The sequence below is a fragment of the Carassius auratus genome, chromosome 12, assembly GCF_003368295.1.
Source record: "Carassius auratus strain Wakin chromosome 12, ASM336829v1, whole genome shotgun sequence".
Taxonomy (NCBI): Eukaryota; Metazoa; Chordata; class Actinopteri; order Cypriniformes; family Cyprinidae; genus Carassius; species Carassius auratus.
The window spans coordinates 2220327-2292415 of NC_039254.1; the positions used below are offsets into that span (position 1 = coordinate 2220327).

General features: G+C 35.8%; 4 protein-coding genes and 2 long non-coding RNA genes across 8 annotated transcripts; all 6 read right to left on the bottom strand.

Annotated features, from left to right (window-relative positions):
• Nucleotides 1-1587: 1587 nt before the first annotated feature.
• On the bottom strand, nt 1588-16013 carry LOC113112147 (uncharacterized). Its single transcript, XM_026277601.1, has 13 exons — nt 15971-16013; nt 15587-15883; nt 14476-14793; nt 14051-14374; nt 13647-13961; nt 13253-13561; nt 6153-6467; nt 5761-6072; nt 3417-3734; nt 3064-3339; nt 2648-2749; nt 2359-2402; nt 1588-1884 (listed from the first exon to the last, which is right to left on the bottom strand). Exons 1-13 carry the CDS (start codon nt 16011-16013, stop codon nt 1588-1590), a joined length of 3270 nt encoding a protein of 1089 aa, XP_026133386.1.
• Nucleotides 16014-37735: 21722 nt separating this feature from the next.
• LOC113112200 (uncharacterized) lies at nt 37736-38587 on the bottom strand. The gene is made up of 4 exons (XR_003293396.1): nt 38540-38587; nt 38355-38450; nt 38110-38156; nt 37736-38031 (listed from the first exon to the last, which is right to left on the bottom strand). It is a non-coding gene; the product is annotated as an uncharacterized LOC113112200 (long non-coding RNA).
• A 6059-nt stretch (nt 38588-44646) lies between these two features.
• LOC113111458 (CMRF35-like molecule 5) lies at nt 44647-46514 on the bottom strand. Of its 3 annotated transcripts, none has more exons than XM_026276211.1 (3): nt 46327-46514; nt 45851-46168; nt 44699-45287 (listed from the first exon to the last, which is right to left on the bottom strand). In XM_026276211.1, exons 1-3 carry the CDS (start codon nt 46364-46366, stop codon nt 44866-44868), a joined length of 780 nt encoding a protein of 259 aa, XP_026131996.1. In that variant the 5' UTR covers nt 46367-46514; the 3' UTR covers nt 44699-44865. The 3 variants fall into 3 exon arrangements, with proteins under 3 accessions (XP_026131997.1, XP_026131996.1, XP_026131995.1); XM_026276210.1 differs by having other exon boundaries at nt 44699-45290; XM_026276212.1 differs by lacking the exons at nt 45851-46168; nt 46327-46514 and adding an exon at nt 45378-45658 and having other exon boundaries at nt 44647-45287.
• A 1219-nt stretch (nt 46515-47733) lies between these two features.
• LOC113111460 (uncharacterized) lies at nt 47734-53207 on the bottom strand. The gene is made up of 4 exons (XR_003293324.1): nt 53109-53207; nt 48848-48943; nt 48591-48634; nt 47734-48499 (listed from the first exon to the last, which is right to left on the bottom strand). It is a non-coding gene; the product is annotated as an uncharacterized LOC113111460 (long non-coding RNA).
• Nucleotides 53208-54103: 896 nt separating this feature from the next.
• Nucleotides 54104-55627, bottom strand: LOC113112148 (CMRF35-like molecule 8). The gene is made up of 3 exons (XM_026277602.1): nt 55464-55627; nt 55006-55323; nt 54104-54450 (listed from the first exon to the last, which is right to left on the bottom strand). Exons 1-3 carry the CDS (start codon nt 55501-55503, stop codon nt 54104-54106), a joined length of 705 nt encoding a protein of 234 aa, XP_026133387.1. The 5' UTR covers nt 55504-55627.
• A 2162-nt stretch (nt 55628-57789) lies between these two features.
• On the bottom strand, nt 57790-62080 carry LOC113112149 (CMRF35-like molecule 8). The gene is made up of 4 exons (XM_026277603.1): nt 61996-62080; nt 61554-61871; nt 60624-60953; nt 57790-57830 (listed from the first exon to the last, which is right to left on the bottom strand). Exons 1-4 carry the CDS (start codon nt 62033-62035, stop codon nt 57790-57792), a joined length of 729 nt encoding a protein of 242 aa, XP_026133388.1. The 5' UTR covers nt 62036-62080.
• Between the last annotated feature and the right edge of the window lie 10009 nt (nt 62081-72089).

The window sequence follows — 72089 nt, forward strand, 5'->3', positions numbered from 1 at the left end:
ATGCCTAATAATTACTTTATGTCAAAAGCAGCTAGTAAGAGTTTTCCGTACTGCACTGATTGCACTGTTTTATAACAGCACATGCACTTTAACAGAGAAATATCTAACACAAGAAGCAAACACTGATCTCCATGATGGTGGCATCATTTTAACCAATAAAACATCAGCATCTGATCCTCTGTAGTGCTGTTCATCACTAATGCACAATCATAATTTAATTAGTCTCTTAATTATCTCATTGACTTTAACTATTTGATGACTTGGGATTTAAGTTGAGACTAGTTTGTGACTTGGAAGGAATGACTTTGTTCCTCCTCTGGTGAAATCAGCTGCTGAATTCATGGGTGGAACAAAAATATGGCAGGTCTTTTACTTTCTGACCCCTGAACTTTACACCTCTGTCTATAATATATCTGCTTGTTTTACACTTGTTGGCCACCAGGTGGTATTGTGAGCAAATTAAGTTTCCAGAAATTAACCCTTTTGTGAACCAGTTGGCTGAAAAGCTTAAAGCTTCATGAGGCTTCATCTTCCCATCACTAATTAGCAGTCTAGTCAAACAACTGACCAGCTGAAGGTGATTGATTATGTGGGTTAGTGTCCCTGTAGGATTATCACTCTGATAAATGAAAAACCAAAAACTGTATATAACAAACACACACACACTAGGCTCTTAAACACACTGCTTTATTTCATATGGTCCTTCTATGCCTATGAGGCATCTCTGAACAAACGCAGTGCAGTTAGAACGAATAAATAAACAGTTGCAGTAAGTACATTCATAATGAAAATACATATGTTATGGTTCCTTTTTCTTCCTTCATTTTTACGCATCAGTCGTTTGCAGATGCTTTTGGGTGCAAGGGTGTGTAAAACAAATGTCCAGTCGAGTTGTTTTCTTCTACATTTCCAGCAGATGCTCTGCTCCTGTGTTTAATTTGTTTATCTACAGTTTCAGTTATCTGTGATTTCTTGGTAGTGTGATAAAATGACTAACAATGGTAACCTGAACAGAGAAGATCATGTGTAAACAAATGCTACTAGGTTTTCATCATTTATGAATTTCTTTCACATTTATGAGTGTAGAGAAGGGCAGTTCACTGTGGATATGTTAACACTAATCACAAACAAACACAAAGTCATGTAATACTTCTTATTTCGAGATAAAATATAAGAGAAAAAAGTACTTTTGCTACCTTTATTTACAATAAATGGTATTTGATTTGTTGTACAGTATTTATTTATAATTTTGTATCTAATTAAATGCTTTTTTAAGTGTCACTGAAGTGTATGTTAGGAGTCACTGTACACATTAAAAGTTCACTACACTCGTGACCAGATTCCCAATAAATGTTCTTCATCAGCCTTGACAGTTCAATGAAGAGCATCAGTGGAATCTTCACAATTCACAAGCATTAGCTGAAAACATTCTTTACAATGTTCTCAACACTAAGAAAAACACAGCTCTTTTAAGAACAGTTAATAGAAAGGTTCTTTGGGGAACCAAAAAGGGTTCTTCTTTGGCATCACTGCAGCAAAAAAAAAAAAAAAAACACCCCTCTGAACCCTTTATTTTTAAGAGTTGAATTAGTTGAGTGACATGCGGGGACTGACCGTGGTGTAATTACAGTAAAAATCCTCTTTATTGGAGGTTACTTTAGCATCGCTGAGAGACTCGTCATGCTTCTGGAAATGGACTGAAGCATACAGAAGCCCATCAGAAGGGTTTGTGGGTAACTGTAATTTAGAATAGAGTGTGTTGTGTGTATCAGACGAGTCTGTGGGACGCGTGGCAGTGGAATATAACACAGTTTCCTCAGTTCCCACGACTACGCACTGTCTGACGTCTCTGATATTCTCATAGTCACATGCAGCATGAAATGCCTGAAAATAGATGAGAGAAATAAACTAGATTGATTAGGAGGGTTGTGTGATTAATTTAGATATATAAGCTGCATGTTGCAGAGTGAAGCATGGCATTGTGTTCATTTACACATGAGCATTTACAATAATAATAAAAACAATATTTAGAAACGTTTATATTTGTATTTAATAATAATAATAATCACAGTTTATTATTTTTTTATTTATTATTATTTTATGTATATTTATAGTAACGCAATTTTGACCAAATTGTGCAGCTCTACAAACAAGCATGGAAAACAATGTTCTCAGGAGTTGAAGTATTAAGTTTTTGTTTTACATCACACATTTACTAGTATTTTTTTTTATTTTATTTATTTATTTTTTTTGGCATTTCTCAGGTTCTGGAATTCATTAGATTGGTTCTAGTCCTGCATCATCTGCAAATGAAATTCAACAAAATGTTCAATAAACAAGAAACTAAAGCCCCCTCACCTCTCCACCGCTCACCTCTGTCCTGTCTGGGGAAGGGTGCTGATCTGTGGATTATAACCAGAGTACAAATGCTCACAACAAAACTTACTTAATACTTTTAATATTCAAAAATATATCTGTATAGTCATTTTGGGCCTGTGTGTGCAGTATTACAGTGTCTTCAGGTATAAGGTTGGAAAATTGTCAAATAATTGGTTACAGATAACAATGCAGGCCCATTTTCCAATGAATCAGATGAGAACTGGCTAAACTGCTTCAATTTCAATTTATGTGTGATTTTTATCATCACCTTGTGTCTTGATGTATCCTAATTTGTAAAGAAACAGGACAGACGCTCCCATCAGCAGCAGAGTCACAAAGATGCAAGAGGTGATGATTCTGTCAGAAGCCCCTGGAGAACAGGTGCCAGTAATACCAGTAAAGTAAAAAAAAAAACACAGTATGTGCATTAAACCACATTTTACATATTAAACACAGCACCCATATCTTAACATGTAGTGTTTTAGTTTTGATATTATGTGATATCATTTGCATCTGTGAATTTCCTAAAATCTATTTGTGGCTGCTCAGTTCTTTCACTTCTGCTTTCATAACCTGAGGAAATCCCAAAGCTAATTAATCTCTAAATCTACCACGTCAAGACAATCACAGATACTAATCACCTTTAAATAGAAACAATGTAGTTCAGGTAAAGGTAAAACATACTTTTGTTGACTTCTAGACAGACTTTAGTGATGACGTGATCTCCACACCAGTATATCCCAGAATCCTCTTCTCTCAGATCAGTGATGTTCACAGTAAAGACTCCAGCAGATGATTCATCACTGAAAGAGAATCGATCATCTCTGATTGTCTCCAATGAAACTCCATCCTTCACACACATGGAGGCTTCATGTGCTTTGCAGAAGCTTTTCTGATCTTCATCCTGATGTTTGCACTGGATTGACACGTCGTCTCCTTCATACTTAGTCAAGTTCAGCTCTGGAAATGATTACAAACACAAGAAGATCAATTCACAGCCGGAGTTGGACATATTCAGATGAAGAGACCTTCCTCACCCTCGTTCATGATGACCATCAGATGAGTGTGAAGATAATTGAGCTCTGTTTCTAATGTCACTGCACACCAGTATTTCCCAGCATCCTCTGCTGTCAGTGCAGTGATGGTCCCAGTGAAGACACTTGCAGTGACGTCATCTTTCAGAGTCAATCTGTCAGTCTTGGTCTCTTTCTCTTCTCTCACAGTCTCACTGAGAGGATTTCTGTCTCTAGTGGAGCACTTGCCCTTACAGAGAGACTTTGGCTTTGATTTATAGATTGAATCATAAGGACAGATGATCTCAGCAGATTCTCCTTCACGTCTCACTACTGGAGGCACTAAAAACAAACATAACACAATCATTGAACACTAATTATTCTGAATATGTTGCATTAACCATTGGCATGCACAGTGTCTACACTCTATTGCTAGTTGGCACAGAATTGTGACTGTAGTAAGTGCACAGCGAAGAAATAGAAAACAAAACAGCATTGTTATAACCCAAAAGGAAAACACAGATAATCGCTGTATAAAAACAATACTACATATAACACTGATGAGAAGGAAAAACTGAACAGGTCTGAGGACTAATAAACAACTACTGAAACTATAGAAAACCAGCAGGCAACACAGGGAATATAAAACAAAAACAGACTACATGTGACATTACACCCATATCCCAGAAGGCACGTCTCCTTGCTCCTTAGAAGAGTCTAACTGAGAAGGGAGTGAGGGGCTCTGGAGGTGGGCATGGAGCAGGCGAAGGACAGGAACCAAGAGAAGGATATGGTGGAAGAAATCAGGGTGGCATGACAGAGGAAAGACCCAAGGAAGAGCCTGGAGCAGGAGGAGCCAGATGCGGACCAAGAGTCCAGCTAGGAAGGAGGCCCACGGTGGAGTTGAGGGAGGGAGAAGGCAAGGAGGAGATTTGGATGATGACACCAAGGGGACAACTGACGGAGAAGTGAAAACTAAGGTGATACCGGAGACTGGAGGCTTGGTATGCCGGAACAAAGTTAGTGCGACTGAGGACCAAGGTGGGAGGAAGAGCCCTATAGGTCTTGAGAAACAAGATGAAACCAGAGCAAAAAACTGTGGTGGAGGCAGGTTGACGATTCACAGAGTCTGAGTCAGAGGGACAAGGAAGCACGTCAGAGACCAAGGATTGACGGACCCTGGTGGAGCAGAGAGAGCATGGAGGAGCTGAAGGGTTTGAAGGTGGATTCCTGTGACCTGGGAATGGCAGACAAATTAGACTCAGGGCTGAGCAGAACCAGTGGAAATGCACGAAATACATGGCTGGGAGGAACCAGTGGAGATGGGAGAAACAGGGAAAACTCATCCATTGCATCCAATAAATAAACAACCAAACCCTATCAGAAGCGGGCGTATGGGCAGGGCTTTATTCTGTACCCTCAATCTCTCCAGGGAGTCCTATGGCATCCCATGATAGGCTCAGTCACATCATCTTGTGCAGGATCATGCTCTCAGTCTGCAGTGGGCATTGCAAATGTTTTTATGCAGGGGGGTGATGGCAGGCTGGGCCGTGGATCAAGAGTGGGGCTGGTGATATTCTCCAGCACTCACTCCACATAAGCAGTGAAGATCCCTTGAGGACCTTCCCTTGACAGCTTAACCTTTGACAAGGTGATCAGTCCAACAAAATTAGAAAATCCATAGGCAGCTGCCCAGGTAGCAAGTCAGGTATGATCACTCTTGAGGGAGTGGTCATCTTGCTATAGACCAGGAAAGTAAATAGTGTAAAGGGGCAGTGGGTGCTGCAACAAAATAATCTTATCTTTCACAGAACATTGGCTGTAGTAAGTGCACGTTGAAGGAGTATATATATATATATATATATATATATATATATATATATATATATATATATATATATATACACACAATCACAAATAACACTGATGAGACCTAACAATGAACAGGTCTTAAATACATAGAGAGCAAAAAAAAAAAAATGGAACAAGAGTGGGGACTGATTAACAACCAAAGAAACTGAGAAAACAGACAGGAAACACAGGGGGAACAAAACCAATGCATACTGCACATGACACTAGTCACTGTTTTCATGTGGGCATTTATATTTATATAAATATAAATATAAAATATAAATATAAATAAACACAGTATATTTCCATGTGTTCTAAAACAAAAAAGTGAAATCCAAAATAAATATATATTGTTAATTCGGGGTAATTGGGACATTTTTCCCAGTCATCTCAGTGGCTAAAAGTGGCCAAATGTATCTAAATTTACCCTATTCCTACATAAGTTTGACATATATAAAGCATGCATTATCTGGTCACTTCATTATTTACTGCAGTGGAATCATCTGAATGGACTCACTGATGAGGTTGAGCTGAATTTGAGTGTTCAGGGAGATGAAAGTCAGATCTGTGTCTCTGGTTTCTGCTCCACACCAGTAAACTCCAGCATCTCTCACACTCACATTACTGATGCTCACTGTAACAACTCTCTCTTCATTTCTCTCTGATGAACCACTCATTTCTGTCACTTTAGATGAGCTGATGTTCTGGCAGATGTGATTATCATCCTCTTTACAGAAATGAACTTTATGTTCCTCTGGGATCTGACAGGTGATGATGACTTCTCCACCGAGATACACAGATTCTGTCACTCTCTTTGGGTATTTTGCATCTACAAACCAAGACAACTTTATCTATAGAAACCGAGCAAATAATTCACATATACAATATAAAGTATTCTCTGTTCCTCACCGTGTTTGACGCTCAGCTGTATCTCAGCGAATCTCTCAGTATAGTCAGATACTTTCACTCCACACCTGTATGTTCCTGCATCTGCAGCTTTCAGCTCTCTAAAAAACACCATCAAGACTCCTGCTCTGGTGTCGTCATATAAAGAAACATCTCCATTCTCCATCCATTCATCCTGAACTCCTGGACTCTTCCTCTCTGAACATCCGTCTGATTCTTTACAGATGTATTTTGGTTTGGTTTTGTATTGAGGATGTTCACACTTGATCATCAGCCGACCTCCTGAGTAGCCACTCACACTAGACACGCCCACTTTAGCTGTCAAAGTAGATGTTTAAATCATTTAGAATACACCTTATTAACTCAACTCATGCTAAACATGGACAAAGTTTCAAAAATTAAGTTGTACGTTTGAAGTAGTATTTCTGTTCCAAAAATACTCCTTCCAGTTTGTCACAAGTTTTGGAAAGTTTTTTTTTTTCAATTGGCTCTGTGTGACGTTAGATGGAGCGGAATTTCCTTATATGGGTCCTAAGGGCACGTCTGCCGGAAGAGCGCGCGCTCCCGTATAGCACAGCACTGAGAGCACAACGGACGTTCACTGATCAGAGCGAGAGCTTCGCGAAATGTCACAAAAGGAGTGTGTTTTTGGTTGCCAGGGCAAGACAACCCTGCACAGATTACTAAAGAAAAAGCAGCATTAAGGGACCAGTGGATGGAGTTTATTTTTACAGAGCATCAACGGAGTTGTGCAAGTGTTTTTGTTTGTTCCCTGCATTTCGAAGATGCTTGTTTTACAAGCAAGGCCCAGTTTGACGACGGATTTGCGTATTGTTTATTTCTTAAGGATGATGCAATCCCAACGAAAAAGGGTCACAATTGTGTGTTGGAACCGCAGGCGGTGAGTAAAACTGCTTAAAATATCTCTGCCTCCTTGTTAGTGTGTCTGCCTCCCATGCCGGAGACCCGGGTTCGAGCCCCGCTCGGAGCGAGTCGTTGCTGCTGCTGCTCTCGTTCAGTTTCAGCCTCGGGATCTGATTCTGGATCATAAATAAACGGCTGAATCTGACTGTTAGCCATGGTTTGTTAGATTATGTTTTTTTCCTCAAGGTAATGTCACAGCCTCCAAACGCTCTGAACGCAAAAGCCTACTGGCGCTCGTGATTCTTTAGCTCCGCCCACACGTCACACCTCCAGTCGGTCGTGTTTTTCCGGGAAAAATCGGTACAGGCTATCTTTCTCTTATGAATATAATAAAACTAAAGACTTTTTGGAGTTATGAAGGATGCATTACTACTCTATAGGTACTCAAGATTTACAGTATATTGAGTGAAAACGAGCATTTCACCCCCCCCTTTAACCATTTAATCAATAGTCGAGTACAGAATGCATGTGCACACAAAGTACAAGTGAAATGAGTGAAGTGACATTCAGCCAAGTATGGTCACCCATACTCAGAATTTGTGCTCTGCATTTAACCCATCCAAAATGCATGCATGCACACACGCACGCACGCACGCCCGGAGCAGTGGGCAGCCATTTATGCTGCAGCACCCGGGGAGCAGTTGGGGGTTTGATGACTTGCTCAAGGGCACCTAAGTCGTGGTATTGAAGGTGGAGAGAGAGCTGTTCATGCACTACCCCCACCCACAATTCCGTCTGGCCCCGAGACTAGAACTCACAACCCTTTGATTGGGAGTCCAACCCTCTAACCATTAGGCCATGACTTCTCACGAATAAAACGTTTCAAATTTGCTCATTGTGCCGTAAATTATTTAATTAATCATTCCTGAACACCTAATTCACAAAACTGCTTTTGCAAAAAAGTCATGAAAAGGGAACAGTTATTCAAATTTGCATTAGACTTTAAATTAAAATGTAGCAATTGGAAAAATACTGTACGCAAATAAGTTATGTTTATATAGGTCTGCTTTTTTGAGAACATAGCAAACAATGCATACATTGCATAATGATGGTGAGTGCATGTTGGCACTTAATTTCAAATAAAAAGGCCTTTCTCATTCCAGAGCATCTCAAATGTTGTTCTACACTGTAAAAAATTGTCCCGTTAAATAACAGTAATTTACTGGCAGCAGGGGTTCCAGTAAAGTACTGTTAATTTACAGCTTTCAACCATTCATTTACCACTCTTATTTTTTTTACAGTATTTTACCGTAAATTCTACCATGGAAATTAACTCCACTCCCACTGCTTCAAACACTTTGAGTTGAAAAGCTAGCATTCCTACGATGTTGGTACTATTAACTTATTTCGTTTGAGTCCACTGAGAAGGAATATTTCTTAATATAAAACTGCAAACACTTAATGTGTAAATAGTAAAGGAACTAAATGCATGACTTTTACTCAAATCAATGTCGCTCACACGTATGTGCTGAAATACTTAACACAGAGATCACCACTGTATCAGGAGAATCCAAATTTACTGTCTTTATATAAAGCAGCAGAAAATCTAAATTTGTGGCTCATCATTGACTGAAGCACAGGCTCTACTCTCCAGCACAATGGTGAACAACAAAACTACATTAACAGATCTCTCTTGTGCAAACACACATTAATACACGTGAGTTCAGTATTTACTATCATTATCAGTGTATGATTTTGCATATTTTTTTTTTTTGTATGGATGTTCACAATATTTTATTTAAATTAACTTTTTTTTCATTTGGTAAATCTGACATTTACATTTTACAGTATATTACTGTTTTTCCTTGACTTAATGGCAACAAACTGTAGAAAAACACTTTTTTTTGCTGGCAACCATTAATTTACAGCAACAAACTGTAGAAAAATAACTGTTTTTCTACAGTTTGTTTCCTGTAAATTAATTACAGTTTATTACTGTTAAATTATGATTCATGCTGATTTTACTTCATCTTAAATATTTAACCCTTTAAACACCACAACAAAATCCTCAGTTTTAAGTGAACACTTATAATGTGTACACACTACAGAGTGTTTGAGTAACACTGAATTAGTGAAGTTAATGAGATAATTCTGTGATTAATTGATGATTGAGCATGAGTGATGAACACCTGCTATTAACAAACAGAATCACTAAAGGAAAGAGAAACACAAGAACTACAAATGGCTTCAGCCACAGCCTTGAATTCATCAAATCTCTCAAGATCTGATTAAACAACTCCTAAAACAGCTTCACCAGATTCACATTACTAACCAGACTGACTTTATTTATTTTTTTACATGCTGTAACAATGCATCTTTTGAACTTGTTATAGCAAAAAAACAAGTCAATGGAAGAAATAAATCTGGTATTGTTGTTCATAGATTGACAAGAACAAGCACTCTATTACTTCTGATTCAATCCTGTGTCCCTTCTCTTACTGGATATGGATACTACAGCAAAATAAGAAACACTGCTGAGCCTTAAGTTATGAAAGACTGTTAAGAAAATTTAACTCCTTAAGAAAACCTGTGCTGATATTTAGACAGAAACATCAATAATCAGCATATGAATAACAACAATGAAGGGAAGTCGTGGCCTAATGGTTAGAGGGTTGGACTCCCAATCGAAGGGTTGTGGGTTCTAGTTTCGGGCCGGACGGAATTGTGGGTGGGGGGAGAGTGCATGTACAGTTCTCTCTCCACCTTCAATACCACGACTTAGGTGCCCTTGAGCAAGGCATCAAACCCCCAACTGCTCCCCGGGCGTCGCAGCATAAATGGCTGCCCACTTGTGTGTGTGCGTGCGTGTTTGTGTGTGTATGTATGTATTTCGGATGGGTTAAATGCAGAGCACAAATTCTGAGTATGGGTCATCATACTTGGCTGAATGTCACTTCACTTCACAATGGTGACAATCCATAAAATAAATAAACAGATAGGTTCTGAACTTCACAAAACATGCTATTAAAACTTAAGACAAATGCAAAATTATAAGCACATAAGAATTCAAGAAAATTAGTGAACAATTCAGGGGCATAATGTATTCATGCCAAAATGCATGCTGGGAGTCACGGATGAGTTTTATCCAGCATGCATTGTATCATGGACCTTTTGATTGTCACCATTGTTGAGATTCATATGCTGATTGTTGGATGTGTCTCTTTGAGTGTTGTGGACACCGCTGCCCAAAATATTTAAAACTCAAACTGTCGTTAAATCCACATGCTCTGGTTATCAGGTTACTGTTCAAATAATATAAAATTGAAGAAACAAAAAATGAATTAATATTTCATTACTATAGCAACACTTTAAGTCAGTCTAGTAGATCATGTCTGACAAAAACAGCCATGATCACTTGACTATCAATATTAATATTGATGTAACAGATGTACTATAAAGATACAAATACAGCAATGAAACACAATTAAAGTACAGAAGTCAAGGGTCAGGACCCCAACTAAAGCAAACACTGATCTCCACAATGGTGATGCTAAACAAAACACATTATCATCTAAATCTCTGTAATTCTCAAAAAGATCTTTTGATCTCTGATCTCTGATCTGATAGAAATAAAGTCAGTCTGGTTAGTAATGAGTGATGTTGGTGAAGCTGTTTGTTGATTGTTTAAATCTTCAGTTGATTTCATCTAAGGCTCTGGCTGAAGTCAGTTGTATTTCATGTGTTTGTCTTGTTATGTTTTTTTTTTTTTCTTCAGTGATTCTACTCCTTAACAGCAGCTGTTGATCAGTGTCTGAATTCACTCATCAGTTTTCATTGTCTCTGTCAGGTGGACTATATTAGTAAACTCATGTAGGGAATAGTGAATGAGGGTGTAGGGTGTAATTTGAAACACAGCCGCGGAGTGTCGACTTTGAAAGTTGTTAACCCCTTTACGTGCAAACATCGCCGACGGCCCCAGTTTATTATTGTTTCACTTTCACAGCATGTTAAACATCACTCTCTTACTTGATCAGGACAAACTGTGCATCAATTGAAAGTTTAAAGACTCTAGCTTCGATATTTGACCAATATTTTGATACAACATTGTTGCAGTGACAGATATTTAGTGATTTATGTCAGGAGTGCAAAATAATAAATCCGTATTATGCCCCATTTTGAATAGAAATTAATCACTCACTCATATTCAGTCAGGTCAGCAGCGGTTTATTTGTGTTCACATAGACTCACTGAACAGCGTCAATAAGGATTTATAGACCAAAGATGCATATCTGCGGAGATATATGGATATATTTACTGATGTTTACTTCATATTTCTTCAGACAGAATCGTCATTTCTATTCATTTTCCACTGATTTACGCGATCTGATGATAAATAGCCTCTGCCAGAGCCGTCTCTGTTTGTTTGCTTCCATGTGCTCGAGCTGTGACCCAGACAGACTCTGATTGGACCTTTGGGTTGCCAATCTGACAGTCCCAAAACCGGACAGCGTCAGATCGTGTCACATGGTTCGTGAACAGTTCCTGGTTCATATCTGCTCACAACAACACTGAAACATCTCTGTATACACGAAATATCCGAATAATAAACCCGCGATTACAATAGAAAAGCTTGGTATGAGATTTTCTTGAGATCTGGGGCATTTTATAAAATATACAAAAAAATGTACATGGGAAATGCTAACTTGTGCAGCGATGAAAAAGGCTACAAATAGCATATTTTTACAATAGTAAACGACCAAATTCCACCCCTGATCGCTAAAGGAAGTTATTATAAACACTCGATTGGGGTTTAAAGTGAGTTTTGTATAAAAGTGTACTAATAATTTCATAAATTGTCTGATGTAGCTTGATGCTAACGTTAGCTCCGATGCTACTAATAGCAGGTGCTTTTCTTCTTCATAATGCATTTTTGTCTCAATAATTCACGTCAATGTCGTAAGAAAATGTTTTGTTGTATTTTTATATTAAGACTTTTGATAAATAAGGGCTAAATGCAAAGAGAGACTGAAGTGAGATCGCTGCTTTGTTGCTTTGTAAAGCCTGAAAAACCACAATCAATGCTAATAAAGGTGGAATAAAAACAAAAGAATAATGATAAAAGAATAATGTGGATAATGTGTCGTACCTGGCGGAGGTGTGAAAGACTCGTTTGGTGAGAACAATACAATCATGAATGGGGAGTTTTGCAAAGCCAACACACATACAAAATACACAGAAGAGTTTACATGTGAGATCTTACAGAGATGACAAGGGCCATAAATCAATCTGATTTGCCTTCTCTAAAAAACACACATGACATGGCCTTAGAAAATATTTCATAAAATTCACAGTTTTACAGATTCGATTATGAAATTTCTAATGAAGTTTTGAAAGACTTGTGGCTTTAGCTACACTCTATTTCTAAACTCATATCTTACATCAACACATTTTTTAAATACATTTAAAAAATATGTTTTTAATATTTTTATTTTTGTTTTTATGTTTGAGCTTATATATCTCTATTATCATAACAGTCTGAGTGATTCTGATTCCTGAACAGTAAACTTTAAAGTGTCAGCTTTGTGAACATATGTTGAATATGTATCTAGTCAGAAAGAATCATGAGCAATAACCTTTTTATTTTGGGTATGTCATTTCTGTCTCCATTCCAAAAAAGGAGGTGCCTAGAAAGGGGTTAATTTACGATATATAGCTGCAGGCTACCTTCTCGAAAAATATGAATTTTACCCAGAATGCACTGTTTTAATGAAAAACAGTATGTTACTGTCGAAATTTAGCCATTTTTTACAGCGATTTTTAACAGTGTATGTTCATTCAGAAATACCAGAGGAAAGTCTGTCATCAACGCATTTGTGTATAATTGCCTCCCAGAACTGTTAAATGACTGTGTTCCCAAACAGCAGCATCCACCTCCGAAAGCAATGACAGCATTTATTGTTTCGTCTGCTCATTCTGAGGAGAAATTTATTATATATGAAAATTGTTATATTCAGTAGCTGCTACTTTGCTAAGTGATGTATAGTAGCAGTTTTTAAGGATGTGATGATTTTGTTCTCTTTGACTCGTTGGATAGAAACAGTGCTTGTTCACAAATGTTTTGTGCGATATTCCAATTTTGCACATAAGTAAAATTTACAACTTTAAATGGAAACCTGGTTACTGTGAATCTGCATAGAAATGTTTGATAGCTACATTGTGATTCATCTGAATGCACTCACTGATGAGGTTGAGTTGAATTTGAGTGTTCAGGGAGATGAAAGTCAGATCTGTGTCTCTGGTTTCTGCTCCACACCAGTAAACTCCAGCATCTCTCACACTCACATTACTGATGCTCACTGTAACAACTCTCTCTTCATTTCTCTCTGATGAACCACTCATTTCTGTCACTTTAGATGAGCTGATGTTCTGGCAGATGTGATTATCATCCTCTTTACAGAAATGAACTTTATGTTCCTCTGGGATCTGACAGGTGATGTGAACTTCGCCAATAAATGCAGTTTTAGTCACAACCAATGGATATTTTGCGTCTACAAACCAAGAAAGATGACATAAAACATAAAGATGAGAAAAATTACTTTATATATACAAGATTCAGTATCCTCTGTCCCTCACCGTGTTTGACGCTCAGCTGTATCTCAGTGAATCTCTCAGTATAGTCAGATACTTTCACTCCACACCGGTATGTTCCTGCATCTGCAGCTTTCAGCTCTCTAAAAAACACCATCAAGACTCCTGCTCTGGTGTCGTCATATAAAGAAACATCTCCATTCTCCATCCATTCATCCTGAACTCCTGGACTCTTCCTCTCTGAGCATCCGTCTGATTCTTTACAGATGTATTTTGGGTTGGTTTTGTATTGAGGATGTTGACACTTGATCATCAGACGACCTCCTGAGTAGCTGCTCACACTAGACACGCCCACTTTAGCTGTCAATCACACATATCACTTCTAATTACAATTAAATCTGACACAAACACAGACAGTAAAAATCTTGATTCGGTTTAGTTTTACTCACTAATAATACGTAGATGAACAGTAGTAATAATGTAGTAATTGTTCGAGTGTCTGTTGATCCAAACTCCACACAAATAAACTCCTCCATCATCTGGTGTCACAGCAGTGATTCTCACACTCAAGAGGTTTTGTCTGTTATCATAGATGCTCAATCTTTCTTTCTGATACCATTTCTCAGTAGTGGAGATCATTTCATCAATGATTTCATTTCTTGTTTTGAATATGATCTTTCTAAGAGACTTTTGCTCCTTTGAGTATTCACAGCTGAAAGCAGCAGTTTCTCCACTATTTACTCTCACTGTCTCTGATGCTCCACAACATGAATCTGTCAACATTCAAAGTTATATTTGTGATGTGAGAAAACTACACAAAAATATGAATCAAAGCATTAAAAAACTGATCTGATTGATAACTTGTTTTACTCACCAATAATATGTAGATGAACAGTATTAATAATGGAGTAACTGTATGAGTGTCTGTCGATCCAAACTCCACACAAATAAACTCCTCCATCATCTGGTCTCACACCAGTGATTCTCACAGTGAAGAGGTTTTTATGTTTCTCATCAGAAATACTGAATCTTTCTTTCTTCTTCCATCTGCTGTAAATCGTCTCAATGGAGTCTTTTCCTTCTTTGAATATGATCTCAGGATCATGTATATGATTGAATGAATATTCAAAGCTGAAGGTGGCAGATTTTCCAATATTCAGCATCACTCTCTTTGACACTTTACAACATGAATCTGTAATTTACAAAATAAGGAAACCAACGTGTTCTGTGTCATAAAACAACTGCTTATTTAATTTATGCATTTAGCAGTCACTTTTATTCAAAGCGACTTACAGTGCATTCAGACTATCATTTTTTACATATGTGTTCCCAGGGAATCGAGCCCCGAACCTTGCGCTTGATAATTTAATTCAGTTTTGTTCTATAATGTTGTAATCATTTTTTTTTTCTGCACACACACACATACACTACACGTACACGTGCACATGAATGCTCTTTTCAAACAGAAGCTTGTAACACACATGATAGCTGTCACAGCATATAATGACTACTAAACATTACAAATTATATATAATTTTATTTCAAATAAAGGGAAAATTAAAAGTGAGTTTAATCCAAGCAGCTCTAAAAGATCTTAGAATAGTTCTGCATCCTTCTGAAGGCACTCCGTCTGTGTTCACGGTGTTGCAGATGCCTGTCAAAGTTGATTTCATTAATATAGCAACAGTAAAACTGTCATGTTGTTATAATGAGAAAAAAAAACAACTTTTGTTATGTCGAGATAACAAGAAAATTAAGTCATTATAACGAGTAAATGACTTTCGTTATGTCGAGATGATGAGAAAATTAAGTCATTATAACGAGAAAACAAGAAGGAAAAAAAATTATAATTCATGGCCGCTTAGAACTTCTGTATGTATATAGATAGATAGATAGATAGATAGATAGATAGATAGATAGATAGATAGATAGATAGATAGATAGAGATATTGTTAGTAGTTTTATAGAGACTTAAAATGACTGACCTTCTTTCACATTTAAAATCATATCAATAGACCATTTGTCTTTAACTCTAATCATGTATCTTCCAGCATCTCGTTGGTTTAAATCTCTGATGTAGATCATGAGGTTTCCCTCATCGTTTTGAAACAGTGTGAATCGTCCTTCATTAATCCATTTGTAATGTTTCTTATAATTTATCATTGCTCTCCACTCAGATAATCTGGTCATATACTTAGAATTTGCACTGAACCAAAGTTCCTTCGAATCAACAAGAACACTTCCTCCAGAATATCCAGTGACATCAATGTATTTTTCAGCAGCTGTCAATCAGATTAATACTGTGATCAGAAAGCTGCTGAACAGAAAACAGCATCATTACTGCAGTGATGAAAGAGAAAAGCTCTGACCTGAGATCAGGTAGAAAGTGAAGAAGATGAGGAGGATCTTCATTGTGACTTGAGTTCAGTCTTCTTTCTGCTGAATGATCTCTGTGTGAATCTCTCTGTCTCTACATCTGTCTGCTTTAGTTACTTCCTCTTTATTCAGCTCTTTATCAGTAATGAGCAGCTTTACTGGCTCCTCCCTCCATCACCATTGACTGAATATCACATTAATCACACTGAAAGAGTGCCACCTACTGGAGGATACAGTGTCTGATACTGAGAGATCATACAGGCTTCATGTGCTCTATATAAGCAAGTAGGGGTACCTGCAGCCTGGATCAATGGGCGTGCTAAAAGGTGGGCGTGCCGAAAGGTTTAGTGAAAACTGGCTGTTCCGCCTAAATACTGTATCAAATGTATTGCTCATAGTTAATGTTAGGCAATGCATCAATGTTAACAAATGAAACCTTATTGTAAAGTGTTACCCTAGAAATCTAGATTTTGCCTGATAGAAAAAAAAGATATAGTTGACAAAACCACTAAATTATGAAGTTAAAACATTAGTCAGAAGAGTTTAGTAAGCTTATGTTACGTGACATAATCAAAAAGACACAGCATTATCCACTACAACATTTATTTATCTTTCAGTTTCAGTTGTCAATTCAAGTGATCATTCACAATTCACAACTAACATCTGGACTGACAGACTTGCAGTCAACGATACCTACACATGTTGAGAGATTCAAAGAAGAAGTAACCAATAAGTAGAATAAAATATAAAATAAAAAAGACTAACAGTGAGAACTGAAGATGAACACAGAGCTGAGCCAGATAACAAACAAAAGATTGACTCGTTACCGATCGGTTTTCCGATCACCAGTAGTTCTTTCGGACAGTTCGATTCAATAAACCGGTTGAAGAAAACGGTTCACCAGTTCTTTTGTGCTCGACCTAATGAATTCATTGGCGATGATTGCCCTTGATTCAGCCTTCAGTTTACCCGTGCTCATAACATTAGCACAGAATCAGTTCAGAATCAATCACCAAAAGAATCAGTTCGGTTCAGACGCTCTGTGTCGGTCTGCTTCACGTTGAATCACACATGCAAAGTATCGCCAGCTCCTCAGTTCTCGAATCGGACACGTCTGACAGAAATGGTTCTTGACTCGTGAACGAGTCATTATCTAACTCGGCTCGGTGTTCATCTTCAGTTCTCTCTTCACAGCAGTTCAGTCAGTGTACTGTTTGAGTAAATGAATTACTCCGGGATATTGGTTTGTTTCAACTCTGAGGGAGTGTCAGCCACATTAAAAAAGTGAACAGCTTAAAGGTCCCCTTCTTCGTGATTCCATGTTTTAAACTTTAGTTAGTGTGTAATGTTGTTGTTAGAGTATAAATAATATCTGTAAAATTCTAAAGCTCAAAGTTCAATGCCAAGCGAGATATTTGATTTAACAGAATTCACCTACAAAAAACGACCTGTTTGGACTACAACCCTCTACACTGAAAAAAGTAATAAGTAAATTTACTTAATTTTTTTTTGGCAAGTTTTTGCACAAGCATTTTTCAAGTAAATTTAACACATTTTGAAATTAAGTAAATCTACTTAACTAAGTTAAGTAAAAAAATAAAATAATAATAAGTACATTTTATTGAGTAAAATTTAATTAAATAATATTAAATTAATGCATTTAGCAGACACTTTTATCCAAAGCAACTTACAGTGCATTCAGGCTAACAATTTTCACCTGTCATGTGTTACCGGGGAATCGAACCCCCAAACTTGCACTTGCTAATGCAATGTTCTACCGCTGAGCTACAGGAACACTTCAAGATCTTGTGAAAAATAAGTGAAATTTTCACTTACTTACTTTTTTATTTTGGAAAAGTTTTTACAAAGAACCTGAAACAGATATTCTAGAAATTTCTAAATGTAAAATATTTTTTTTCAAAACAGTTTTATCAAATGAGGGTAAATAAGTCTCTCACTTCTGTCCCTTTAAACCAGTTTACAGCAAAGACAGCACGAAGGACTGGATGCACATGATAAATATTCTGCAATTAAGAAAACAGACAAAAGAAATAGCACTGTAAAACCCGATAAGTAAACTTTACTCAAACCGTTTGAGTAAATAGATTGCCTTGATTTAAACCATGTAAGTTTTAAAACTTTGCATTTAAGTAATTAAGTGATTAACTAAGTGCTGATTGAGCATTAGTGATGAACAGCTGCTGTTAACAAACAGAATCACTGAAGAAAAGAGAAACACAAGAACTACTACAACTGACTTCAGACACAGCCTTAGATGAAATCAACTGAAATAAAATACATGAAATCTCTCAAGATCTGATTAAACAACCACACAAACAGCATCACCAGCTCCACTTATTAATAACCAGACTGACTTTATTTCTGTCAGACGTCTACAGAAGATCTTATTGAGAATGAACTAAGGTTTAGATGTTGATTTATTATTTCATTTGAAGTAACCATGTTAGATATCAGTGTTTGCTTTAGTTGGGCTCTTGACCCTTGATTTCTCTCTTAGTCTTTTCTCTGGCTGTTATAACCGTGTGTTTCTAAAACACATTTGTTGTAACTCAAAAGCCCAGAAGAAATGCCGTCAGGTGTTAACCTGTACCTAGGCAACACCGGCAATTCTGCAATAAAAGACCTGGATTTTTATGTGAAATCCAGAGTTTAAAAATTCTGATTAAGAAAAAAAAAATATGATGGAGAAGGCAAACTTTCTCTTTGGCACTAAGTGACATCAAGAACCAGCGTATGATTCTCAAGAATGGTGACAAACAGTATCTAGTGGCAATCTCATAATTACAGCAACCAAAAAAAGTTTTGTTCAAAAGGTTAAGGGTCAAGATCCCAACTACAGCAAACACTGACCATTTTAATGGTAACCAAAATGTAGATTAATCTCCTTCAATGATTCTGTTTGTTAACATCAGGTGTCTTCAGTAACTCTGTTTTGGTAGCTTGACAACATGAGCTTTTGAACACGATGCCTGTATCATCTCCATGTAATAAACTAAAACATGAATTTGTGGATTACATTTTTGCGCCGTGTCTTAGTCGCGAACTACTGGCCTGGTATGCATTACATAGTGTTCATTAGCATAGTGTTTTGTTTTTGTTTTACATTGAATATATATATATATATATATATATATATATATATATATATATATATATATATATATATATATATATATATATATATATGAAAACTTACTAGCGGCAAGGTAGGCTACATTACTGCCTGCCATATTAAGAGGGAAAACTCAACAGAACTGCTCCCATGTACACACACACACACACACACACACACACATAAACAAAGACACATGAACTCAAACTCTTATACATTCATATGTAAACACACACCACTTTTTGTACATATGGCTGTACTATTGTTTTTCTACACATGTTCATCATACAATCCACTTTTTATTCACTTTTATTTAACTTTATTTAACTGTTCTTTGCTTTTTTTCATGCAGTGTACAATTTTTCATGCCAATAAATATATTTTGAATTGAATTTAATAAAAAATGTAAAAGTAAATGTAAAAGCACTTAAATCTTATTGGTTCTTGCGTCTATTGTTAAAGTTCTATATTTGAATATTTAGATAAGCAGGATCATACAGAAATACAAATATAACTTATTACTTTAGGAACCACATCTGCTACTGAAGAAATGATTTTATAACATAAAATTTATGTAAGTGCTTTCAGCAAAGGGGGCGTTTAGCATCTGTTAAGTACAAATTAACTAACACACTCTAAACAGTTTTGATCATGTGCATCCCAATGATGTTGTAAAGGCCAACAGAAGCTATTACAGATGACCAGAATAAAACCTTTTGAAAGAAAAGCTGAAATGTATATTGTATGAATATATAACCATTCTCATAAATTACACACCCATAGTTTCTTTGTATGGAGTGGATTTATGTCCATGTAGGTTATAGAAGTGCAAATAGTTTTTACTGAAATAGTTTAAATTCAAGTGCTAAAGAAAACCACAAGGCAGCATGATCCCAGTGTTTAACAATCCTGCAAATACATAACACTGAGACATTTACAAGCTAGTTTATTTAATAACCAAGTAAAGATACCCTTTTACGGTAAACCTGGAGATGCATATTTACGTGACATTAACATAAAATTACAAAATTTAACAGTACATATGAATAACATGTAAAAATGTTTAAAGTCATTCTGTGATTTGTAGACTAATTTTTTCTTACTATCAAAGTAACAGTCAAATTACACATGGACAGTCTGTTGATTATAAACATTAAGTCTTTTTTTCTCAATTGATCACTTTTAGTAAATGCTGAAGCTGGATCACTGAATGAGCAGCTCTTCTTGATTGTCTTCTGCTCACAACAATCGTCTTCTGTGACTTGTGTGTCTCACTGTGGGTTTCCTGAATAACCTTCACAGACTGTTCACTGTCTGTGTGATGTTCACAGTCAAACTAAACTTAGACCCTCAACTGACAAACTGTTTTCTGTGGCTTTGAGTTGGACAGAAAAACAGCCTGTTCATCACGCAAACACTCATGGACACACACACACACACACACACACACACAAAAACACCTCTAATGTTTAAGAAAACTTTAACACAAAATAAGAATATAATGTCATTTCGAAGTCTTCGATTATGGAAATCATTTAAAAAAAAAAAAAGTGTATTAATACTGTCAATAAATTTAATTACCTGATTGTTTTGGTAGTTTATATGTCAATATTTAGATCTGTCCTGAACATGATATAAAAAAATAAGTAAAAAAAAAAGAAAACCATGAAATTATATATTTCAGGCTTTTTGCTTTGCACAAACTATTCATCTTTCTCACGGTCTTTCATGACAATAATCAGATAATTATATTCTTGTACTGTATTTCTAGATTTTTATCTGGGATCTGGCAGTATGTAAACTAGATTCACTCCCTGTGAATTGCTAATAATGCTGTCAATGTCTTCCCTATAATCTCTGTGTAACTATTTTGTATTTACAAATCTAAAGCAGGTCAAATATCGTCAGTATATGCAAAGAGATGAAAACAAGCCATTTTAACAGCTCTGAACAGAGTACAAATGATGATTCTCAAACTTCATGTGTCTCATCATGAAAGTCTGGTAAGTTCTGCTACTAAGAGCTTTAACTTTAACAAAAGCTGCTGTCTCTAGATGTTGAACGGAAACTTTACAGTATCTTCTAGAAGTGTCACTCAGAGCTTTAATTTCCTGTTTTCACCACACCCTCAGATAAACTGAGATGACAAACTATTTTAAACACGTGAAAGAAGCAACATGAGCAGCAGCGGAAACTTTAAACTTTCTCATGATTCACTGAACTGAACACATCTACTCCGATCAATAAAAACAAATGTTTCAACATTAAATTATGAGGCTATTTTTATCAATGAATTGTGAATGTAAACAATATATAAGTAAAAAAAAAAGGTTCTGTTTTTTAAATTTCTTTGGTAATGTAATGATCTGTGATCTGTTATAGTTAGTTGCGTCTCATGTGGTAAATGACTACGGTGTAATCAGAGTGAATCTCATTCTCACTGAATCTGACTGTAGCTTCACTGAGAGACTCTTCATGCATCTGGAAGATGACAGCAGTGTACTGGAGCCCATCAGAGGGGATTGTGGGTAACTGTGAGTGAGTGTCGCCTCGTCTCTTGTGTCTTAATTTGCAGACAGTCAGAGTGAATCCAGCAATGAGCAGCAGAATCACACACACACTAATAATGATGATAATAATGATGATTCTGGAGAAATCTGAGAATAAAAAATAAAAAAATAAAACAATCCCGAGATGAATTAAATAAAATCTACACAATTGTTAAAATGTATGAATGGTCCTAGTGTTTCTCTATTCCAACATAAACAGCTGTTTTAACATCTTTGGGTTGTAAGTACATTTAATAGAATAATTGCAAATAAAAGAAAATATATAACTCTGTAATGTTTGCAGACCTGTGATCTCTGTCATAAAGGGACCAGTTGTAGAGTCTCCATGTCAGAAATCCATCCAACCAACCGGCTGCCGGTCGGGAGAGTTTAATCGCCTCTCGTTTCCCCTTGTACACTGCTCGAACACTGCATGGCAAACGACGCACGAAAATACTGAAAATCGTCCCAACCCGAAAAAGAGTCGCACGACTCAGAATTCGGTTCAAAATCGGATGAAAATCGCACAAGTGTATGCCCGGCCTAAATACACAGATCTAATATAAACGTGCAATTTATTTCCCAGATGTTTACCTTCACAAAAATAACCGACTGTGTTTTTGTAACTCATGCATGTTTTTAACATAAACTTTTGTGTGAAAGAGAGCTTTAGTAACATTACTCACATGCAGTGTGTAGCCAATTTCTATACGTGTGCTACGGATGTTAGCTCAGAGAACCGTCTATCTGAAGTTTAAACTAATATGGCTTTAAAATACGTGATTTCAACACAATAGACATGATAATCAAAACCAAACAGATATTGCTAAAAGGGGCATAACAGGTGCACTTTGAAAATAAATAATAATAAAATTGTATATGCTTCATGATATGCTTCAAACTACCTTTGTGTCAAGAACAGGTCCGAGTGTAATTGAATACTCTCATAAAATCTTTACCTCTGCTTTTACTGTTCAAATTCTGATTCACCTGCAAACTTTGTTTTCATTCAAACTGACACACAACACTCAGCATTATATCAGGACAAAAGGGAGGAGTCGAAACTGGCCTTAAACCTCAAGGACCTTGTGTATATTGTCATTGTGGCAAATGTGCAATATGCATTATGTTCTATAATAACAACTGCCACCATCCAAATATCTATCTGCATTTGAAAAGCAAGCAGATATGTTATAATGAATACTTGTATGTGACTGCTGGTAGTTTTGAGCATATATCTACTTCTCAATGATCCCATAACATCCAGCGTTACACATTCATCATGGCTTCTAATAAATATGCCTAGAATAAAACAGTTTTGTAGAAAGAATTTAACCTGATCTATTATTATATTTCCATGCAATAAGACTCATAAGCATGTTTTTGTGAAATGGAAACTTCTCTGTCCATTGGCATCTAAGAAACCGTATCCTGTTTTTATCACACCTGCACGTGGCTAAAGGGCTTCTTGGTTATGACGCAAAGAACAGCAAAGAAAACCGCAAGCTGGAGAGCACGTTGGTTGATCTTTAACACACAGTTTGAAAATATTCAAACACAACTCTCTGTAAGCTGCAAGATGAGTGTATCATCAAGAGATGAGTGTACCATCATGCATGACAGTCATCACACTTCTGAAAACTTCATGTAGAGAGTCTTGTCAGAGGATGAAAAGTGATTCTGCTCCAGAATTAGAGTCAGAATGTGGAGAATAAACTGACGATACACAATAATTTAATCAGTCACCAGTCTCATCTGTCCCCATTCACAACACACCTGACATTAACCTCCCATTGAAGATATTTTGGGTTGCCCTCATTTGGACAGACAATAGGTTCGGGCCTTTATTTTAGGGATTTGGTAGTGATTATTATCTGCTTTATATAACATAATACAAACATAATACAAATCTAGGTTCAGTTTACACATAATCAGAGAGAATCCACCAATCAGCATTAGAGTTGAAGAAACACAAATAATGTTGAGCAAGGTGAAATCTGAAATGAAACAAACACACAGTTATACAGTAACTAAAGAGAAAAAGCATGTACAGACATAAACAGACAATGTATAAAACTTATGAAGGAATAAAAAGAGAGTGTAAAGCTGTTCTGATGTTTTTGTAACAATCATGAACATAGTCAAAAAACACATATTCATTTTATCTAAAATGTTCTTACCTGTTTTAACAGTGAGGGTCACTTTAGTGATGACGTGATCTCCACACCAGTATATCCCAGAATCCTCTTCTCTCAGATCAGTGATGTTCACAGTAAAGACTCCAGCAGATGCTTCATCACTGAAAGAGAATCGATCATCTCTGATCATCTGCAATGAAACTCCATCCTTCACACACATGGAGGCTTCATGTGCTTTGCAGAAGCTTTTCTGATCTTCATCCTGATGTTTGCACTGGATTGACACGTTGTCTCCTTCATACTTAGTCAAGTTCAGCTCTGGAAATGATTACAAACACAAGAAGATCAATTCACAGCCGGAGTTTGACATCTTCAGATGAAGAGACCTTCCTCACCCTCGTTCATGATGACCATCAGATGAGTGTGAAGATAATTGAGCTCTGTTTCTAATGTCACTGCACACCAGTATTTCCCAGCATCCTCTGCTGTCAGTGCAGTGATGGTCCCAGTGAAGACACTTGCAGTGACGTCATCTTTCAGAGTCAATCTGTCAGTCTTGGTCTCTTTCTCTTCTCTCACAGTCTCACTGAGAGGATTTCTGTCTCTAGTGGAGCACTTCCCCTTACAGAGAGACTTTGGCTTTGATTTATAGATTGAATCATAAGGACAGAAGATCTCAGCAGATTCTCCTTCATGTCTCACTACTGGAGCCACTTTAAATAAAGACATATATTAATTATTATGCTTCTAAAATATTTCAGCATTTGGTATACAACATAAACAATAATAGTTTAGTTTTTTCCTCACAAATATCACATCAAATCAATTCTGCTTCAAATTCAAACTTCATAAACTTTTAAATGCGATTTGATTGAGAATTTATTTGACTTACTACTAATGTGCAGGTCAACAGTATTAATACTAATGTAGTAACTGTACGAGTGTCTGTCGATCCAAACTCCACACAGATAAACTCCTCCATCATCTGGTCTCACAGTAAAAATCTTCATATGGAAGACATTTTTATGTTTGTCATCAGAAATTCTGAATCTTTTGTTCGTCTTCCATCTGCTGTAAATCGTCTCAATGGAGTCTTTTCCTTCTTTGAGTATGATCTTGATATCATTGATATGATTTTGTGTATATTTACAACTGAAATTGGCAGTTTCTCCAATATTCACCATCACTCTCTTTGTCACTTTACCATATAAATCTGTCATTCAAAAAGATAAATATATTTTACTTTGGTAAAGGCTTTAAAATATTCAGTTGTTCTACTATTCAGAAATTGTAATCTGAAAAAGACTGACCGTCTTCCACATGTAAAGTCATATCTATACCCCACTTGTAAAGAACACCAATCCAGTATTCTCCAGCATCATGTTCATTCAAATCTCTGATGTAGATCATGAGGTTTCCCTCTTTGTTTCGAAACAATGTGAAATTTCCGTTATGTATCCATTTATCATGTTTCTTATCATTTATTACTGTTCTCCACTCCGGTAATTTGGCCATGTATTTAACTGAGTCGCTGTACCACAGTTGCCCCGAATCAACAAGAACACTTCCTCCAGAATATCCAGTGACACTGAAGCATCTCACTGCAGCTGTCAATCAGATGAATACTGTGATCAGAAAGCTGATTAACAGAAAACAGCATCATTACTGCCGTGATGAAAGAGAAAAGCTCTGACCTGAGATCAGGTAGAAAGTGAAGAAGATGAGGAGGATCTTCATTGTGACTTGAGTTCAGTCTTCTTTCTGCTGAATGATCTCTGTGTGAATCTCTCTGTCTCTACATCTGTCTGCTTTAGTTACTTCCTCTTTATTCAGCTCTTAATCAGTAATGAGCAGGTTTACTGGCTCCTCCCTCCATCACCACTGACTGAATATCACATTAATCACACTGAAAGAGCGCCACCTACTGGAGGATACAGAGTCTGATACTGAGAGATCATACAGGCTTCATGTGCTCTATATAATATGTTTATAAAACATGGTCGGTTCAATTAGTTTTGCCGTGGTCACAACATAATAACTTGTGGGAACGCCATAATATGTAGTGGCCATGATATATTAATTTGTGGGAATGTCATATTATGTCGTGGTCAAAAGATCATTTTTTCAAAGTAATGACACCCTTACGTGGTGGCCTCGAGATGCTATGTTTAGGGAATGACATCCATTTCTTGTGTCTACGACTTCTTATGTTGAGGGAATGACATGTTTTTCTTGTTGCCACAAGTTTAATGCATAAACAAACCATGTGACCATAGCAACCCGGGATTATCAGATATGTTTTCATTAATATTTTATTTTGAATTATGAAATTATGAAATATGTTTTTATAAAATTATTTTATTAAGCATATGCATTGGCTTCTGGACTTCCGGCTCTAGGGTGGTGCTTGACGGGACTAAAGCCCCATCAGAAACTTGCTTAGACCTGGCACAAAATGTAGTTTCATTTGTAAATGAAAACACAACAGCCTCATTTATCATTTATCTGACAATAATGGCAATAAGGTTTTAATGTGATGTGATGATAAATGAGCTGTGTTGTGTTTTCATTTACAAATGAAACTATGCAAATAATTAATAACTCAATTAAACACTATTGTATTTATAATTATGCAGAGGTGGGTAATCCAGAGGCCAAAGAGTAAAAGTCCTGCAATATTTTTGTTCCACCCATAAAGTCAGCAGCTGATTTCACCAGGGGAAGAAAAGTCATTCATTCCAAGTCACAAACTAGTCTTGAGTCAAAACAGAAGTCATCAAAGAGTTAAAGTTAATGAGATAATTAAGTAACTAACTAAATGATAATTGTGCATTAATGATTAACACCTGCTGTCATTGAGAACTACAGAGGATCAGATGTTGATGTTTTATTGGTTAAAATGATGCCACCATCATGGAGATCAGTGTTTGGTTTAGTTGTGTTCTTGAACCTTGAGTTGTGGTGATGGATCTCTCTCTGTGTGTGGTGTTGTGGAGAAAAGAGTTTTGTAAATTGTGAAGAACATATAGTTATAATGATCTGGTTTAATTGTATCTCAAATAATGTTTTCTCTTTTTTTCTACATGTTTAGGTTTTGAATAATCCCAGTGACACTACAGCATACACAAAATAAGCATGGTTCTAATATTTACAGGGAGTGAATTTTAAATTTGTGAACACATATAGAAATCTGAACTCCAGTGCTTGTTTGTTAATTCTTTAATATTGAAGCATTATGGTGGCATTTACGTAATGATATTTCTCTCTTTTTTGTGAAAGTGACATACAGTTAAGTATGGTGTCCCAAACTCAGAATTCATACTCTGCATTTAAAGGGCACACACAGAGCAGTGAACAGACAGCAGTCCTCTCTAAACACCAAACCACAAATTACTTTGTAGAGAAAAGGGTCATTTTAACAATGCTTCTGGAAACTGACCGCATGGTAAAGGAGCTCATCAGAGGGGATTGTGGGTAATTCATCATGAGTCTTCATTTGAGCTGATCCAGGATCTGAGAGAGAGATACATGAAGATCATAATTTTCTCTGCTCCAGCAGACAGTGGTCATTCAGTTAAATACCATGAGAATATTACATTTATTTTTTACCCCTATATTTATTTTAAAACATATAATGTGAATTCCGTAAATAGAGCCTGGTGTCATAGAAGGTATATTTTAACACCTTTTCAAATTCGGTGTGATGTCATAAAGACAAACAGTTTAAACGGTTTATAGGGCTAATAAAACGGATAAGAATCTTTTTTTGTTTTCTGGGAAGAAGAACCCATTCATACAATGTGATAGACAATAATGGGAATTCTCACGGATGTCAGATAAAACCTCTACCTCTATCATCTGCACTAATTTATACACTTACTGGAAGAAGATGCCTTTATCTGACTGGAATGATGTCATACATGCAATAAAACAACTATAAATTACAGTCCATAAAGTTATTAAACTGCACCACCCAAGATAAGGTAATGTCTTACACGCAGTAATGATGCATTTACAGAAACTAAAACCATTCATATATTATTAATATTCATACGTGACTTTACAGTCACCCGTAAAGTGGCCAGGCTATAAATAACCTAAAGTCTGGGCAAATGTTGATCAGAAATCCCTGCGGCACATGGTGATTGTCCTCCTGAAGGACCTTTTATCACTTAAATCAAACTCTGATGTTTTAGGATTTGTGAATATTTCCAAATCAGATCAGTGTTTCAGATTAAGGTAAACTTGTAAGTCATGGGTTGTGGGAACAGCAGGAAAGGATGTGAGAACTGTGAGGACAACTGTGATAACGGATGCAGCTGCGGATGTCATGACAGCAGTGGGGAAGAAAACATTAAAAAGTGCTTCGACTGCATGGATCTTTTTGCTGACATCATGGAACATCTGGGAAATTGCATTGAATGCTGTTCAGAAGAGTGAGTAACATTAGATTTATGATCACTTTTTTAATCACTGCTTCCTACAATATGACATTTTCCTAAACTCCTTCCATACTGAGACACTTTATTCAATGTTTATTAACAATTCAAGCAAAATCTGTGCCTAACCATGAGTTCATATTACACTCATAACAGGCCATGTAACGGAGTAACAATACTAATAATAATAATTGAAACAGCATGGTTTTTAGAGAAAAAATAAATAAATTGAAGCATCATTACGACAATAAGGATTGATGTCACAATTAAACATCAATACATTTATTTTTTAACAAGGGGGAAAGACAATTTGTTGATTAAGAAAATAATTATAATTCATATAATACACAGGAAACACTCTGTAAGATTTTAAGGATTCTTAGTGTATCATTGATTTGATACTTCTTTTATGACTTATTTTATGATTTTATACTAAAGACAATGAATAAATTGTGTGTATACCTATAATCGTTTTCCTTTTTTTCCTTCCTAAGGGAAACTGAGTGAACAGGATTTTGGAGGCGATGCAGCGTTCAGGACGTGTTACAGATCCAGTGGAAAGGAACATCCTCCTGTTAATAAAGACCATGTTATCTGTACAAACATATTTGCTGCCAGGAGCCCAGAATGAACAAAATAGCACATTAATTTAAAGATTTAAAGCATTTAAAACTGTATACAGCCAAATTTACATTTTGTAAATAACATATAAATTAACACTGTCACTATTTTCCAAATAAACACCTTTGAAAGTGTTTACACCTGAAAATTGCACAATCCTCTGTTAAATGAACACTGCTGCGTGTTTATATAAAGCACTATAGAGTTTTATAGAATCACTGAAGTGGTGCTAGAGTTAATGAGACAATTGAGTGATGATTGAACATTAGTGATGAACAGCTGCGGTTAATGAACAGAATCGCTGAAGAAAAAAGAAACAAGAACAGAAACGAGAAGCAGAAGCACAACTACATGAAACATTTTACAGATTCATTTAAAAATTTGCTTTAAATAAGTTCAACTAAAACCTGTTAATACAGAAAACCCTCGACCTCGATCACTGTTGTATTTTTTTTTTTTTTTTTGTCTTTTACTACAATGGGCATTACTGTCTCTATTGAACCTTTGGTCCAAGTGTTAAATGCAAATGTATATAACATTTTTGCCACATGTCATCATAAAGATGTTTCATCTCATGTCCTTTGCTCTTACATGTATCTTACATGTTAACGAGAGCCTGTCTCAGACTGTCAGAATCAGATCACTTTCAGACAGCAGCAATAAAAACATAAAAAAGCATGCAGTTGTCTTGTTTTTCTTATTTTCTCGAGCCTTGAATCTTGAACCTCTCTCTCTCAGATTCCACTCCCAGAATGCTTTTAACCAAAGCAAAAACTGTGTATCAGCATGAATAGCTTTTGCTGTAGCCTATTTTTATACACTGCAAAAAAAAAAAAAAAAAAAAAATTATAATAATAATCCACCTGCAGTATTTCAACTGCAGTTCAGTTGACTTAAATTAAGCACAGTCAAATTGGCTGTACAAGTCCTTTCAGCGTATATAACATAACTATAACATTATCTTAATTTATATCTGTTAATGTGAAACCCTATTTTGTCATATTTTTATAGCGTACTTTTTATTTTATTTTTGGTTCACTTTTAGCAGTTTGTGTTTCTGGAATAATGTTCAGAGTTGATAATTTTTGTTGTTCAGTGTCACCATTATATTTTGTATGTAGAGTACTGATATCTGTGCATCATTAGGTGATGCTTAAAATCCTCTATAACAAGATAATTTCACATTGTTCACAGATGTATCTCAGTATTACATTCATTGTTGTGAAAGAACCATCACAAATGAATTATGAGTTACTGGTAATTATTTATGCTTAAACAAAGCTAAAATAAAATCATTATATTCATGCTTAAAATAGTTTGACTGAATTAAATCATCTTCAGTTTCTGTTTCTCTGCTCTGTTTAGTTTCAGTTTCCTTGGTTTATGTTTTGTTTGTTTCTATGCAACTTGCTCTCTGTTCACTTCAGAACTATCAGCGCACATGTGACCTGCTGACCAGAGTCCAGGGGGCGTGACCGATTGGAGACAATATTACATACATTATATATATATATATATATATATATATATATATATATATATATATATATATATATATATATATATATATATATATATATATATATATACACATTTTATATTATCATCTCACACATGGATCTGCATTTTCTATAACGTATTTCTATAATAAAAATACATATCTGATATGAAAATATATAATTAGCATCAAACAAACAATATTTTTTTTTCAGGGCTTAGAGATTAAACTGAAAAAAGAAAAATTAACTCACAACCATCAATTAGGTGGCAATATGCACTAAACATGTAAACGACCATTGAACAAAAGAAGAAGAAAGAATCTGCATCCTCCTCAGCATCCATTTCCACAGTGACTCGTCATCACAGACGGACTGGGAGTGAAAAACTGACCTGGATTTTCTCCAAAATAGGTCCACCACAATTACAAACAATCGCTACTATTTCACAATATTACAGCATTCCTGTCACATTTATGGCAAATAACATCACAAGACCCATTGTGACCCTGCTAACAAAATCACTAGAAAACATCACTGAAATTTGAATGATTTCCACTACAAATACCACTACAAACCATCAACTTTTAACCATTAAAACTATTAAATAATGGTATCATGTAGTGTGTGTTGGGATATAAATTAGGATTTAGTGGTTTTAACAAAAGCCACCAACAGAAAGCGACAAATTAAAAACAGAGACCAACAGTCACCATTACAGTTTCCAGTAAAACAAATAAAATGTCATTATAACCAGTAACACCATTACAAATAATGTGTTTTTTTTTCTTTTCTTTTTCAGTAGGGGATTTAAATAAATATAGTAATGTATGAACTAAAATACTTTAAATCTATAGAAAGAGCAGAATGTTACATGGCCTTAAATTGAAACGATTTAATTTAAGTGTTTTTAAGGACCCGCGGAAACCCTATGGACATAGTTCAGTGCAAACAGTTCTGTCATGCATTTTGAAAAAAAAAAAAAATATTTTGTTGACTATGCATTTTTGGAGGCAATTTGAGGCAAGTGCAAATCTGGCATCCTCGTTGTTTGTGCGTAGTAATGTGATGGCAATTTAAATAACAGATTTCCAAACAACCCCAAACATATAAGTATCCACTTGAACCTGTTTACATTAGAGGGCATGTCCTACTATACTGAAATTAATATGGCGAGCAGCTGGCAACCTCTCCTAGTTGGAGATGGCATTAACATTATAAACTGAAAGCAATCTTTACGATACTTACATTTCATATATTTTAAAATTCATCATTCGAGTCTAAAATAATCCTGAGGGTACTAAAGACATTTCAGGCCATATACAGCAGTTTCGTTTTCTTTATAAGCAAAAATAGATTCCATTAGCACCCCCTTTTGTCAGCTGTCAGCGTCACTTTATCTGACACTTTTTCTTTGATGATGAACCAGCAGGCTGACAACCGATGGATGGACGGCTATTCTGGACTTCTCCAGAACCTCCAGATGGCCACTCTGCCCCTGCTCATTATTTGTCTCTCTGTTGAAAATGTCTAGAGTCTTAATTAGCAACATACTCTGGCTGCATCCTAAAACTTGGATCACAGTACTGTATCTGTCAAACGAACTAAAACCGAAAGCACAATATGGCTTGATCCCTTAATTAATTCTGTTTGAACTGCATGTTTCTAAGCACACACAACAGACAGGTGATCAGCTCGTGCTCCGGGGTTTTCTGGGCCTCAGAATTCTTCTTCTTCTTCTTTGAGTTTTAATAGCGCTTGCATCCAAGAGTGTTGCATTACTGCCATCTTTTGGATTATTCTCCTGCAATGTTATTCCAGTTTACTTCCTCCTGCTTGTTTTCCTCTGTAATATATTCCTAATCAAACCTGTTCTTATTAAGAAATTAGAAATAATTTTCTTGCTTTGTCTAATCACTCCACTTGTCTGCCAACCCATCTCTTCTTAATTCTTCCATCATATTTCTCCTCTGCTCTTCTTAAATTTAACTTACCTTTATTAGCAAATTAAAAGTACATGTTCTATGGTTCCTAATGTCTGACAATTAAAAAAAAAAAAAAAAAAAAAAAAAAAAAAAACAGTACTATTTGAATCAATGTGTCCTATTCTCAATCTTGTCATCACTATTACGTCTTCCCTAGTCCCTGCCCAATTCCTCTCTGTACCAACTTTATTTTGAATGGCATAAAAATGTCTTCCTTTAGCTTCTCAAAATGATGTTGCCATTCTCTCATGGCTTCAGATTTTGACATCTTTATATTTACTTCAGTATTCTCTTTTTTTAATTGCTTTTTTAGCTAATTTATCCACTCTCTCATTTCCCAAAATCCTTATATGAGCTGGAGTCCCGATCAGTCGAATGTCATTACATGTTCCCTTTACTTTTGTATATATTGTCAATATTGCATATAACAGGTCCTGCTGGCTATTGGACATACCTGAGACTGTACAGTGCTGACAATGAATCACTTCCAATTAAAACTTTCATTATTTTGTCCTTCTTTCTTATCCATTCCATCATGATAGCATATAACTCAACTGTAAACACATTCAGATCATCTGTGGTGATTTGCTTTCCTCACCTGCTTGATTATCTATAAAAATGGCTGATACAGTCCTTCTTGTTCCAAGATCTTTCGACCAATCTGTATACATTTGAATATAGTCTCTATAATTATCATGCACATATCTGTAGTATTCAGCTACAAGGTCTATACTACTATTTACTGTTTTGATTTGTGGTAATTTAAAGTCAACTTCCATAATTTGAGTCTTCTATACAGGAAAGTCAGGCCATTCTTTACTTGGGCAGAACTGTTTTCGCTCACTGCCTAATCTCTAGCTGTCTCATCTCCTATCCATACAAAACTAAACTTTGGCACCCTTTCCTTTTCCCAGCTAGCTTGCAGTACTCTAATAGTAGGATGTTCATCTCTCCCTTTAGATTAATCCAATAATTTACCAGCAGTTGTTTATGTTGAATGCCCAGTGGCATTTCTCCCACTTCCACTTGTAATGCACATACTGGCGATGTTTTTACTGCTCCTAAGCATAATCTTAATGCTATAGCCTGTATTATATAAGTCTTGCAAGTAGAGATTTGGCTGCTGATCCATACCTTTACCAAAAAAGTAGTATAATTCAAGTTTATTTTATTAAGTAAACTTGAGTAAAGTTCAAGTATATTTGAAGTATTCTTTATGTAGCAAATATATCAGCATTCTAGTAGTATAATTGTAAGTGTACTGTTTCAATACTCCTTGGGACTAAATTGGCCCACTTTTTAGAATATAAAAATATACTTTTAAGTAACAGTAACAAACTTTGAGCACACTACTAGTTTACATCTATGTTTGTAGTTTGTACTGCAATTATAGGTATACTGATAGTTTACTAATTAAATACATTGTTCACTTTGAATTATAGCCTCAGTAAACTACTAGTCTAGTAGTTTTATACTGCAAGTATACTCATAAGTTTTCTTTAAGTGAACTTTACATCATACTTTATGCAGAGGTGGAGAGTCCAGGGGTCAGAAAGTAAAAGTCCTGCCATATGTTTATTCCACCCATGAACTCAGCAGCTGATTTCACCAGAGGAGGAATCAAGTCATTCCTTTCAAGTCACAAACAAGTCTCAAGTTAAATCCCAAGTCCTCAAAGAGTTAAAGTCAATGAGATAATTAAGAGACTAATTAAATGATAATTCTGCATTAGTGATGAACACCTGCTGTTAACAATCAACATCACTGAAGAAAAGAGAAACACAATAACTACAATTGACTTTAAGCACAGCCTTGGATGAAATCAACTGGAAGAAAAAAAGAAAAAAAAAAACTGTGTCACCATAATTGTGGTGAGTCCACCATCATGGAGATCAGTGTTTGCTTTAGTTGGGCTCTTGACCCTTTTAATAATTCAAAGTAATTTGCTTTTAAACACTTGCGGTTGTGTTACGTAGTAAACATTAACACATTGCTGAATTAAAAGCTTGAAGTAGAAAATTTAATTGCCCTTTTTTCATCTAAAACATTTTAATTAACTTCATGAAGGTGTCTCTCTTTGGTTTGTTAAATTATGTTCAGCAATTACTGAACTACAAAAAAAGTCATATTAAACAAATATTATTGTAATGCTTAAATATTGGGGGAATAAAATTGTACAGGCTCGGGATTTCAGACATCAGCACTTATCATATGATCCTCAACAGTGGTTACAATAATTATTCATGCTACAGTGCATAATCTGAGTTTTTACTATGGTGTTACCCAGCATGCACTTCAGCTTGAAGCGTTTTGTTGATTGTCACCATTGTTGAGATTCATATGCTGGGTCATGATGTCTGTGCGTCTTATTAGGAAAAGATTTCAAAAATTTATATTACATACATTAGGAAATGTATTCGTTATAGTGATTAAACCACCGGTTCCACAAGGTAGGTTATTTAAAAACTGAACATTTGTAAATAATAAATACATAAAATTGTTTTGGAAATAAACAGGCTGATGCCTAATAATTACTTCATCATGTAAAACCAGCTAGTAACGGTTTTCTGCACAGCACTGATCGCACTGTTTTATAACAGCACATGTACTTTTACAGAGAAATATCTAACATAAGAAACCAAAGGTCAAGAGCCCAACTGAAGCAAACACTGATCTCCATGATGGTGGCATAATTTTAACCAATAAAACATCAGCATCTGATCCTCTGTAACGCACAATAACAGCAGGTGTTCATCACCAATGCACAATCATCATTTAATTAGTCTCTTAATTATCTCATTGACTTTAACTCTTTGAGGACTTGGGATTTGAGTTGAGACTAGTTTGTGACTTGGAAGGAATGACTTGTTTCCTCCTCTGGTGAAATCAGCTGCTGAGTTCATGGGTGGAGCAAAAATGTGGCAGGACTTTTACTTTCTGACCCCTGGACTCTCCACCTCTGACTTTATGTAAGTACACTACTATGTCCCTATTTAGGTTTTAATTTGTATATATTTTGTTATATGAATATCTGAACATATGAATTTGAATATGAATATACAATATCTAGATCCCAAGTAAATGTAATCACCAAGTAATCACCATTAAAACAATTAAATGTCTTTACTGTCACAGTTATGTTCTGCTATGTGGACTCTATTTTATAGTCAGTTCTGTTATCTTCAGTTTCTGTTTCCTTGGTTTCTGATTATGTTTTGTTCGTTTCTATGGTTACAAATCATCATCGCCTGTCTAGTGTCTCAAAGTGAAAGTGATATGTGTCTGACTTCTGGTAACCTGCTGCTTCTTCACAGAGATGCATTTTTACCAACAAGGACAAACAGCACTAAATTTAGCTTAAACTTCTTTATGATGATATGACATAAAAATGTTGATACGTGCAATTAAGACTGTAATGCTCATTCCAGTAACATAAATAATAAAACAATAAATAAATTCTCATTATCCAGTTGGAGCTCCACCACATGGCAGAAGATTTTCTGTTAAGTGGTTTTATTAGTTTATTCATTATGATTTTGCATGTATCTGTAAATGCCTGTGTGTGCTGATCTTTAATCACATAAATGCACACATCAAAATCTCCAGCTTTCAGTCTGTGTGAGTGTTAAAGTAGTGGGACCAACCCTGTTCCTGCATATGGAGGATAAGCAAGCAGATAAACTCAGCTCTGGGTTTCAAAAATGAAAGTAACTTTCAGAGTATATAAGAAATATCAGCGTACGTGTGACATACTGACCAGAGTCCAGTAGTAGTGATGGCGAGATGAAGCCTCGTGAAGCTTCAAGCTTTTCAGCGAAGTGGTTCACAAAAGGGTTTGGCTCTGGTGGCCAGAGGTGGATAATCCAGAGGTCAGAAAGTAAAATCCCTGCCATATATTTATTCCACTCATGAACTCAGCAGCTGATTTCACCAGAGGAGGAATCAAGTCATTCCTTCCAAGTCACAAACGAGTTTCAAGTCAAATCCCAAGTCCTCAAAGAGTTAAAGTCAATGAGATAATTAAGAGACTAATTAAATGATGATTGTGCATTAGTGATGAACACCTGCTGTTATTGAGAATTACAGAGGATCAGATGATTTATTGGTTAAAATGATGCCACCATCATGGAGATCAGTGTTTGACGTAGTTGTGCTCTTGACCCTTGATTTTTGTTGTGCTAGGTCTCTCTCTGTAGTCCTATATGTGGTGTTATAGAAACGAGAGATCAGTGATATGCAGTAAATATATTTAGGCACAATAAGCTAGTGTGATTATATTCAAAACAATATGTTTTTTCATAAGTTAATAAATAAGAATCAAGATCAAACAAGCATCAAAAGCATAAGTTATTTCTTAGTTTGTTTCTGCATTGCACAAATGCTTGCTGTAAAACAGTAATGCATTTGCTTAGAAACAAACTTAGCAAAGCTGTTAAAAGGCTAAAAGAGGCCAAATGAAGCAAATACTGACCACAATTATGGTGACAAAGTCATTTTTTCATTTTCCTTCCAACTGATTTCATCCAAGGCTGTGCTTAAAGTCAGTTATAGCTCTTGTGTTTCTCTTTTCTTCAGTGATGTTGATTGTTAACAGCAGGTGTTCATCACTAATGCACAATCTTCATTTAATTGGTCACTTAATTATCTAATTAACTTTAACTCTTTGAGGACTTGAGATTTAACTTGAGACTTGTTGGTGACTTGAAAGGAATGACTTGATTCCTCCTCTGGTGAAATCAGCTGCTGGGTTCATGGGTGGAATAAACATATGGCAGGACTTTTACTTTCTGACCCCTGGATTATCCACCTATATTACAGGCAGAGGTGCATAGTTGGGATCACTTCATTTACAGCGATATCGTTGACTTGATTGCAAATGAATGCACAGACACTATTTAAACTGAACAGAGATGACATCACTGAATTCAATGATGAACTGCCTTTAACTATCATTTTGAATTATTGACACACTGTTTTCCTAATGAATGTTGTTCAGTTGCTTTGACACAATCTTTTTAGTTTAAAGCACTATAAAAATAAAGAAAAGCCGAAACCAAAGATAAACATAATAAAAAATATCTCAGGATTAACCACCAAAATTTGTTTTGTAATATTTTTATGGTCATATACTTAATATGTGACATTATAGAATGTATTAATATCATATATTAATAGTTTTTTGAAAAACAAAGTTGACCACTAATGGTTTTTCATTATGATTAAACACTTCGCTATAGCTTCCTCATATTTCACATGCATGTCGCACAAATAATTCATACTCTTATATTTACATTGCTCTGACTGCAGATAATAACTAGACATTTTATACAAGAGAGAATCATAAATTCTAGATTGAAGCTCATATGGTGCCATCAGGCTCATAAATCAGTGAGATGATTGACAGCAGCGTATTCACTGTAATCCTGATTATTCCTCAATCTGACACTTTCAGGACAGTTCGGATTCTTCTGGAAATTCACCACGGAGTAATTCAGATCCTCAGCAGATGTGATGAAGATCTGAGAGTCATCAGTGTCTTTAAGAACTGTAGCATAAACACAGTCAGGAGAAACAGAGGGGATTGTGGGTAACTGAGCTGTGGCATAAACACAGTCAGGAGAAACAGAGGGGATTGTGGGTAACTGTTTGTGAGTGTCTTTAATCTCTTCATAATCACAACCAGTGTTTGAAACCTGCAGACAGACAGAGAAATTATTTACAGCTCTATTATGGAAGACTAATATTTATTCAACATATTGTTTTCTACAAACCACTTCATGTTTTTCTGCTCCAGTCTGAGATGATGAATCACTGCCTGCTAAAGAAAAGAGTCTAAATTAATAACATTATTTCACATTTCAACACTGATGTATATTGGAAATGTTTTCACACATCATCAAATATCTGTATTTTGTAGCTGTAGCTATTAGGTGGTGAAAGAGTCATATAGTGAAACATAAAACAAATATTCATTTTAAACCTTCTATAAACGTTTCTGTATCTAAAGGAGTTTTACCTCGAGACTGATGCTTCTTATAAAGAACCAGTAACAAGACACCAACGATGATCAGAACCAGAAGAACCAGAACCAGAGAGATGATCAGATATAAACCTAAAAACAGATTTTAGGAAATAATGAGTGAATCTGGTCAGTCTGAGCTGAATATCAGATCATATGTTTATATATTAGCACAGAAGCACCTTTTAACTTGTTAGGAGACTCTGATGTGATAGATGTTGATGTAGAAGTTTTGAAAACAGAATCAGATGATGATGATGTAGTTTTCTGAACATCTGTGTCCAAAACATTAACATAAAGAGACAAACTGTTTATTTATTTATTAATTTCTGATTATTTATTTTTTTTACACACAGATCTTGACATCACATGTCTCAGTAATGTGAAATCCCCAGAGTGTATTTGGTCCCACTCTAATAAATAGTGTTATAGTAACACTGAATCAGTGTTAAAGTTAATGATAAAATTAAGTGATTAACTAAGTGCTTATTGAGCATTAGTGTTGAAAACCTGCTGTTAACAATCAACATCACCGAAGAAAAGAGAAACACAAGAACTACAACTGACTTCAGACACAGCCTTAGATGAAATCAACTGAAATAAAATACATTAAATCTCCAGCTCCACTTATTAATAACCAGGCTGCCTTTATTTTCTGTCAGATGACTACAGAAGTGAGAATTATCAGATATTTAAATGTTGAGGTTTTATTGGTTAAAATGATAACACCATCATGGAGATCAGTGTTTGCTTTAGTTGGGCTCTTGTCCCTTGACACTTGTGTTAGATGTCTTTTTTAAAGCAATACATGTGTTGTTGAAAAGTAGTGACCTCAGCAATGAACGATGAGAATATAGTTGTACAAACTGTTTGCATGCATGACCCTTTTAAGGTTTGCTCCCCTTTTAAGACTTGTTGCCATTTTATTATTGCGCAGTAAAGTTGAAGAAAAAAAAAAAAAAAACATGAGCCAGTCCAATACAAGCATGATATGTATGTGTGCGTCCTGTAAGTGAGTTGTTCTTGTTAAATTATGCTTAATATTGAGATTAAGTTGGAATCTTGCCAGTATTTGCAGAGATGATAATCATTTTCTATTGATTGTGTGTGCATAACCAGCGTTTTTTTACATGCACATTTTGTATATCTGCCATGATAATTTACAATTGCTTTATTTCTACTGTTCTCATGTTCTACAATGAGATAGATTGTTTTTAGTTAATCTGTCTACTGTGAATTGCAAGTATAAGTGTTAATGAAGATTATGTGGTAAAATTAACTATTTAGATGCTAAAATGAGCTGTACACAGCAAAATCTCCAGTGTTAATTTAACACTCTGAGTGTGGACTCATATAAACACTGAAGCAGAGTTAAAAGTGACACTGAAGCAGAGTTGAAGTTAATGAGATAATTAAGAAGTTAATTGAGTTATGATTGAGCATTATTTAAGACACCTGATGTTAACAAGCAGAATCACCAACCGAGAAAATCACAATTTGTGTGTCACCATTATAGTGGTCAGTGTTTGCTTTAGTTGGGATCTTGGCTTGCAACTTCTTAATTTTCAAATTTGTGTGTCAAGCCAAGAGCAAAAATCATCTGGTGTTGATGATTATGTTTTAATGTAAAAGTTGCTTGACGTCAATCACTGAACTCACTTCTCTAAGACTATTGATCATTATTGATTGTAACAGCTTTGATCCCACAATGAAAGCGTCTGCATTTTCTATTCATTTTGTAGCCATCTCTTGCAAGTGATTCAGATTTTTTTTTTTTAATTAAAGAGTCTGTATTTTAGGCACGCACAGATAACAAGAATCAGTGTATGAATCTCAACAACGGTGACAAACAGCATATTCAGATAAACAGATCTACTCTGAACATCACAAAACTAGATACTAAAAAATCACATAAAAACAGCAAAAATAAAATATACTTAGAATAAAAAGTTAAAAAGACAGTTCAGCTCATAATTTATTCATGCTGCAATGCATGATGGGAGCCATGGATGAGTTTTTATTGGCTACAGCTTGCTTTTTTGATGGTCACCGTTGTTGTGATGCTCACGCTCATTCTTGATGTCTGTGTGTCTAAACTAAAGAATTTTTTCTTTATGTAGAACTAACTTTTAAAAAAAAACTCTCATATTATGGCAATAATACTTGCTCACTTTTTTATCCACCTAATTTAAGTACACAGTAAAGAAACCTGAACTCAGGCATTCAGGTCGCTCCATGACAAGTAGTCCAAACCACAATCAATACCACATGATTGACTTAGCTCTGGTCTGTCTGCATGTTATAACTCAGTTACCACAGACACACAAAATCTGAAGTAAATAACTGAAGGGTCAAGATCCCAACTAAAGCAAACACTGACCAGTATAATGGTGACACACAAATTGTGATTTTCTTGTTCCCAATTCATTTCTTAAATATCTCATTAACTTCAACTCTGCTTCAGTGTTACTTTTAACACTACTTCAGAGTTTATATGAGTCCACACTCAGAGTGTTCAATTAACACTGGAGATTTTGCTGTGTAGCACTTCACTTATTTTCAGTAATATTGCTAGTAATGTTAACTTGTTTTTGAAATCTGTATTATTTCCCTTATTGTGTTTGTTGTCTTTATACAGACCACACCTATCACATGCTCCATGGTAAAGCAAAGTCATCAAAGAAAGAACTGTTGTTGATTGAGTCTGACTGGAATACCAGTGCAAGTGATCCCTTCCACAGTCTTTTATTGATAAATCACATTCCAAATCCTACAATACTAGCTGTTTTACATTAACGCTATTTAGGGTGGGACTAGATATACTCTAATCAGTGTTGATTTAACTCAGTGTTGATTGGTTTTACTGATATTGTTCATTCACCTCTGTCCTGAATTAATGTTTGCTAAAACAGACACCCTGAAAACAAAACTGCAGCTGGTTCATTTGAGTGTTTGCAACTAATGCTGGGTACACACCAAAAGAAAATCGGGCTGATTTGGGGCCGATTTCCCCCCTTCCGACAATCCTAGTTATGTCCCGATTATCTTGATGGTTCTACAGATTATCTTATCAGATTTTCCATTGGTGTGAGGTGTGTTAAGAGTGTCCAAACTTGATCAGAAGAAAGTCGGAGCCACCCCGATCGTGAATTGTAAATATTCAACATGTTTAACCCCTTGCTAGTAACCCCCCTTTTTTGGCATGGAGACAGAAATTACATACCCAAAATAAAAAGGTTTCTGCTCACGATTCTTTCTGACTAGATACATAATCAACCTTTGTTCACAAAGCTGACACTTTAAAGTTTACTGTTCAGGAATCAGAATCACTCAGACTGTTATGATAATAGAGATATATAAGCTCAAACATAAAAACAAAAACAAAAAATATTAAAAACTTATGTTTTAAATGTATTTTAAAAATTGTTGATGTAGGAAATGAGTTTGAAAATACAGTGTAGCTAAGGCCACAAGTCTACCAAAGCTTAATAAAAAATTTCATAATCGAATCTGTAAAACTGTGAATTTTATTAAATATTTTCTAAGGCCATGTCATGTGTGTTTTTAGAGAAGGCTAATCAGATTGATTTATGGCCCTTGTCATCCCTGTAAGATCTCACATGTAAACTCTTCTGTGTATTTTGTGTGTGTGTTGGCTTTGCAAAACTCCCCGATTCATTGTTGTATTGTTCTCACCAAACGAGTCTTTCACACCTCCGCCAGGTATGACACATTATCCGCATTATTATTTTATCATTATTCTTTTTTTTATTCCACCTTTATTAGCCTTTATTGTGGTTTTTCAGGCTTTACAAAGCAACAAAGCAGCAATCTCACTTCAGTCTCTCTTTGCATTTAGCCCTTATTTATCAAAAGTCTTACTATAAAAATACAACAAAACATTTTCTTACGACCTTACGTGAATTATTGAGACAAAAATGCATTATGAAGAAGAAAAGCACCTGCTATTAGTAGCATTGTAGCTAACGTTAGCATCTAGCTACAGCAGACAATTTATGAAATTATTAGTACACTTTTACTCAAAACTCACTTTAAACCCCGATAGAGTGTTTATAATAACTTCTTTTAGCGATCAGGGGTGGAATTTGGTCGTTTATTGTTGTAAAAATATGTTATTTGTAGCCTTTTTCATCGCTGCACAAGTTAGCATTTCCGATGTACATTTTCGATTTTTTTTTATAAAAACGCCCCAGATCTCAAGAAATTCTCATCCCAAGCTTTACTATCATTATCGCGGGTTTATTATTCGGATATTTTGTGTGTACAGCGGTGTTTTAGTATTGGTATGGGCAGATAACTACCAGGAAGTGTGCAGGAAGCATGTGACACGATGTGGTGGTGTCCAGATATGACACTCTAAGATTGACATTGGGAAGGCCCAATCGGAGTCTGAGTCACACACAGCACAAGCTCACACCACTGCACACACATACACAGATCGCTGGGAGAGGCTGTTTATCATCAGAACACGTAAATCCGTGGAAAATGAATAGAAATGACGATTCTGTTTGAAGAAATATGAAGTAAACATCAGTAAATATACCCACATATCTCCGCAGATATGCATCTTTGGTCTATAAATCCTTATTGACGCTGTTCAGTGAGTCTATGTGAACACAAATAAACCGCTGCTGACGTGACTGAATATGAGTGAGTGGTGAATTTCTATTCAAAATGTGGCATAATACGGATTTATTATTTTGCACTCCTGACATAAATCACTAAATATCTGTCACTGCAACAATGTTTTATCAAAATATTGGTCAAATATCGAAGCTAGAGTCTTTAAACTTTCAATTGATGCACAGTTTGTCCAGATGAATAAGACAGTGATGTTTAATGTGCTGTGAAAGTGAAACAATAATAAACTGGGGCCGTCGGCGATGTTTGCACGTAAAGGGGTTAATATTTATGATCAGAAATCCTGATTACAAACACATGCACGCTCTGAAGATTATCACGTGAGGCAAAACAATATCATTTTACTTGTACAGACCATGTCCCCGCCGTCTCCACAACTCCACCCAAACCCTTTTATTTATTTATTTTCATGACTTTTCTGTGAAAATCATTACAAACACTATCATTGCAATTTCTTCCTGCATATCGCCTGCAATACTTATTCTGAAGTCTCGCAATATTTAGCAAGATTTCCTGTGTTCACAGTCAAGACTCTGGTTGAAAATCTGTTTGTGTGTGGTGTGCTGTCTTTGTCACATCATGGCACACCACTATAGGAGCAAAACGGTTACATCTAGGATTTTTTTATCCTCATGTTTGTGGTCTATCACATTGTGAAAATCTTATAAGATGTAAAAAAAATATTTTGGTGTGTACCCAACATTAGAAATAAGCACATGAGCAAATTAAGCGCATAGTGAACATTTCAAAACAGCACAAGGGGGAGACAAAAACTACTACAGGTGTGGCAAAGCAATACATCAAAAACTGCACTTCTGTTGTACATCTTAATGCTAATACTGTAGTAACACTGAGGACAAATGAGCACCAACAACCATTGCTGCAATACTAAATGACCACAGTTTCAAACTGTCTCTAGATGTCCGTTTCCTGCTGTAGCCTTTTGCAAGAAAATAGTTTGTACATACTACAACTACAAGTCAGTCTAGACTCTAGAGCAGAGACGTCAAACTCAGTTACTGGAGGGCCAGATCCCTGCAGAGTTTACATTCAAACCTAATTAAAAACAGCTGATCCAACTAATCAACTCCTTCAGGCTTGTTTGAAAACGACATGGTATGTGTGTTGGAGCAGTGTTGGGACAAAACTATACAGGGCTCCGGCCCTCCATGAATTGGGTTTGACACCTCTGCTCAATATTATAACTGGATTTCCCCAAACAGGACACCTGGTGGTTCACAATAGAACAGTGAGGAGTTTATAAGTTGATTAAAAGCTGATAATCAAAGTGTGAAAAAAAAAATAATAATAATAATTAATAAACCAAAATAAATAAATAAATAAACAAACAATAAATAAACAATAAATATTTTATTTACGTAATCTGAACAACAACAACAAAAAAATATTGTTAAATTTACTTAATATCTCTGGGGAACATTTTACATTTTTAAGGTTAAACATATCCAGCTAATTGTAATAATAATAATAATAATAATAATAATAATAATAATAATAAATAATAATCCTTGATCTAGAAAATTAAACCCACTGCTTGATGGCGTTTTAAGATGTTATATGTTTAAAGAAATTATAATATAAATTTACTGGTAGGACAAAAACATCTGAAAAGCTCATGATGAAATTAAGCAAATAAATGATTCATACACATACAGTATAAATAAATAACCACATGAAGAATAAAACAAACACAAACACTGACCACTGCATTTGCAGAACAGCATTATAATTCTACAAAAAACTCATTTTACTGAATATAAACTGCAGCAGTTTTGCAATTACACTTCCATTTCTGTACACTTCCTCTTTTCTTATCTTTGCTCAGTCAAGCAACACAGAATACAGTGATCTGCTGAATGAAAGCTAGACGTGATTTTGAATTATGTTGATGAATATGAGTGTGAGAGTCATCTGTACCAGAAACGCTGACGAGGACTCGTGTGATGAAGCTCTTGTGTCCTGGATCAGACTGAACTCCACACCAGTATTCAGCTGAATGTTGTTGAGTCACATGACTGATGATTCCCGTCAGGAGCTGCTGCTCTCTGTCATCATACAGCTGCATCTGTCCCTCAGCGCTCCATCTTCTGCTCTCCTTCACAGACGTCTCTTCAGCACAGAGATCAGATCCAGATCTCCTGCAGACAAACTTCACATCAGCACTGTGGGATTGTGGGTATCTGCAGCTGATGTTCACAGATCCTCCTGCAGCAGCGGAGAGACTGATGCTCTTCTGACAACAATCAGCTGCTTGAGAGACAAATCAAGTTCACATTAAACACCAGATTCATCAGTTCAGCACAGAAACATATGCATGAGTGAATGAAAGCAGCTCACCGTCTCTGATGTCCAGGTAAAACTCAGAGAAGAAACTGTAGTCTTCAGAAACTTTGACTGTAATCTTATATTCTCCAGAATCGTTCTCATTCAGTTCTCTGATAAACAGACGTAAGAGACGAGCAGATCTGTCATCATGAACAGAGAATCGACCGTCATGTGTCCATTCTGCTGCTCTGTCAGTGTTTATTAGAGTAAAACATCGATCTACTCCAGTTTTACACACATTTATCAAAGGATTCTCTTCTAGCGTCTTATATTTGTAGTTTATAATCATATTTCCTCCTGAATATCCTGTTACAGAACTGATTTGTTGACCTGATAAACACAAACTCAGATATCAGAGTGTAAAGAATGAAGTCAGTAATGATACTTCATCTTCATTTAAAGATATGTACATGAGTAACAACAAAGTCAGTGTTGAGTGTGTGATGTTGATGATCATCATGGGTTTGAGAGTCTCAGTTACTCACCTGTTACAACATTCAGATTCACTTCAGTGTGAGGATCTATTCCTGATCTCTCAACTGCACAATAATATGTGCCAGAATCCTCTTCACTCAGATCTCTGATGGTCACAGTGAAAACTGCTGCTCTTGTGTCGTCATACAGAGAGAAACTTCCAGAATCAACCCATTTATTTTTAGTATTAGTCCTGATTTGGTCTGTGCACACTGACCACTCTCCTCTACAAAAATACTTCTCATTATTCTTATATTTTCCCTCATATCTGCATGTGATGCTGACTCCTCCTCCTGAATATCCTGTCACACTGATGGAGCTCAACACACCTACAACAAACCAGCATCTTAATACAACAATCACATATTTATATGAGAATGAACAGAGATGAACTTTCAGTTTGCTTTTAAAGTTTTTCAGAGTGAATTCATGAGCTGAAGTGAAAGTCTGTGCTGTTTCAAGTGATTTACTGAGTTCAGACTCTCACCAGGAATCATCAGCAGAGTGAAAGTCCAGATGATCTTCATTCTTCTCTCTTCTTCAGTGATCTTCTCTGTTGTTAGTGGATTCAGTTCTTCTGAAGCTCTCGATGTGTGTTCAGATGAGTTTTAGTGTCTCTTTCTTGGTCACATGTTTAACACGAACAGATGAATGTGACAGAGACGCCCACTTCCTCTGAGAGAGGGTTAATAAAGAAGGAAGTGATACTAGTATTTCACACAAAATTGACATGAAGCTGGAGGATTCGGACAAAATAGGCACATGTACATAAAGCTCATTATAAAGGCTTTTTTTTAGAGATTTTAACAGAAAATATTATTTTCTCAGAATCATAATTAATGTTTCTAAATGTTTAAGAGTTTAATAAACTGTTTCTTGAGTGCATCACATTGATTTTAGAAATAAAAAAAACATCTGGTGGACAGACATGTAAACAGCAGCTCTTACTGAGATGTTATTCACCTTCAGCTGGGGCTGATTATATACAATGATTTATTATATTTTTTTTTTATGTCAAAGATACATTTTATCGTTAATTGCTTTCTTCACGTACAATATATACAGAATATAAAAGAGAGACTAGTTTAATATTTAAGAAAATAACAATATGTGATTTATTTTAAATTAAATTAAAAAACTCTGCCACTGGACATGGTTTATGAAATGGTTTATTTGTTCAGTCTGACGGAGCTCCACATAATAACTGTGGCTCAATCAGTGTTGTGAGTTTATGATCATCTGTCTGCAAGTGTTTGAAACTTTACTGAAATTGTATTTTGTGATTAAGCTTGATTTTGAAGTTATTAATGCTAAAATGCACACTTCACTTCTTAAAAGAATGACAGTTTTATATCAGACTGAATCTAGACACTCCAGTCTAAAAAAAAGACTAATATCACTCGAAGTAAAATAAGACTTAAAAGAGTCATATTTGTTTGAATATTGCTTTTCACATTCAACGCTGTTTCAAAGCAGCTTTACAAAAAAAAAAAAAAACATATTAATAGCCTTAAATACACAAGTGACACACTGGAAATCAAAAAAAAAAAAAAAAAAAATGTATTACATTGCCATGTTGTGCAAAACAATGCATGCACAGATAATGTTGCAGACTTTTCCCAAGATAGCCTTTCCTATTAACGAACAATGGCTCATGAGTTGAAGGTGCTTGAATCCTAATGTGTGTTCCATCAATGGCTCCAACTACATTTGGAAATCCTGCAATGTTGAAAACAGCAGTGGCTACCATGGTGACCAAATAAACACACTGTTGATTGATTAAAATAGCAGTGAAATCAAAATGCACTGTTTTTTTTTTTAATGAACATTACTGTATTTATTATAAATGATTTATCTGTGCACACACACACACACACACATAAATATAGTGCATTCATATCATATTTGCATACAATATAATGGCTTCATCTTAGTTTACTAAATGTTCTTTTCTAAGTTATCGAGCTTTTAATCTATCTATTAAACACTGAGGAAAAAAGCAGTAGCTGCTGCATGTGTAAAAAATAAAAAATGTGTGAGCTTTTAAACACTGAGACTTAATAAAAGTTTCAGAAAAACCGCAGCTGCCAGACGTGTAGTTTAACATTAACAAAACTAACTGATCACAGGCGCATATTATTTTATCTCAGAAATATTCAGTACATATTTACATCAAATGTTGACCAAAAACACAGAGGTTGTTCTGATCATTTCTTTGCAGAACAAAACACTGCTCTGTCATTTAAACATTCTTCAAATTTACAGTCAAAAGTCTGACCTGCAAGACTGTCTAAAATATACAGCAGAAGACAACCACAAAAATAACAAAAATACTAATCATGGAAGCTTGAACACAAAATCAAAACTTTCAGTTGATTGAGATTCTCTGCTGTGTGTCATCAGTCAGTGAGATGATTGACAGCAGCGTATTCACTGTAATCCTGATTATTCCTCAATCTGACACCTTCAGGACAGTCTGCTTTCTTCTGGAAATTCACCACGGAGTAATTCAGATCCTCAGCAGATGTGATGAAGATCTGAGAGTCACCAGTGTCTTTCTGAACTGTAGCATAAACACAGTCAGGAGAAACAGAGGGGATTGTGGGTATCTGTTTGTGAGAGTCTTTAATCTCCTCATATTCACAACCAGTGTGAGAAACCTGCAGAGAAAAAAAATATATATATATTAACAGCTCTGAAGAAATTCATTATGGAAGACTTTAACATTTATTCAACATAGTTCATACAAACCACTCCATGTTTTTCTGCTCCAGTCTGAGATGATGAATCACCGCCTGCTAAAACAAGAGTCTAAATTAACAACATTATATCAAATTTCTACATTGAAGTCTGTTTTCACGTATCATCAAATATCTATATTTTGATCATGTCTCTTTGCAGTCTGTAGATGGAGACATACTCAAAATGGAAAAATAGGAACAAATCTTTGTTTTAAACGCCATATGAAGTGAGTTTCTGCATCTAAAGACATTAAGAAGGAGCTTTACCTCGAGACTGATGCTTCTTACAGAGAAACAGAAATAAGAGACCAACGATGATCAGAACCAGAAGAAGCAGAACCAGAGGAACGATCAGAGAAGAGTCTGAAAACACAGGAGAAACGATCAGATCACTCTGAGCAAACATCAGATCAGATCGTGGCCTTATCTTGATGTTTGTGACAGGATTGTCCGGACTATGAAACTGGGCCTGCAGGTTTCAAGGTTTCAGGCTGTACATTCACACAAGCGCTGTAAATAATGTTCTCATTTCACACTTGCACATCTGTTATGCTCATATAAAGCTGAATGTACAGATTGTTCAGATTGTCATAAACAGACTTTTTGAGCACAACATTACTGTAACCCCACTCTGTTTAAAAATCCTGTTACCCGAGGTTAAACCATGTGGAAACACCCCAAAAATATACCACAGCATTTTATTTTTGAGGATGGAAATGAAGAGTCCCACCTAGTTAATCTTAAACTCTGCAGACCCAGTACTGGGTCTAAAAATAGCATGCAAAATGTTCATGCTTCACTTGCAAAGCCTTCCTTATATGGTATCAGCCCATATATGGGTTCATTTGAAAGCTTAGAGTGTTTTCTTTACAAAGAATACCATTCATTGGGGTTTTGTGATTCATGAAGTAGTAAAATTAAGCTTTTCAGAAGAATGTGTATTTAAAATATTTTAAAGTGCGCACATACAGAAAACACGCGCTCTTGAGCCAGACACGCTCTCCATATCATTTGATGGGCCTGAGCGGATAAATATATCGATCGGATCTCATTTGTGAAGCACTATTTGTCCCTTCAGCTGTCAGTCTGAGCTGTGTGCTCCACTCAGAGCTGCTGAATTTGACACCTCTGTGTCAACAGCGGCGGGAGGGAGTGGACAGTGAGTGCCCATTTCCACATCCGCCGGGGCAGCGGTGGCCGATGGGATATTGTGTTCTCGGCTGTTTGTAAACACAGATCACACGCGGAATACTCCGAGGAGACGCGTCGCGGTGATTATCAAATGTATAATAATCATACTACAAGTTATGGATGACCACCGTCGCCGTGGAGAGGACAGGAGGCGCATCTGGTGAGGCTATATGCATGTTAGTTACTTTGATATCTTCAAATCTTTATTTTGCAGCATGAAAGCGCAACTAACAATATGATAAACTGTTTATTGACAGAAAAGTACAGTACAAGATGCATCTCAGTGAAAGTACAGTAAATACACATGGATTATTGCAGTACTGTGTGGATGAACATATATTCGTCTGTATATGCTCCGAAGGTAATTTACCAGCGTCCAGCTCGCGGATTAGCGCTGATAATGCGTCAAAACAAACGGATGCTGACGGGATGCTGGAAGATGACAGATACAGATGATGGAGACAGGTCAGATGTCCTAATCAGTATACCAATACAGAATGGACATAAATGAAATTATATGAAGCTGAAGATTGTGGATTCTATTTTATATTGTGATAGACCAGATATATTTCACAATTGCAGTTTGACTTATCCTCTTTTAAAGACTGTTCTGAACACACACACACAACAAAAGCACTTTGTATTGAGGTTGTTCATCATATGAAAAACAAAATAAATAATACTAATCGTCACTAACAGCAGCTTTGTATGTAACTTCAAAGTGTTTTCTGTAAAATAAAATACAGATATTGCATATTTCCCCTCTGCATGTATGTATAGGAACATTTCATATTTGGGAAGGTGGATATTGTATACAAAAAGGGTATTATTCCTTCCTTCAGTTGGAATGGAATAACTTTTGCATAGACAACAAATTTCCTTTTTCCTCTATTAGCTGACGTGTGCTGGAAACACATAAAATAGGTCTGAAGCTGCTAGGCCCTTCATTGCCTGAGCTATACAATTCAAACTTCAGTTTATAAAAAATAAAATAAAGTGCCTTGTTTTTTCCCTATTTATTATAAGGCTGGTGACACACTGGATGTGTGGTGTCTCTGCAGCGTGCCAGAGGCGCGGTGGCTGCTTCGCATTTTCTGTGTCTTTACACACCAGAAGCGTGCCTGACGAGGTGCTGGCTCGCTGCTGCTGCTGTAGGTGACATAGAGGGAGGCCGCCGAAAAACCAGGCTCGTCTTCATGACAACAATATCAACTTTTTTTTTACACACCTACTGATAGGACACCGTCAACAGTATTAACGGCAAAATAGAGTTTGTTTGACAGGTGCAATATTTGAAAATCTATAATAATTTATTTTATTTTTTTAATTACATTTATATCTGAATTTATGCCAACCTATAGACTTTCAAATATCAAAATGTCATGAATTAATATGTATTTGTGTACAAAATGACATATAAACATATTTTCCTAGTCTATTTTGCCTTGAAACGCTTCCGACAAGCGCACGTGTCGCGTGAAAAATAGGAGTCGGTTCTATTTCTAGCATGCACCGCGCCTGAGACGCGCGTCTCATGCAGGCAGTCTGCATGCTCTAACCTGTTAGCATGGGAGCCGAATTAAAAACAGACACGCCACGCAGCTGAGATGCTTGCGCCACGCATCCAGTGTGTCGCTGGCCTAACACAGACAACATATAAAATAATTTTTATCAATTTCAACAGTGTTTTATGTAATTTCAAAGGGTTTCCTTTAAAATGATACCAAACTTTTGTATGTACACCTCTGCATGTGGGAATGGGAAGCTTTTGAATTTAGGTAGGAAAATGGCAGGCGGAAATCCCCAAAATAGCCCCTGGTCAAGGGGCCGTTCACATATCATGTCTTTTGCATGCTCAAGTTCGTTATTTCCAATGTAGGCGCGCGGTATGCACGCTCATAATGGAAGTGGCATGGTCGCGATGCGCACGCGGTGCGATGAGATCGTTTTTTCTAGGCACGTCCACACCGCAATGAGTTAAAAACATCTCAACTTTTCAGAATGCCGCAAGCGCAACGCGGGTCATGTGACAAGAACCAACCAATCAGCTTCATAATTTCCTGTAACAACGTTGAAAGCTCAGCCAAGATGAAGAAACAGCTAATCATAGCTGTATATGGATTGCCATTTTGGAATAAATTTAGTAGCAGAGCTACAGCGAGCGATTTTTGTGCTGCAAATCCATTGGTGAATCCTTTGCTGAAATTTCCGCATCTTCATGGAGAGAGGAGGTCTGGGTTGCTTAGCAACAGCAGACGCCTCAGGAGTGCAGCTGCCCGAGCGCTTTGGAAAGAAGGAGAAAGCAGCGCGCCTAGCATTTTCCACGCATTTTTAGGTGCGATATGTGAACGGCCCCTAAGACTTCTAAACCTTAGGCCAGTGACCAGGGGCGTTGCACAAGATCCCGGGCCCTATGCATAGGCAGTCCTGATGGGCCCCCATGCCCCCCCATGAACATATCCAGGTAAAAAAAAAAAATATCCCAATGGCCCTCTCTTCCGTTGGGGCCCTGGTAATCAGTCCTGGGTTTACCCCCAGTCCGATGCCCCTGCCGGTGACACACTGGCTGCGTGGCGTGAGTGTGGCGTTTCTGCTGCGTGTCAGTTGCATGACGGCTGCTTCGCGTGTTCTGTGTCTTTACACACCAGAATCGTGCCTGACGCGGCGCTGGCGCACTGCTGCTGCTGGAGGTGACATAGAGGGAGACCGCCGACAGACCAGGCTCTTGTCTTCATGACAACAATTTCAACTTTTTTACACACCTACACCTTCATATAAACATATTTTCCTAGTATATTTTGCCTGGAAACGCTTCCAACACGCGCGCGTGTCGCGTGAAAAATAGGCGTCGGTTCTATTTCTAGCATGCACGCGTTTTCCGCAAGGCCTTAGGCCAGCGACACACTGGACTGTCTCACGCAGGCAATCTGCAAGCGCTAACCTGTTAACATTGAAGCCAAATTAAAAACAGACAGGCCACGCAGCTGAGACGCTTGCGCCACACATCCTGTGTGTCTCCGGCCTTATTCTTGAACTCACAAGCTACTGGAAGTTAAATATTCGTTAAAGACACACAAATGCTGCGGACGTTTTGATAGGCTACAAACTGTCAAAATGCAAATTCACCTCAGCAGGTCTACATTTACAAGAAGACAATTAGTTTATTATTATTATTATTATTATTATTATTATTACTATTGTTTTACATAAATATTTCAAACTATTTAATTACTTTAATTATGCCAGAGTAAAAAAAAAAATCAAGTTTTTTAATGTTTAGAAATATCATTCAGGTGTCAGAAGATGCACCATGAATCACATGACTGTATTTCAGCACCTGCAGATGTGAAACTGGATGGAGATGATTTGGAAACTCTTGTGATCAGTGGAGATGTGACTGGTGAGAAAGAAGAAGCAGATGATGATGATGACGATGATGTTGGTGATGATGATGATGATGATGATGATGTTGGTGATGATGAAGATGATGATGATGATGATGATGATGATGGCGGTGGTGAATTTGTTTTCGGAATATCTGTATATAAAGCAATAAATCAATGCATTTCAAAGGTTTTTATTTATTTTATTTTTTTACACACACATCTTGACATGACTTTTTCCCATGGTATATGTTACTGATGTCACACATTCACTTCCCAGAATGAATGTTTGCTGATACAGAGACACTGAGAGAATAAATCTGCCAGCTGTCTGTTTGAGTTTCTGTGACTGAAGCCTGTGGTTTCTCAGTGAATAAAACAGTTCATAGCATCTTTAACTGCAGCTTCTTCACTATAGTACAAGACTGCTGAAATGACTCGCATAAGTGATGAAAAAACTGTACTAATACTGCATCCAGATGAGCAAACTTGATCTAGTTTAAAAACTGTAGTTATAATGTGTCCGAATGACCAACTAATGCTGCAACAACAAACACTGTTGAAATGTGCAATTACCACATGAAGAAAAACAATCTTCTGCTTTTAAATACGTGCAGATCTGCAGGTCCTGCATTCACACGCTTCTGTAGCCTTTCCCAAGATAATGCTAGTAAATAAATGATCCATACACATACATGTATGAAGAACCGTATGAATAAAACAGTCATAAACATAAACACTGACCACTGGATTTGCAGAACAGCATTATAATTTTACACAAAACTCGTTTTACTGAATATAAACTGCAGCAGTTTTGCAATTACACTTCCATTTCTGTACACTTCCTCTTTTCTTATCTTTGCTCAGTCAAGCAACACAGAATACAGTGATCTGCTGAATGAAAGCTAGATGTGATTTTGAATTACGTTGATTATTATGAGTGAGAAAGTTATCTGTACCAGTAACGCTGACGAGGACTCGTGTGATGAAGCATGAAGCTCTTGTGTCCTGGATCAGACTGAACTCCACACCAGTATTCAGCTGAATGTTGTTGAGTCACATGACTGATGATTCCCGTCAGGAGCTGCTGCTCTCTGTCATCATACAGCTGCATCTGTCCCTCAGCGCTCCATCTTCTGCTCTCCTTCACAGACGTCTCTTCAGCACAGAGATCAGATCCAGATCTCCTGCAGACAAACTTCACATCAGCACTGTGGGATTGTGGGTATCTGCAGCTGATGTTCACAGATCCTCCTGCAGCAGCGGAGAGACTGATGCTCTTCTGACAACAATCAGCTGCTTGAGAGACAAATCAAGTTCACATTAAACACCAGATTCATCAGTTCAGCACAGAAACACATGCATGAAACTGTAGTCTTCAGAAACTTTGACTGTAATCTTATATTCTCCAGAATCGTTCTCATTCAGTTCTGTGATAAACAGACGTAAGAGACGAGCAGATCTGTCATCATGAACAGAGAATCGACCGTCATGTGTCCATTCTGCTGCTCTGTCAGTGTTTATTAGAGTAAAACATCGATCTGCTCCAGTTTTACACACATCTATCAAAGGATTCTCTTCTAGCATCTTATATTTGTAGTTTATAATCACATTTCCTCCTGAATATCCTCTCACAGAACCGAATTGTTGACCTGTTAAACACAAACTCAGATATCAACGTGTAGAGAATGAAGTCAGTAATGATAATTCATCTTCATTTAAAGTAAAAAAAAAAAATAAAAAAAATAAAAAAAACTTCTTATATGAGTTAGATGTGTGAGCCACATCACAGTCAGTGTTGAGTGTGTGATGTTGATGATCATCATGGGTTTGAGAGTCTCAGTTACTCACCTGTTACAACATTCAGCTTCACTTCAGTGTAGAAATCAGTCAAATACGTATCAACCGCACACTGGTACGTCCCAGAATCCTGTTCACTCAGATCTCTGATGGTCACAGTGAAAACTGCTGCACTTGTGTCGTCATACAGAGAGAAACTTCCAGAATCAACCCATTTATTTTTAATATCCGTCTTGATGAGGTCTTTGCATCCTGGATACTGTCCTCGACAAAAATACTTGTTCTTGTCTGTATATCCTCTATCATATCTGCATGTGATGCTGACTCCTCCTCCTGAATATCCTGTCACACTGATGGAGCTCAACACATCTACAACAAACCAACATCTTAATACAACAATCACATATTTATATGAGAATGAACAGAGATGAAGGTTTTTCAGAGTGAATTCATGAGCTGAAGTGAAAGTCTGTGCTGTTTCAAGTGATTTACTGAGTTCAGACTCTCACCAGGAATCATCAGCAGAGTGAAAGTCCAGATGATCTTCATTCTTCTCTCTTCTTCAGTGATCTTCTCTGTTGTTAGTGGATTCAGTTCTTCTGAAGCTCTCGATGTGTGTTCAGATGAGTTTTACTGTTTCTTTCCTGGTTTAACATGAACAGATGAATGTGACAGAGACGCCCACTTCCTCTGAGAGAGAGAGAGAGAGAGAGAGAGAGTTAATAAAGAAGGAAGTGAAACTAGTATTTCACACAAAATTGACATGAAGCTGGTGGACACAGACAAAATAGACAAAAGTACATAAAGCTCATTATAAAAGCAGAAAATATTATTTTCCTCAGAATTAATTAAGGTTTCAAACTGTAAAGACGTTACAAGAACGTTGTTATGGGAACGTTTTCCCTCAACATTATGAGAACATCAGTCAATTAAAAATAACATCATAAAGACGTTACAAGAACGTTGTTATGAGAATGTTTTCCCTCAAAGTTACAACAATGTATTTTAACTATGAAAACATTATAAGACTGTTCCAGAAACATTATGTCAGGAACGTTTTTTTCTAACATTTACATAACTTTTACATAATGTTAGTGAAAGTTATGGGAACGTTCCCTGTTAGCTGGGTATTCACCTTCAGCTGCTGATTGATTACATACAATGATTTATTATTGCATTTTTTATGTCAAAGATACATTTTATCGCTAATTGCTTTCTTCACGTACTATATTCAGAATATAACCGAGAGACTAGTTTAATATTTGAGAAAATAACAATCTGTGATTTATTTAAAATTAAATGAACAAACTCTTGCACTGGACAGAAATGGTTTATTTGTTCAGTCTGATGGAGCTCCACATAATAACTGTGGCTCAATCAGTGTTGTGAGTTTATGATCATCTGTCTGCCAGTGTTTGAAACTTTACTGAAAACAGTATTTTGTGATTAAGCTTGATTTTGAAGTCATTAATGCTAAAATGCACACTTCACTTCTTAAAAGAATGACAGTTTTATCTCAGACTGAATCTAGACACTCCAGTCTAAAAAAAGACTAGTATCACTCGAAGTAAAGTAAGACTTAAAAGAGTCATTTTTGTTTAAATATTGCTTTTCACATTCAACGCTGTTTCAAAGCAGCTTTACAGAAAAAAAAAAAAAAAAACACATATTAATGTCTTTAGCCTTAAATACACAAGTGACACACTGGAAATCAGAAGAAGAAAAACCTACATTAAATGTTTACATATCAGAAGAAACATAGATCTCATCTGGAGGAAACTCTGATGTTACAGTCAATGTATATTTGCTAAATATGATCTGTTCACACAGTGTGAGTGTCATTTGATGATCAGTGTTTATTTCAGACACTGAATAATGAACATCTCAGACTCCTTTAAAATAAATCAGTTTCTGACACACATTCTCTGCAGAGGAGATTCAACCGATGATGATGATGATGATGATGAAGATTATGTTAATGATGATGAAGATGAAGATGGTGATGGTGATGTTGATGTTGGTGATGATGATGATGATGATGAAGATGATGATGGTGATGATGAAGATGGTGATGATGATGATGAAGAGGATGGTGATGATCGTGATGATGATCTTTCTGTAACATCTGCAAATAAAGCAACAAAACAATTAATTTCTACAGGCTGATTTCTCACTCAGATCTTGAGTCACGTGTCTCATGGTAAATATAAGTGTTGGTGATGTCATTCACTACCCAGAATTTATGTTTCCTAAAAACCTGACAAGTTATGTTAACTCAAACCATTTGAGGAAACCGATTGCCTTAAACCATTTAAGTTGAAAAAACTAACAGTTATGAGTACTCTGAACTTAATTCAGTTTAGTTCACTGAAAGAAGATATACTTTGCATTCAAGTAATTAAGTGATTAACTAAGTGCTGATTGTGAATTAGTGATGAACAGCTGCTGTTAACAAACAGAATCACTGAAGAAAAGAGAAACACAAGAACTACTACAACTGACTTCAGACACAGACTTAGATGAAATCAACTGAAATAAAATACATGAAATCTCTCAAGATCTGATGAAACAACCCCACAAACAGCATCACCAGCTCCACTTATTAATAACCAGACTGACTTTATTTCTGTCAGACGTGTACAGGAGATCTTATTGAGAATGAACTAAGGTTTAGATGTTGATTTATTGTTTCATTTGAAGTAACCATGTTAGATAGCAGATATGAATACGAACATAAAGCGTTTAATTTCCACCTATAACCTGCTTGTCTGTAAATAAAATGTGTTATTAAAAATGTTTAGTGAGTTTGGTCTTTTTAAAACACGTTTTAATGCATTACGCCACGTTACGCGTTTTCTTTTTAGTCGAATGGTTTTCTATGGGAGGAAAACGCTTAACACGTAATTAAACACATTGCATTCCAACCTGTCCTCCAACCAATACGCTTGTATAGGTCGTTTGTCCAAATCCCTGAAATACGACCCATCAGAGCGTATACTACAATTGCACCCCTATAGGCAAAAGGTCGTTTTCATAATAATGTTTTGTACTCTTTTATTTGCCCTCTGGTTTGCGTTTCGTGTAGCTCAGTTAGTAGATTATTGCGTTATACCTTGATATGTAATCATGCTATCGTGGGTTCGATCCCAGGAATGGACGTGCACGAAAATGTATATACTCAATAAATCATAATTTAGCATGATTTCTGTGAGGGTTTAGGTTTAGGGGTGGGATTAGGTGTGATCATTCGAACGAATAAGCCACCTACAGTAGTAAAATATGTAGGAAATACTGTGAGATCGGTATAAAATGCCCACACATTGCATTTAACCTGTTAACTGTCACCTGTCCGCTCTGTGGGACGCCTACATTTACTTCACTATATTACAATTAAATCTAATCTAATCTTGACAAACTATATATCATTGGAAAGGTCTAAGACTCCCAAATATATATTTTATCAATGTTTTTTGTTAAAAAGTATGTAGGAAAAGTAATAGATTAATTTATGACAAGAGTGCACCCTCAAAAATCTACATTATAACAGGAATTTTGACCTTTGTTAAAAAAACAAGTCTTCTTTGTTGCCTTTTTCTCTATCACATTTTAGAAATCATCAGAAATTATATATCAACTGAAAACTTAAAATCTCAAAATTCATCCTTTAAAACTCATTTTAAAATCAGACATTGCATTACCATGTAAATGGTACATCAATATCATGTTACAAAATGTTTTCATTCATGAATAATAAAAATTTAAGTTTGAATCGTGCACTACAAAGTCAATGTTCAAAAATATGAGTGACAGTTAAGGGGTTAAATAAACGTGCGTTTTGATTGGTAATGACGTTATACGTCAATTCATGACGACAGATGCAATGCGATACTGTCATTATTTTTACGCCCGCTAGAGGGCGCTTAACTTTAAAACGTAAATATAGGTCGTAATAAGGTGCTTGCACAAACCTATATGGTCATTTTTTGTGGAGGACAGGCTCTTGCATTCTTATTCTGGACTCATCTGCCTGTCAGTGAATAGAATGCTTTGTTATTAATTTGTTTACTGAGTTTGGTCTTTTGAAAACACTGTTTTGATGCATTAAGCCACATTAAACAGAATGTCCCGAATCATTCCAGCTGATTGAAAAGAATCGTCTCAATGGTAACAAAATGGATATCGGAGAAGATACCAATTTAATATAAATAGATGATACTTCATAAAGTTTATCTCAATATTTGACAGTGGCTGTGAGACTGCACTAAAATAAGAGCACAATTATCATGAAATTGTGTTCGTTACTATAGCAACGGTTTACAGGTATGTCCTTTCAGAATCATCACTGGACGATAGAAATAAAAGTTTATCGATTTCTTCACTTTCAAATAACAAGGAGCAAATAAAGGGGAGAAAAAGTCTATGTTTTGCAATGTAGTAAAGCAAATGTAAAGTTTCCTAAAAATTGAATTGGCAGACACATTAGACTATTGCAGTGTCATTTATCAACTGCATGACGGATAATTATATGTAACAATAATTGTCTTGTCATGCTATATAAATTAAAACAGTAATGATACACCCCTTTCATTTTACTTTCTCATACTCTGATGATATGAAATAATCATATTTTCTAAAATTATTTAATTCATAATTCATTCTTCTATCTGAAGACCTGATCGTCTTACTGTGGATAATCAACCCCAATTAATTTACTATATTTGTATGTTAGCTTAAAGATCAGCTTAATTTAACAAAACAATCATTCCAGGGACATGGCGAGTTACAGGCTAATGTTTTTTTTTTTTTTTTTTTTTCGTTCATTATGAAGGCTTTATAAACCTGTACAGCGTTTTTAGCTTTTTCCTATCAAGTCTTTGAAAGACGATTGAACCAATCAGAGTAGGTGTGGAGAATATTCCCTGCATTTTCCAACTGAAGCCCAAACAAGAAGAGTGTTTTGTTTCACATTTTGAAAGGAGATTTTGCTGTGACCTTACTCCAGAGTCCTGAAAGGTTTTGGGAAAAGTTATTTTATCAACTCAGAATACCTGTGTTTTCAGTGGAAGTGTGAGGCGGCTGAGCCGGCGCATAACACACCTCATAACCAAACGCTATGTGATTGGCTTATGGGTAATCAATGATTTTAAACGGCAGACAAGCCTCAAGTAAATTAGGTGTCGTGAACTGGAGTGCATTGTCTGAACAATACAACCAGAGTTTCCGGGTTCCGTCTTGTAGTACATTATAAAACAGTATGCAATAATTACTGAGTGTTAATTATAATTTTAATTCAAATTATTAAATAGATGCCGCTATATAAGTATACAAGGTGCCATTAAAGTGTAATATTAGTTTACACTATGTATGTAACTTTATCACACAATGCAAATTACAAGCGCATGCACGGTAAACACATACGTGACGTTAGCGAGGGGTGTCTCCTTCCAGACTCTGTCTATGAAGCAAAGCGAAGTAGCAGAGTCTGGTATAACAGGCTAGTTTAGGTTATCTCCAAACACAAATTTTAACCTAATATACTGTGGCAATTTATACAGTTTTACACCTTTGTCTTAATCAGACACCCATAATAGATTCCCACATGGGCTACAGAAGCTAGCTGTGATTTTAAATAACATTAAAATGAATATGAGTGAGAAAGTCATTTGTACCAGTAACGCTGACGAGGACTCGTGTGATGAAACTCTTGTGTCCTGGATCAGACTGAACTCCACACCAGTATTCAGCTGAATGTTGTTGAGTCACATGACTGATGATTCCCGTCAGGAGCTGCTGCTCTCTGTCATCATACAGCTGCATCTGTCCCTCAGCGCTCCATCTTCTGCTCTCCTTCACAGACGTCTCTTCAGCACAGAGATCAGATCCAGATCTCCTGCAGACAAACTTCACATCAGCACTGTGGGATTGTGGGTATCTGCAGCTGATGTTCACAGATCCTCCTGCAGCAGCGGAGAGACTGATGCTCTTCTGACAACAATCAGCTGCTTGAGAGACAAATCAAGTTCACATTAAACACCAGATTCATCAGTTCAGCACAGAAACACATGCATGAATCTGTAGTCTTCAGAAACTTTGACTGTAATCTTATATTCTCCAGAATCGTTCTCATTCAGTTCTCTGATAAACAGACGTAAGAGACGAGCAGATCTGTCATCATGAACAGAGAATCGACCGTCATGTGTCCATTCTGCTGCTCTGTCAGTGTTTATTAGAGTAAAACATCGATCTGCTCCAGTTTTACACACATCTATCAAAGGATTCTCTTCTAGCGTCTTATATTTGTAGTTTATAATCACATTTCCTCCTGAATATCCTCTCACAGCACTGAGTTTTTCATCTGTAAAACACAAATTCTGGCAAATTATCACTCAATTAACACAAATCTGGTCATTTAAGTAAAAAATATCTGTTGCATTATTAATGAATGCAAGTTTATGAATTATGACTGTAAATATTACATTAAAATTAGAAGATATGTATTATATGTTAGATGACTACTTCTGTGAGTCACAGTAATCACAGTCAGTGTTGAGTGTGTGATGTTGATGATCATCATTAGTTTGAGAGCCTCAGTTACTCACCTGTTACAACATTCAGCTTCACTTCAGTGTAGAAATCAGTCCAATATTTATCAACCGCACACTGGTACGTCCCAGAATCCTGTTCACTCAGATCTCTGATGGTCACAGTGAAAACTGCTGCACTTGTGTCGTCATACAGAGAGAATCTTCCAGAATCAACCCATTTATTTTTAGTATTAGTCCTGATTCGGTCTGTGCACTCTGACCACTGTCCTTTACAAAAATACTTGTTATTGTCTGAATATCCTCTATCATATCTGCATGTGATGCTGACTCCTCCTCCTGAATATCCTGTCACACTGATGGAGCTCAACACACCTACAACAAACCAGCATCTTAATACAACAATCACATATTTATATGAGACATGCTTTTTTTTTTATCCATTTCAACAACATGAGATGAAGTTAAAGACTGTGATTTACTGAGTTCAGACTCTCACCAGGAATCATCAGCAGAGTGAAAGTCCAGATGATCTTCATTCTTCTCTCTTCTTCAGTGATCTTCTCTGTTGTTAGTAGATTCAGTTCTTCTGAAGCTCTGAAGTATAACAACCTACACCTAGGTACAGGTTAACACCTGATGGCATTTCTTCTGGGCTTTTGAATTACAACAAATATGTTTTAGAAACACATGATTATAACAGCCAGAGCAAAGACTAAGACAGAAATCAAGGGTCAAGAGCCCAACTAAAGCAAACACTGATCTCTAACATGGTTACTTCAAATGAAACAATAAATCAACATCTAAACCTTAGTTCATTCTCAATAAGATCTTCTGTAGACGTCTGACAGAAATAAAGTCAGTCTGGTTATTAATAAGTGGAGCTGGTGATGCTGTTTGTGGGTTGTTTAATCAGATCTTGAGAGATTTCATGTATTTTATTTCAGTTGATTTCATCTAAGATGTGTCTGAAGTCAGTTGTAGTAGTTCTTGTGTTTCTCTTTTCTTCAGTGATTCTGTTTGTTAACAGCAGCTGTTCATCACTAATTCACAATCAGCACTTAGTTAATCACTTAATTACTTAATTGCAATGTACATCTTTCAGTGAACTCAACTGAATTAAGTTCAGAGTACTCATAACTGTTAGTTTTTTCATCTTAAACGGTTTAAGGCAATCAGTTTCCTCAAACGGTTTGAGTTAACATAACTTGTCAGGTTTGAGTGAGGCTGTGTCTGAAGTCAGCTGTTGTTCCTTTCTCTCTTTTCTTCAGTGATTCTGTTTGTTAACAGCAGGTGTTCATCACTAAAGCTCAATTATCACTCAGTTAATCACTTAATTACTTAATTGCAATGTATATCTTCTTTCAGTGAACTCAACTGAATTAAGTTCAGAGTACTCATAACTGTTAGTTTTTTCAACTTAAACGGTTTAAGGCAATCGGTTTCCTCAAACGGTTTGAGTTAACATAACTTAAGGATATCTGTTTACTCAAACCGTTTGAGTAAAGTTTACTTGTCGGGTATTACAGTCAAGGCAATCAGTTTACTCAAACGATTTGAGTTGAGTTAACTTGTCGGGTTTTACAGTGTAAAGAAAGAGAAATTCATTCAAGTGTGCTATAGTATATCATTTTAGTCGTTCAAACTAAAAAAAAAGGAAAGTATACTTTCAGTCTACTTTTTTACTTATGCACTTCTCAGAAATATACTTAAAATGACATTTAAGTATACTTGACTTACACTCAGAAAAGTCTACATTGTGCTACAGTTTACTTGTGCTCCAAGGACGTTTCCATTGTATATGGTAGAGGGCGCTATTACACACCTAAATTTCCAAAACACAAAAACAGCAAAGAAGAAACCGAAAATCATCAGATTTTTTCCACAAGTATTCTAACATTATCTTTTTAACCCATTGAAGAGGTAATAATGATTGTCAAGCTTTTGGACTCCACCTACATCTTGATTATCATTCTGAATCCAGTTTATATATTTCAGATATGCTCACTGAATATAAGCCTAACAGACCACCAGAGGTGGGTAATCCAGGGTCCAAAGAGTAAAAGTCCTGCCATATTTTGGCTCCACCCATGAACACAGCAGCAGATGAGGAAACTAGTCTTGAGTCAAATCCCAAGTCTTCAAAGAGTTAAAGTTAATGAGATAATTGAGTGACTAATTAAATGAAGATGCATTAGTGATGAACAACTGCCATTAACAATCAACATCACTGAAGAAAAGAGAAACACAAGAACTACAACTGACTTTAAGCACAGCCTTGGATGAAATCAACTGAAAGAAGAAAAAAAATCTGTGCCACCATAATTGTGGTGAGTGCTTCAGTGGTGCTCTTGAGCCTTTAAGCAGTTGCATTATTGTTTTTACAGCAAACCTTTGTGCAAAGCTGCTACAAATCTTGATCTAGCAGGTAACTTGTGCTTCTCGATTTAAATTTCTTGGTTATAATTTTAAATAAAAGTGTCTGTAGCTTAGTGTTTCAAGAAGACTGCTGTCTGTTCACTGCTCTGTGTGTGCTCTTTGGATGGGTTTGGGTCACCATACTTAACTGTATGTCATTTTCACAAAAAAAGAGAAATCTAATTACATAAATGCCACCATAATGCTTCAATTTTAAGGAATAAAAAAAGGCAGTTGTGGATTAGGCGTTTAGCCATGATCATTTATCATATGATCTTCAACAGTGGTGAAAATAATTATTCATACTGCAGTGCATTATGGGAGTCTTTCATGTATTGCAACATGAAGCATTTTGTGTATTGTCACCATTGTAGATATTCATATGGTATTCATTCATATTCAAGGGTCAAGAACACAACTAAAGCAAACACTGATCTCCATGATGGTGGCATCATTTTAACCAATAAAACATCAACATCTGATCCTCTGTAAATCTCAATAACAGCAGGTGTTCATCACTAATGCACAATCATCATTTAATTAGTTGCTTAATTATCTCATTGACTTTAACTCTTTTAGGACTTGGGATTTGAGTCAAGACTAGTTTGTGACTTGAAAGGAATGACTTGGTTCCTCCTCTGGTGAAATCAGCTGCTGAGTTCATGGGTGTAACATGAATATGGCAGGACTTTTACTCTTTGGTCCCTGGATTACCCCCCTCTGCAGACCACTCAGATCATTAGGATCGAGTCAGTTAGAAATACCAAGGGTTCACACAAAACAAGGGGAGTCCGCCTTTAGTTACTATGCTGACCGCAGTTGGAATCAGCTTCCAGAAGAGATCAGATGTGCTAAAACACTAGTCACATTTAAATCTAGACTCAAAACGCATCTTTTTAGATGTGCATTTATTGAATGAGCACTGTGCAATGTCCGAACTGATTGCACTATATTTGCACTGTTTTTTATTTTATTTTATTTTATGTAAAATCATTTTCTAACTCTTTTAAATTCATTTTAATAATTGTAAAAGTTTTAAAATTGCTTGTTTTATTCTTGTTATTATTTTTCTTCATTATTATTTTACTTTCTTTTATGTAAAGCACTTTGAATTACCATTGTGTACGAAATGTGCTATATAAATAAATAAACGTGCCTTGCCTTTATAGTCCTTTTTCAGGTTTTTGTTTAAAATGTTTATTTCTTTCTTTATTTTTTTATTTATAAAACTTACCGACATGTTTATTAAAAAAGTGTTGCATGAAGCTAGAATGTTTTTGTTTACAAGCAGATACCCTGTTTTTTCTTTTGATGTTTTGTATGTTCAGATTTTCATATAACAAAATATATCAACATTTATAAATAGAGACATAATAATATACTTAAAGTATGATGCAAAGTTAATTTAAAGAAAATTTACAAGTAAACTTGCAGTATAGTACTACTAAACTAGAAGTTTCCTGAGACTATACTTCAAAGTGTACAAAAATGCTACAAGTATCTAATTAGTAAAACATCAGTATACATATAAGTTCACTTTTAGCCAATTTAGTCCCAAAGAGTATTGAAACAGTACACTTACAAGTAACCTACTAGAGCACTGATATTTGTATACTTGCTTCATAAGTATAATAAATAATATACTTGAACTTTACTTAAGTATACTTAATAAAATAAACTTAAACTGTACTTATTTTTGGTAAGGGTCACAAAACAAAGCAAGCACATGCAGATTTAATTTACATAAGTAATATTTAAGGTTATTAAAAAATAGTTTCTTGAGGTCATCACATTCATTAGAGACAGTGACATCTGGTGGACAGACATGAAAATAGTGCTGTCTTCTCTTTGAAGTCTTTTTTTTTTTTTTTTTGGTTTGGGCCACTACCCCTCAAAATGTGTGTGCATGGCACTGATCCTGGGGGAAGTCATGGACTAATGGTTAGTGAGTCAGACTTGAAATCCAAAGGTTGTGAGTTCAAGTCTTGTACTGTCAGGAATTGTAGGTTGGGGAGTGAATGTACAGCACTTTCTCCATCTTTAATTCCACAGTGAGGTGTCCTTGAGCAAGGCACTGAACCCCCAACTGCTCCCTGGGTGTCGCAGCATAAATGGCTGCCTGCTGCTCCGGGTGTGTGTTCATGGTGTGTGTGTGTGTGTTTGGGTTAAATGCAGAGCATGAATTCTGAGTATGGGACACCATGTCATGTCACTTTCACCTGACAGTAATCAACAGAGTGTGTTTATGATTATCTGTCTGTTTATGATAATTGATGAAACTTGTCTGAAAACAGTATTTTGTGATTGTGTTTGATTATGATGCAAGCTATGCATAAAATGCACATGCATTTTCACCTCAAAATGAATCTAGATGCTCCAGTCCAAAAAGACAGATATCAATGTAAATTAAGAGTTTTAAAGAGTCATTTTTATTACCGTATAACTTTCAATTCTATTTCAAACAGATTTACAGAAAACCATACAATGTCTCAAGCCTTAAAGAGCAGGTCATATGGGTTTTTGAAAAATATCTCTTTTGCAGTTTATAATGTAGCTATCCTTAAATGAAAACAATCTGCAGAGTTGTTAACCAAAAAAGTGGATGCTAAATAAAGATATTGGGTTTTGGATCAGGTCTCTAGCTCCTGAGGTGGTGAATCACTAGGCTATATCGTGTACTCCACGTTGAGTACAGGTAAGCCCAGACTCACTACTCTTTGGGACACTTATGATTCGTAATTTCCGGCGACAGACTAGTCGCATCATAAACTGTCACACTGGTATTTATCAACATCTGGCAGGACCAATATCTTCTAAATGTATATTATTATTTGAAGTATATTCTAAAATAAAATATATTTTATAAAATATATATATTTTTTCTATCTTTAATTATTTGTAATGCTCTAAACAATGTCATATATATATATATATATATATATATATATATATATATATATATATATATATATATATATATATATATATATGTTGGATTCATAGGTTATGCTATGTCCTTAGTAGTGGACATCGGGACTCAATTTCTTTAGAAAAATAAAAAGACATGAATGAACATGCATAGAAACCTCTGAGGAAGGCTAGTGGCTAAACTTTCTGGACAGCACAATGAGCACTAACTACTGCGCCTGTAGATGTGAGTCTAATGTTGTAACATCAGAAATATTCAAAAATAATAAACCAATAATGTTCCATTTTAAAGAAACAAAGACACATCTTTTTTTCATCAACACTTGACCTGTTATTACTATTACCTATATTCAGTCTGTTTTTCTTTATATATATATATATATATATATATATATATATATATATATATATAACCTTGCTACATAAACTGTATTAGACTAACTAGGACTTGACATAGCAATCGCTGAATTTTTGTTGGTCTGATTGATTGTTGTTATTCTCATTAAGTAATTTCAGATAAAAGTGTCTCCAAAACAAATAAATATGAATAAATGTAAATGCACTAAAGAATGCATACTCCTTCATTCTTTCGATTTGTAAACTCTGGTATCCAAGTTATCCCCAAGTTGAGGGTTTCCCACTTTTTTTCCCAGAAGTTGTACCTGAATGCCTCCTGAAGTTGTATTTCTGAAAATACCAAAAAGCACATGAAGGCAGCATAAATGCAAATATTAATTCATTGAGATTAAGACACAAAAATGAAGTAAATGCAATGTTTTATTTTAACTCATTAATAACTTTTACAAATAAATTATTATTATTTTCAACTATTTTCTCTAACAGCTTCAACATTTTCTCCTCTCTCTCTTCTGCTCTTCTCTCACACTCTCTTGCATATTCTGCTTCCTGCGTAAAAAAATAAAAATAAATAAATAACAAAACTGCAGAATTGTATCTCCACCCTTCCTCTTTTTAGTCCTCTCCTCTGTTCCCTGACCTCAAGTACCCCTCATTTGATGGCCCTGGCTGCTTTCTTCCTGCCACACAAGGTTTCTCTGACATGCATGAGGCAATTAAAACTGAAAGTGTTACTGAGGCTTTAGACCCAATAGACTCATGCATGTCAGGAAACCACTTCCATGAGATAGTTGTGTCACCTCCTCCCTCTGTGGATACTCCAGATTTAATTTAACACTCTGAGTGTGGACTCATATAAACTATATAACAGTTTCAGTGTTACACAGCAAAATCCCCAGTGTTAATTTAACACTCTTGAGTGTGGACTCATATAAACACTGAAGCAGTGTTAAAAGTAACACTGAAGCAGTGTTGAAGTTAATGAGATAATTAAGAAGTTAATTGAGTTATGATTGACCATTATTGAAGACACCTGATGTTAACAAGCAGAATCACCAACCGAGAAAATCACAATTTGTTTGTCACCATTATAGTGATCAGTGTTTGCTTTAGTTGGGATCTTGACCCTTCAGTTATTAACTTTAGATTTTATGTGGCTGTGGTGACTGAATTATATCATACAGACAGACCACAGCAGAGGCAATCATGTGTGCCATTGATTGTGGTTTGAGCTATTTGTAATAGAGTGACCTGAATGCCTGAGTTTAGGTTTCTTTACTGCATACATAAGTTAAGTGAAAAAGAAAAGTAAGCGACCCAGCAATTCTGACATAGTATGACATGTTTTTAATAGTTTGTACTCTTTTGTTTAGACACACAGACATCAGGAATCAGTGTGAGCATCACAACAACGGTGACCATCAAAAAAGCATGTTGTAGCCAATAAAAACTCATCCATGGCTCCCATCATGCATTGCGGCATGAATAAATTATGAGCTGAACTGTCTTTTTAACTTTTTATTCTAACTATATTTTACTTTTGCTGTTTTTATGTTCATTTTTAGTATCTAGTTTTGTGATGTTCAGAGTTGGTCTGTTTATCTGAATATGTTGTTTGTCACCATTGTTGAGATTCATACGCTGATTATTGTTATCTGTGTGTGCCTAAAATTAAAATTTTTTAATAAAAAAAAAAATCAGAATCACTTGCAAGAGATACCTACAAAATGTATAGAAAATACAGTTTTTTTCATTGTGGAATCAAAGCTGTGACAATCAATAATGGAAGTTTTACTTTGAGAAAAGACTGTAAATGAGTTCAGTGATTCATGTCAAACAACGATCACATTAAAACATAATCATCAACACGCGATGATTGTTGCTCTTGGTTTGACAAACAAACTTTAAAAGTAAAAAGTTACGAGCCAAGATCCCAACTAAAGCAAACATTGACCACTATAATGGTGATACACAAATTGTGATTTTCTCGTTTGGTGATTCTGCTTGTTAACATCAGGTGTCCTCTATAATGCTTAATCATAACTCAATTAACTTCTTAATTATCTCATTAACTTTAACTCTGCTTCAGTGTTACTTTTAACACTGCTTCAGTGTTTATATGAGTCCACACTCAGAGTGTTAAATTAACACTGGGGAGTGTTAAATTAACACTGGGGATTTTGCTGTGTACTTTTTAACACTGCTTCAGAGTTTATATGAGTCCACACTTAAATTAACACTGGGGATTTTGCTGTGGCAGCTGCCTGGTCGAAGGTACAATGCGTATTCGGTCTTTTACTTGCACTTCATTATTTATAATTTATCAGGATTTAGTTTACATTTTAGTCTAGCTCTGTGTACAACATGACTCCAATTTCACTTGATCCTTAAATTTAGGCAATATTTCTATTCACAAGCTGATCTCGGATATCAATTTTTTATTAATTTAGATATGTGATCATTCTGGAAATCCCATACTTTAAATTATTCATTCATTATGGACCAGGTACCACACAGGAATTGCACTTCGTCTGATAGTGAACCCACGGACAAACATGTTAGTGCTGAACTTACTCAGATGATGCAGAGTGGTTATAATACCTTTAATCTACTCAAAAAATGATTTCAGAAACATCATGGGATTCTGCTTTTTGGGCCGCCGGGTGAATTCTTACAACTGCTTGATTATACATAGTTTAAGTTTCAAAGTTTGTTGTTATTTTCTTAGTTTTCTCATTTGAGGTTGTAAAAACAATAATGATATTAATATATTTAACAAAAATAAGAAAGGAAATGGGGAGCAACAATGCACCTTAGTTTTAGTTTTATTTCAGAAACTGAATAATGAACATCTCAGACTCCTTTAAAATAAATCAGTTTCTGACACATTCTCTGCAGAGGAGATTCAACTGATGACGGTGAAGATGATGATGATGTTTCCGGAACATCTGCATATACATAATTGTCTACATTATATATTGTTTTTGCTATTTTGAACAGTGTTTATTTTGTCCTGTCTTGTCTGTCATTCAGTTGCACGGTGGAGCTTCTGACACTATAACAAATCCCTCGTATGTGTAATATACCTGGTAATAAAGCTCATACTGGCAGCAATGGCTTTACAATCAACTTTAATAAACTACCACATGCTCAAAATGATAAAACAGCAGTTTTATTTTGGAGACCTACAGTATAAAACAGATGAAAATAATCTCAAACTTTAGCTTGCAGTGTTTTGTTGGCTGTATTGTTAGTCTGAATAAGAACAATCCAAATACAATATGTAAACACTTAAAGTTTTTGTTAAATATCATGCATATTTTTACGCTGAACTTGCAAGAGAAAGCCCTTGTACTTTTTGACTGAATCCAGTTGATCTTTTATTTTGATGGACAACTATGGTTCCTGTGAAACAAGTTTTACTAATGTGTCTCATTACGAGAGTTTTGTACAGTTGTGCAGTGAAAATGTCTGTGGTAAAGGGGTACAGGAGCATGTGACCTGTCTTGAGTTTTGTCGACAGCCAGAGGCGGCACTAAATTTGACTGAGACAGTCGCCTTGAAATTCTCTATGCAGAAACAAACCTGGCCTTGAATGAAATGCATTTAGTATTTTAAGTAGAAATGGTTCTTCAAATTCTGATAAAATGTTAGAGCCAACAGCCTCGTGCATATAGTGTGGTTGTGCTTCGGGTGATCCTTAAAAGAGTCCCAGCTCTAGATCTTTTTTGACGCCATCCCCTCCACTCTCTCACACTTGTGCTGTTTCTGTACTGTCCTGTATACATAAAACCAATCACACTCTTAAATATCAACTTAGATATTGTGAAATGTATTTAACTGGAAATGAATACAAAACAAACCACAAAATACAGTTCAATAACAGTGGAGTTGGAAACAAAGTGCAACCCTATTCGCAAAACTTATTTGATGTATTCAGATGAAAGTTTACAATTTTAATAAATTATTCACAAGCAGTGTTTTCAGAGCCCCCGGTTACACTGTTTTAATCAGAATCCTAACTACAGTGCACTTATTAAATAAAGTAAAATCAAATTAAGTACATTTTTATTAAACTAAGGTCAAAAGAGGTGCAGTGCAATGCAGCAGATGAACAATTCCTTACCATTTTGCCAGTAGAGTGGGGGAACTATGACGTCACTTTGTAGGCGGAGCGGCTGTTAGCATGACACTGGTTCCTCTGCAAAAGACAATAGGATTTATCCATAGAGTTTTGGATTATCACAGAAAATACGCTCTGTTTTCAACCATAGTTTTGTCACCACCACCTACTCACGATAACTTTTCAAATGTATTTTCAAACATTCAGTGAAAAGGAGTTACATTACATTTACCAGACACTTTTATCCAAAGTGTCTCACATATTATTTTATTTATTTCTTAATCAGTATGCAAGCTCCCTGTGAATTGAATCCAGAATCTATTGCGCTAACTGAATGCTCTTCCACTGAGCCACAGGAACACATACTCTGTATGAATTTGAATCCATGTGACATGAACCTCTTCAATAAACTGGAATGAATACACAACTAGAGCCAAACTAAAACTGAAATGAGACATTAGTAATGCATAGTATAGTGAATACATGACATAATTAGGTGTGCAACAGATCGTAGATGATCGGTGATCCATACGGACCTGACCCCACTGTTCGGCTTGCATGTGATTCACAGATTAACTGTTAAATATAATCATCATTGAGATAAAGGTTTTTATAATTTGCACATATTTTGACTTGCCAGTAAACAATTATTTTTTGATCCCCTTGAAACGCCATTGAGGAGTTTTTAGGCTAGTTTTGAGAAGGGATTGGGTGGGTTTTCTTGAGAGAATCTGGCAACCCTGATTTTAATATTTAGATCTTAAAAT

Coding starts and splice junctions, on each gene's coding strand:
- LOC113112147 (XM_026277601.1), bottom strand. CDS start 16,013: ATGAAGATCCTCCTCATCTTCTTCACTTTCTACCTGATCTCAG. Junction 3,735..5,760: donor AATTCAGCTCAACCTCATCA/GTGAGTCCATTC, acceptor GTTTGTTTTTAG/TGCCTCCAGTAGTGAGACGT. Junction 2,750..3,063: donor CTGTCTAGAAGTCAACAAAA/GTATGTTTTACC, acceptor CCTGTTCTCCAG/GGGCTTCTGACAGAATCATC.
- LOC113111458 (XM_026276210.1), bottom strand. CDS start 46,366: ATGAAGATCATCTGGACTTTCACTCTGCTGATGATTCCTG. Junction 46,169..46,326: donor CACTCTGCTGATGATTCCTG/GTGAGAGTCTGA, acceptor GGTTTGTTGTAG/GTGTGTTGAGCTCCATCAGT. Junction 45,291..45,850: donor GAATCTGAATGTTGTAACAG/GTGAGTAACTGA, acceptor TTGTCTCTCAAG/CAGCTGATTGTTGTCAGAAG.
- LOC113112148 (XM_026277602.1), bottom strand. CDS start 55,503: ATGAAGATCATCTGGACTTTCACTCTGCTGATGATTCCTG. Junction 55,324..55,463: donor CACTCTGCTGATGATTCCTG/GTGAGAGTCTGA, acceptor GGTTTGTTGTAG/ATGTGTTGAGCTCCATCAGT. Junction 54,451..55,005: donor GAAGCTGAATGTTGTAACAG/GTGAGTAACTGA, acceptor TCTCTCAAGCAG/CTGATTGTTGTCAGAAGAGC.
- LOC113112149 (XM_026277603.1), bottom strand. CDS start 62,035: ATGAAGATCATCTGGACTTTCACTCTGCTGATGATTCCTG. Junction 61,872..61,995: donor CACTCTGCTGATGATTCCTG/GTGAGAGTCTGA, acceptor GGTTTGTTGTAG/GTGTGTTGAGCTCCATCAGT. Junction 57,831..60,623: donor AGTCCTCGTCAGCGTTACTG/GTACAAATGACT, acceptor TTCCTCCCATAG/AAAACCATTCGACTAAAAAG.